This window comes from Culex pipiens, chromosome 2, assembly GCF_016801865.2.
Source record: "Culex pipiens pallens isolate TS chromosome 2, TS_CPP_V2, whole genome shotgun sequence".
NCBI lineage: Eukaryota > Metazoa > Arthropoda > Insecta > Diptera > Culicidae > Culex > Culex pipiens.
Genome location: NC_068938.1, coordinates 49,772,649 through 49,844,737, shown reverse-complemented (window position 1 = coordinate 49,844,737; position 72,089 = coordinate 49,772,649). Strand labels below are relative to the sequence as shown.

The 72,089-nt window shown below is 37.5% G+C and overlaps 2 protein-coding genes and 1 long non-coding RNA gene across 3 annotated transcripts; 1 reads left to right on the top strand and 2 right to left on the bottom strand.

Moving 5' to 3' along the window:
• Nucleotides 1-2,884: 2,884 nt before the first annotated feature.
• Nucleotides 2,885-4,673, bottom strand: LOC120415967 (cytochrome P450 4C1-like). Its single transcript, XM_039577611.2, has 4 exons — nucleotides 4,445-4,673; nucleotides 3,932-4,385; nucleotides 3,309-3,871; nucleotides 2,885-3,250 (listed from the first exon to the last, which is right to left on the bottom strand). The coding sequence occupies exons 1-4, from the start codon at nucleotides 4,602-4,604 to the stop codon at nucleotides 2,910-2,912; spliced, it is 1,518 nt and encodes a 505-aa protein (XP_039433545.1). The 5' UTR covers nucleotides 4,605-4,673; the 3' UTR covers nucleotides 2,885-2,909.
• Nucleotides 4,674-17,559: 12,886 nt separating this feature from the next.
• On the bottom strand, nucleotides 17,560-19,042 carry LOC120415984 (uncharacterized). The gene is made up of 4 exons (XR_005605286.2): nucleotides 18,644-19,042; nucleotides 18,332-18,522; nucleotides 17,736-17,876; nucleotides 17,560-17,674 (listed from the first exon to the last, which is right to left on the bottom strand). It is a non-coding gene; the product is annotated as an uncharacterized LOC120415984 (long non-coding RNA).
• A 26,443-nt stretch (nucleotides 19,043-45,485) lies between these two features.
• On the top strand, nucleotides 45,486-57,665 carry LOC120415973 (myb-like protein AA). The gene is made up of 3 exons (XM_039577623.2): nucleotides 45,486-45,901; nucleotides 48,875-50,399; nucleotides 51,309-57,665. The coding sequence occupies exons 2-3, from the start codon at nucleotides 48,903-48,905 to the stop codon at nucleotides 51,432-51,434; spliced, it is 1,623 nt and encodes a 540-aa protein (XP_039433557.1). The 5' UTR covers nucleotides 45,486-45,901; nucleotides 48,875-48,902; the 3' UTR covers nucleotides 51,435-57,665.
• Nucleotides 57,666-72,089: the final 14,424 nt, after the last annotated feature.

Genomic DNA, 72,089 nt, shown 5'->3' with positions numbered 1-72,089 from the left:
TATTTTTAATTTTTTTTATTTTTTGATATGTTTTAGGGGACATAAAATGCCAACTTTTCAGAAATTTCCAGGTTGTGCAAAAAATCATTGACCGAGTTATGAATTTTTTAATCAATACTGATTTTTTCAAAAAATCGAAATTTTGGTCGCAAAAATTTTTCAACTTTATTTTTTGATGTAAAATCAAATTTGCAATAAAAAAGTACTTAAGTGAAATTTTGATAAAGTGCACCGTTTTCAAGTTATAGCCATATTTAAGTGACTTTTTTGAAAATAGTCGCAGTTTTTCATTTTTTTAAATTAGTGCACATGTTTGCCCAGTTTTGAAAAAAATATTTTTGAAAAGCTGAGAAAATTCTCTATATTTTGCTTATTCGGACTTTGTTTATACGACCTTTAGTTGCTGAGATATTGCAATGCAAAGGTTTAAAAACAGGAAAATTTATGTTTTCTAAGTCTCACCCAAACAACCCACCATTTTCTATCTTCAATATCATAGCAACTAATGGTTCGATTTTCAATGTTAATATATGAAACATTTGTGAAATTTTCCGATCTTTTCGAAAAAAATATTTTTGGAATTTTCAAATCAAGACTAACATTTCAAAAAGGCCAAACATTCAATATTACGCCCTTTTAAAATGTTAGTCTTGATTTGAAAATTTTGAAAATATTTTTTTCGAAGAGATCGAAAAATTTCACAAATGTTTCATATATTAACATTGAAAATCGGACCATTAGTTGCTAAGATATTGAAGATAGAAAATGGTGGGTTGTTTGGGTGAAACTTAGAAAACATCAATTTTCCTGTTTTTAAACCTTTGCATTGCAATATCTCAGCAACTAAAGGTCGTATCAACAAAGTCCGAATAAGCAAAATATAGAGAATTTTCTCAGCTTTTCAAAAATATTTTTTTCAAAACTGGGCAAACATGTGCACTAATTTAAAAAAATGAAAAACTGCGACTATTTTCAAAAAAGTCACTTAAATATGGCTATAACTTGAAAACGGTGCACTTTATCAAAATTTCACTAAAGTACTTTTTTATTGCAAATTTGATTTTACATCGAAAAATGAAGTTGAAAAATTTTTACGACCAAAATTTCGATTTTTTGAAAAAATCAGTATTGATTAAAAAAATCATAACTCGGTCAATAATTTTTTGCACAACCTGGAAATTTCTGAAAAGTTGGCATTTTATGTCCCCTAAAACATATCAAAAAATAAAAAAAAATAAAAATAGTGTTTTTTTGTAAATCAAGTTTTAGTGATAAAAAGTTAAATAAAAAAATCACCAAATTTTTTTTACCGTGTATCATTTTTTTTCAGTGTAGTCCGTATCCATACCTACAACTTTGCCGAAGACACCAAATCGATCAAAAAATTCCTTCAAAAGATACAGATTTTTGAATTTTCATACATCATTTTTGTATGGACAGCTGCCAAATTTGTATGGAAAATTATATGGACAAACTAATGATGCAAAATGGTTTCTTTGGGCATACCGAAGGCACCAAAAAAGTTTCAGTCGGATTAAAAAATACAAAAATTAAAATTGAAGAAAAAAGACCGATTTCGTAGAGAATTGCTCCCATAAGTTATTTACCATCCAGGTTTCTACCATACTGAAAAAATGTTCTATTTACAGTTATGAGCAATGTAATTAAACTTATATCTGCAAGCCCATACATCACCATCAAACTTAACTTGTAAACTTAAAAACTGAAAAATCTCATAGAAGTGGCGTGTATTTTTGTTGCAATGTATTTTTTTCAAAAAGCCCGTCCAATTTCCTACAAGTTTGTCTTCGACCACTTTTTGATACGATGCAACGACTTCGAGATACAGTAATTTTTAAATTACAAAATACAAAAAAATTTAAATACCGTACGCCCTTCTCAAATGTTATTTTCGAGTACTATTGGTTCCATATACACAAAAATGGCTTATATAGGCCTAGTATAACATGTCTACAAAGTTTGATTGAAATCAGAGAGAGTCGGGTACAAAAGTACCAGAAAAATTCCTGATTTGAGCTGGAATTGCTCTATGGTTAGTGTTAGCATTCCGTAGGTTGTCTTCCTAAGTTGTCTTGATAAGGTCCAGTTTGTGACGATACACTACCTTCCCTTTACTAAGCAATCGAATCCAGAAGGGAAAAGATCACCAGTTGTGTTGGTCCGAGCCGGGTTTTGAACCCCGATCTACCGCTTACGAGGCGGAAGCGTTACCACTGGGCTACGTGGCTCGAATGGTTACTGATAAAAAGCCCATCAAAGATAAAATTGTCTCAGAGCTACCAATTTAGTCCAAATTTCTGAATAAGCGTAATCTCGGAAACTATTGTTTAGATTTTTAATGTTTAAAAATGAAACCTTTGTGAAATTGTGTGCATTTTTCTATATAAATAACTTAGTATGTTTGAGAGCAACATTGAAGGACATCATTTAACATTGAACAAGTCAAAGATGTATAATAAGTTTGGAGAGATAAAGTTTCCACAATGCATTATAATGTGTAAATATTTAAAATCGTGAGTTTGACAAAGACCACCACAAATAAAATCCCAGGTAGCTCCAGCCATTTCGGTTATTCAAAATACATTTACCCTTCCGCGAACGATATTCGAAATGTTCCCACCAGAAAAAAGAACCCACCCAACTCCCGGCCGATACGCTCAAACGAACTTTGACTTTTGTCCGCCACGGCGTTTTCAGGGAATGCACGTGATAAAGCGGTCTCGCGTCCGCAATTTAACCTTTCCCTTGTCAATTGGAGAATGTTCCACCGCTTGACATTCCATTATCATTGGAAATGCCGCGCCGCTTTTTTGCGCTCGATGGTTTGCGTGGATATTTTCTTTTGAAGTGGAAATTGGTAAAATGTCAGTAAAATTTCAACAGGTTTATTAGTTTCGCGCCACAATCTTCACCGGAATTCCCCGATCCGGTCGTAGAACCAGATCCGTTTTGACCCGTAACTCCCGGAGCGATTCCCCGGGAAGAATCTTGTAGTTGTGAATTAGCTTTATCAGCGTGGTTTTCATCTCCATCATGGCGTACCGCTGGCCAATGCAATTCCGCGAGCCAGCACTGAACGGAATGTAATCGTACGGACCCCGTCGGGACTCGGCCGTGTCCGAGAAGCGTTCCGGATCGAACCGTTCCGGGTCGGGGTAAACCTCGGGATTACGGTGGATCGCGTAAATGGGCACCAGGAAGTCCTGACCAGCCTTTATGGTCGTTCCATCTGTTGATGAGAGTTAAAGGGTTGGATTCAGGTGATGTTTGGATAGATTGATACTTACTCATTTCTATGTCATCTACAAGCTTGCGACCAATGAACGGAACCGGTGGAAACAGTCTCATTGCTTCTTTGATCACCGATTCCAAGTAGCGAAAATCCTGAAGCATCTGGAAGGTCAATTCTTTATTTGTCGAATCTTTGCCCAAGATTGACACAATTTCGTCGTAAACTCGTTCCTGCACATCTGGATGCTTTGCCAGCTGAAAGATTGTAAACGAGATTCCACTGGTGGTGGTATCGTGACCCTCAAACATGAACGTATCGACCTCCTCCCGAATGTCCAGATCGGACAACGGTTTACCCTCGACGGTTACATTCAGTAACAGGTCCAGGAATGTCATTCGACGCTTCGAGTATAGATTTTCTTCGTTCATGTTGAAATCGACCTGTTCATGCTTTTCCTGGGATAACTGCTTCCGACGAGATTTAATGATGGAGTCCGTGAAGTGATGCAACTCCTTGAGGATCCCGCGTTGTTCCCAGGCGGCAGGATGCAGAATGTTATACAAAAGTGGAAAGCCCGCAAGAGGACTGACCGTGCGTAGTATGACCAATATCGACATGCTAAAATTGGAGTGAAATTTTGGTCGTTATCAGTTCGCAAAAAAAGTGCTGAGTTGTTACCGTTTCACATTCTGCACGTATCGGTTCAGGGGATTATTCTGCGCGTTGACGCAGGTACCCATCGAAGTTTCACAGATGCTATCCAATGCCATCAAAGTCACGTACTCGTACATATCAAACTCCTTCCCGTTCACGTGTTTCCTCAGATTTTGAACCATAATGTCTGTCTCCTTGTTGAAAACCGCCGCAAACTGTTCCAGAATCTTGAAGTGGAACGTCGGTGTGATTATCTTACGCCGCTGGAACCATTTCTCCCCGCTGGAGATGAGCAGACCCTGGCCCAACCAAGGCTCCACAAATGAGTACAAGAAGGACTTTTGTGTCTTCTTAGCCATCAGAATCTTCTCCACGTTTACTGCACTAGTAACGCTGATCTGGTTCAAGTTGAACAAACTCCACGTCACAAGATCCTGTCCGTAATGCTTGTGAAACCCTACCATGGTTGCAAAGATATCTGCAACGAAGAACCTGCGTTGACCTCTGGCACTGAACAACCATCAACCGAAACCTTACCCGGCAAATCCTTGTTGGCAAACTCCAACACATTCCCCAGCACCGGATGGGGCTTTGGACCGCCAAAATACGCGGCCACACGCTTCAGCTCCTTTCGGGTGATGAAGAAGCTCACCGCCAAATAGAGCAGCGCTCCCACCAGTACGATCTCAATCAGCATCACGTTTGAAGTCACGTATTTTCAGGTGTGCCGGCCCGCAGCAGACTGAAGCTGGTCTGGTAAAATATTCGAGTAATGCTCGCGACAAGTGCCAGTTTGTTATCAAACGCTTTTGGACGGATTAGGGCTCAACTCTTTGCGTGGTTCCTAGCGATAAGCTGGAACTTGTGCGGGGTGGACATTGAGCTACCGTTGTAAAATGTAAACAAAGTGTATTTTGGGAGCGGAGATATTGCTCATTAAGAGATTGATTTTTGAACCTGTTCGTCATTGAAATACATTAATTGAATTAAAGCCAGCCTATCCAGTCATAACATAGTCTACCGAACTACAAGTGTTTCCAGGTGGTAAAACTTTATAACTGCTTTCTCAAGTGCTGCTTGAAATTTGAAGTGGGCCGGATCGTGAAATAAGGCACTTGGTCAGATCTTCAAGTTAGCAAGTATTTTTGAGTAACTATTGGGCCCATCCATAAACTGCCCCCTTTGCAGTAAATTGTGATTAAATGAATCATCTCAGTGGAAACAACATTAAATATTACTCATTACTGGTGCTGTCCATGGTAAATTAATTGGAAAGGGACTATTTGACCGATTTTTAGCGAAGCTACACCAAAATGTCACTTTTTTCAATTTTCAATGTGATTTTTTATATGAAAAATTTCATTTTAATTATGATCTAATAATTGCAATGTGCTTTAAATGCGTTTTCTTATCTGAAATGCCAAAAATATTGACCAAATAAAGTCTGCAAGTCATTGAATGGGAGAGGAGTTTTTTCATAAATCTGCTCCTTTCGTTGTCCCGTCACGAAAAGAAATGGCTGGCAAAAACTCAAATCTCAACCAAATCTTTCAGTTCAAGGAGCAAAAGATTCGTTTTTCAATTTGTGATAATGTGTAGAAGAGCAAAAGTTTTAAAAAATCAATCTGGCAAAACTGTGTCGATTTTTTTGGTGTGCCTTTTAAAATTCCAGTTTTACGATGTTGTCCCGTCACGCTACATTTTCATTTCAGGAAAAGCACAGGTATAATATTGTTCATTATGCATGTCATTTCTATGTTGGAAAATCAATTATCTTTTCAAATATGTAATAACATTGGAGGGTTTCTACTTTAATTGTGGCACTACAGCCAAAACGCTGAAAAAAACTTGGAATTTTTTGAAAAGGAGCCGAAGAATCGCTCATTTGCATATTTGTGATCAGAATTTTTGATTGATTTGCTGTATGCGAAAAGGTTGTAATTATTTATAAATAATATTTTTCTCATAAATGCAGATTGTTTTGTTTTATCGTTCAATTTGCTTTTGTTTACATTTTTTTTCGTTTGTAATAAAATTCATCGATCAAATCAAATCATCCACTTTATCGACCCCAGGTCTTTTGTGGATTCTATTGAAAGTTTCTGCTCGAACCAAGGAGTCCAAAGTGGGTAGAGCACCCAAACCTCTTTTTACTCCAAGGAACCTTCCGCCCCAGGATTCAAACTGACGACCTTTGGATTGCGAATCCAACCGCCGCCAGGAAGTCCACCGAAGCAGGCTTGATTTTATGTGTTGTTTGTTTTTATAGAATGGAGATGTCTCCCACACCTGGTATGACTTAACGGCCCCATCCGATGGAAGGTTGGATCTAGAGGTGGGCAAAAAAGAGCGAGCCGCACAAAAAAAGAACCGCGGTTCTTTTTTAAACATCGGTCTTTTGAAAGAACCGGCTCAAGATGGCTTGATGTTTGTTATAAAAATTATTCATTGAATTTCCAAAAATATAAGTATTAAATCTGTTTTTGAGAATTGAACATGCAATTTCAAATATTTCAATGGTTATAAAAATTATTCCCAAAAGTAAATGATTTTTTAAACAACATGAAAAAAAACTTTTCACTTTACAACTGATTGTACATTAAAGTATTACCGGAATACAAATTTAAGCATTTCAAATTGCATAATTTGTAAAACATTACCAAAAATCTACTGAATAATTTAGAGATTTTGGAATAAAAATAAATCTTTTTGTCCGATTAAGCTTTAGTGTTAATAGACTTTATCAATTAAATCAGAATGTAGAAAAGTGTTCACAGAATGTTTTCTCCAAATAAAATATCAGCATAAGTTAAATTCTTGCAGAAATAAACGCAATTTTAAAATTAATAGCAATTTTTCCAAACTCCTAGATTTAAGTTTGGATGCCATTCAATTACTCGAATGTTTATATTCGAGTAGAAATCTTGACATAGATACCGCCAAGACCTGTGGTTTTCAAGGGCATATTCTCTTTTTCAGTTTATTTTTTTTATCAAATAATTTGTAAAAGGCCAATGTAAAACACCTTATAAAATCACAAGATTCTTAAAAAAATGCATCCAAATTTTGAAAAAGAGCGAAAGAGCCGTTCAAAAGAGCGGCTCTTTTTAACGAACGAACGAAAAAGAGCGGCTTCTTAAAAATAGCGGTTTTGCCCACCTCTAGTTGGATCAGATGGGAATCGAAACCCATGATCATCCGCTTACAAAGTGGACAGCGTAACAATAATAATAAATAATCCAATTACACAAACATAAAAAAATAACCTTTGGCATTCAACTCCTCTCAGCATCACGAAAAGTAAACCGACAAAAATCAACAGGCGTCATATCGGCGATCCATCATAACCCGTGCCGCCACCCATTATCAAAAGCGAACCTCAAAAAAACGCGTGGGTGGACGTCATTGGGAGTGAGGCATGGAAAATAATTGTGTGCTCACCGCCCTCGGCCATTCAGAGTGCGATAAAGTAATGATGGCCGGGCACTACAGGCCCGTTACCGGGAATCAAAAAGCCATTATTCCACATCGGTCAGAGTCCTGAAAAGGTCAACGGGGTTCACCCGGCGATGGTGGTGGTTCCGCACTCCGGCAACATAACCCGTTTCAACCCATTCCGATGTGGCACGTGATTAAACGGAACAAAAATCATTGGAACTAACAATTAAAATGAGTTTTGTGAAAACTTCGAGAAAAAATATTGTGGACATGTAATGAGCTGATACAATGAAAATAAAATTCAGCTAGGTTAAGTCAAATATTAAAGGAAATCTCCTAATATATCTCGACTTTGCCCTTTTGAAATGTCAGATTCGAAGCTCAAGCCCGCGAGGATCAATGAAGTGTGAATGTTCTGACATTTGTATCCTTTGAACAGTGGAAATGACCGTTGGCATTCAATTTGTTTCAATGGCAGTCAGATTGATGGGATGATATTGTGGAAAAAATGCTTTTACGGAAAACGATTTACTATCAATTATATCAATTAATCTGTTTTCAATTTTAGTTGTTCTCCTCCAGCTCTATTTTTGAGTAACTTGAAATGGTTGGGCCGAACCATTTCTAGCTCGAACCAAAGAGTGGTCCTAATTATTGCAGATGCATAAAGTATATTCAGTGACAATCTTACTGTTTTCAGTGTATTTTTTCAGCAACCCCATCCTGCAAGTTTCTTGCCTTTTGACCACTTTTTGATACGATGCAATGGCTTCGAGACACAGTAATCTTTATTTCACGATGAACAAAATTATTCGAACAATTTACGCCATTTTGAAATGTAATTTTCGACTGCAACTTTCTCCATATACACGGATAGAAATCCTGTTACACTGTGATGTTGAATTCGGCAACATGGAAATGTTTCCAAAATCGTCAACATTTTTCTCGATTTCGCTGCAAATGTTTTCAAAATCGATAACATTGTTGTTCAAAATCGGGAAACATGTTGACGATTTTTTTAAAAATTCCATGTTGTCGAATTCAACAACACAGTGTTACCACGAGAACCACGAAGGAATATATGCACGTTTATAGTGCAAATGCACCATACTCATGAATAAATTCCTTCGTGGTTCTCACATTCGTGAACTTAATTCACGATTACGAGAATTGTTTTTTTTCTGTGTGAGCCTAGGATAACATGGCTAGAAAAGTTCATTGATATTGGTGAGGGTCGAGTTAAAAAATCCTGTATTACTGTATTGGGCTGAAATTCTCGACTTTTTTTTATTAGGTCCTTTAAACATATGAAAGACAATAGCTTATAAGACCTTTTGAAAAAAAAAACTCTGGAATTGCTCTATATTTGTGTTGATTTTCTACATCTAATCTACGTCATTACCCAACAACATCGCCAGACACACGGTCCGTCTTCCAGGGTCATTGCTAAATGATCCATGCTCAATCACTGGTCCGAAATTCACACCTGTCTCATCCAGAAGTTTCTTCGTGAAATACCATTCCGCGACTCTAACACGTTTTTCTCACCATACTGGAGACATTTCCTGCTTATAACACACACACACTCCAGGTGTGATTAAGGACGGCAAAAGCTCATCAGTGATTCTCGGATTTCTCGGGCTCTTCGGATGACTTTTGCTTGCGTTCCAAAGTGTCCTTTACTGTCCACCCACACACACACAGCACAAATGTCACATCATTGTTGGGGCCCCCGTTAATGACACGAGGATAGAAGGGGGTTGGTAATGATAACGGTGTGAAAGCATAAATTAATCGTCGACATCACGCTCCCAGGAACTCGCACACACATACTCAACCACCCACGCGCAAAACATTAGACAATGCCAATGGGTAGAGGAAAAGGTGAAAAGTGTGAAAAGCTAGCGGCAGCCACCGGTAATAAAGCTTACAGAGCCAGTGTGGGTGTATGTGTGCGAGTGGGAAGGGGGATGTGTTAGGCGGAGGAAAATGAGGAAGTTCTATTTTTAGACACAAACGCTCCTTTTCCGAGTAACGCAAACAAGAGCGTGTCCGCATTGTGTTGATTCGTGGAAAATGTATGGCGCTTCTGTAGTTTAAGGTGTGGCAGTGGTGCCAGTTTTGCTGGTTGACATTTTTACAGTTTTGTTTTTGAGTCAATTTTTTTAAATGAGCAATTCAAAACTGCTAAAATTAAAGTAGCCTATGTAACTAGACAGTATCTAGTAGTAATTCTTCCGCCTTGTAACCGGTAGATCGGGGTTCAACTTCCGACTCGGATCAACACAACGGTGATCTTTTTCCTTCTGGATTCGACTGCTTAGTATAGAGAAGGTATCAAGGTATCAACACAAACCTTTTTTTTTTCTTAACTTATTTTTATTAGGTCCTTTTAGGTGCTGTGACCAGGTTGGGACCGAGGATCAGTAAAACAATATATAATAACAAAAAAAACTCCTTAAATTCCATACTTGGAGATCATGTAACTGACGAGGGTTACTTGGTCCAAGCGGGTCTTGCAGGTCTTGAACCTGCCGATGTACTCGGAGAAAATCCCCCACAGCTCAGCCGAACTGTAGAGTACCTCCCCGGCTTCCTTCTCCGTGGCTCCACCGTCTCGGGGGCCACCTTGGCTGCTTCCTGCGGGACGAGGGCGATCCTTGGATTTTCCGTCCGGAACTGCGCCCGGCAGCGGAGGGAACTCCGCCGGCGTAAACGCCGGAACTGCTGGACTCTGCTTCTCCGCCTTCCTTGCCGGCGGTTTCGGTTTCGACGCCTGCTGGCGCCTCCGGATGAAGTCCGCACGCTTGGGGCAGCTGCGGTCCGTGGCATCGTGGGCTCCAGAGCAGTTGGCACACCGCTTCGGATTGGCTTCTTGGACTTTGCACTCGTCCGTCTTGTGGGGACCCCCACAGTTGTTGCACCTGCCTTTCAGGTGACAGTTCCTGGTTCCATGACCCAGCTGCAAGCAGTTCCTGCACTGGGTCACGTTCGGCCGCTTGTTCCGGTAGGCCTCCCACCGGATGATAGTGCTTGCCACAACTTTCATTGCAGAGAGCTTCTTCAGATTGGTGTATCCCTTAGGGGAAGACCACAATGTACGGAGTTTCATCCACGGTGGACTTTTCCTTCCGATTGATGATATGCACCTCCAGCGCGTCCAGCTTGAGATCCCTCTTCAGAAGGTACTTGACCTCGTCCGGTTTCAGTTCATCAGGAAAACCACGAAGAACCACCCGATGATTTCGTTCGCTCCGCCGATCGTGGGTGTAGAATTCCACTTTCTTCTTCTTGAGTAGCTCTTGCAACTTGTCAAAATCTTTGACAGAGAAGCAGGTCACCTTGGTTCCAAATCGAGTTAGTTTGTAAATCGGTTTGAAACCTAATTTACAACTTTCCACTATCGCCACGAGCTTGTAAAAATCCGTGGTGTTCTTCACCACCAAAGATGGTTGCTTTTGTTTACCTGCCGACTGGCCGGGTGGTGGAACCGCCGGAGCGTCCCCTCCTGCTGGGCTGGCATTGTTGTTGTTTTTGTTATCCGCTAGCGGGCTGAACTTGTTGTTGTTGAGCAGGGTCTTCTCAACTTTTTCTCCTTCGATGCCGATTCCAGTGACCTCGCTGGACTTCTTCCGCTTCCGATTCCCGCGGACGGGACGAAAATCTTCCTCCTCGGAGGATTCCTCCACCTCCATCTGTCAAAAACTTCCAAGCACGCGAGATGACACCACGAGCAAAACACGTCTTAACTTGTCGCTGGCTGGTGACTGAGTGAACACAAACCTTATCATGACACCTTAGGGAAGGTGACCTATGGAATGTTAACATTAACCTTAACATGTTATCATTAAGTTGAGAAATAGCCACTGAGTCTGCTTCGTAAATGCGGCCCGGTACTTTTCATGGCTCATGGAAAAAATATTTTACATGTCGTCATACATTTGTTATTATTTTCAGGAAAAACATTCAACTGCAAAAATTCTTCATTTCGGTTTCAGTTTTAAAACTGGCAACCCTTCCTCTGCACAGGCACTTTTGCATCGCAATTCCGTGAAACCTACTGCGTAGTTCAAATGAAACCGACGTCGAGTCGCTCTCAGCACGACACCTTTCCACAGATCCATGTCATAACAGTGTCCCTAGGACTGTACTAATATTGCTTTATTTCCATTACTGAGCATTAGTGATCCAATGTGCTGAAATCCGACAGGTAGCTCATCCTCCGGTATATGTTCAACTTAAGTACTTGGGAGTATCCGTTGCTCAAATCGGTAATTTCATAATAATGGGGAAACTTTACTTTGAAAATAAAAAATATATCACGCTATCCTTCGTAAAACAAAAATCCACCTCAATAATTGCCGGCTCATGATTCCAAAAATAACCACCGGGTTTTATATTTGGCCCGGTTGCGTGATGATGAGCTATTTTCTCATTCCTCGTAATAAAACCGGACCAGAAAAGACCGACGACCGTGTCCTGGCTCACGTACCAACCGGAGAGGCCCTCCTCATCCTTCTTGGTCAAAGGTTGTGCCGGTTTAATGTTCTCGATTTCTCCTACCTCCTCCAAGGCTCTCGTGTAGGTCTTGAAACCGGACGGCCAAGGCAAGCTCTACTTAGATTGATCATAAAAAGAAGGCGCAATCTAAATTTGGACCCTGCGAGGCTAAAAATAATCCCCCTTCTCGTACTGAGCTTTGGATGTAATCATGACTTATGGGCGAGGTTTTCCCGCCGTGGTTTAGCACTTGATTTAGAAGCTGACGGTTTTCCAAGTCGGATAAAATTCGCTAACACACGTAAGAAGGCTTGACCAGTTGCAAAGAAATTCTAGAAATAGTTTTGTGCTGCTGTGAACACTTTTGAAGTGTTTCCGGAGAGCAAGGAGGAAAACGTGAATTTTCCTTTGAACTTTATGACAAAGAAATTATTATGACTATCAAAGTCATCAGTTGGTAACTTTCCACAAGATGTAAACTTTGGTTAATATGTAAGGGTACACGTTGAAATGCATGCGACGTATTACATCAAGCTAACCTTAAGAGAAACAAATAATCAATCTGTTCCCGAGCAGACGGAAATAACTTGGGAAGGTTAGTTTTTGATATTGTGAGAAGATCGAAATATGTTATTGGGATGATCGGATTAGTTGTTAAAATAACAAAAATCAATAACAAAAATTTGTTCGAAGAATAACTTAAACTGTTGTTGTTGTTATTTCAATAACAAACCAATAACACAGAAGGAATCATGAAAGAATAACAAGATTTGTTATTTTGTTATTCAACAACAAAGTCCTTTAGGGGGTATATCAAATAATTAAAAAATCAACTTTCAAAATTGCAACTTTTTAGAATAATTTTAGCTTAAGGACCCCATTTCATGGCGTAAATAATGACCCTGACGAAATTGGTCAAAATTATCCCATAGTTCAAACCATTTTAAACAAAGTCCTTTAGGGGGTATATCAAATAATTAAAAAAAATCAGCTTTCAAAATTTCAACTTTTTAGAATAATTTTAGCTTAAGGACCCCATTTCATGGCCAAAATATTGACCCTGATGAAATTGGTCAAAATTATCCCATAGTTCAAACCATTTTAAACAAAGTCCTTTAGGGGGTATATCAAATAATTAAAAAAATCAACTTTCAAAATTTCAACTTTTTAGAATAATTTTAGCTTAAGGACCCCATTTCATGGCCAAAATAATGACTCTGACGAAATTGGTCAAAATTATCCCAAATATCTAAACATATTTAACAAAAGAAAAAATAATAACAGATTGTGTTATGGACACTTAGAAACTTTTCCATTTGTGCGATTTATGGTAATTTTATTTCTAAGTCAGTATACCGAACGAATAACAAATTTTGTTATTTGGAGAGTTTTTGAAATGTATAACAATTCCTCTTATTAGCGTGTTATTAAACATTTTCAATATAATATCACTTCAATACCAAATTTTGTTATTTTATCAGAAATTGTTATAATTTTTTCTTCTTGAAGTTGAACTTCAGGATTAAATAATAACACTTTTTGTTATTTTAACAGGATTTGTTATTGAAATATTATTAACTTTGTTATTACCGTCTGCCCGGGTTACCGTAGAAAAAGATATGAAAACACCACTTCCTGTACGTGTGATGTTTCCATAATTCAAGTCTTTTTGTATAAAAAAAAACAACAAACATTTCAATAGAATAGATAAACCTTAAAAATTCTATAAAAAAATATTTTTGCAATTCCGTCGTAAACTACTCACTTTTCCTGTCATTCTTGAACGACGAAATAGCCTACTTTTCTGTACCAAAAATAACAGAATCGAATAGCAACACTTTTCCAAATAAATGCTGAAAAGTTCTACTTTTCAGCACTCAAATGGGTGCTGAAAAGTTGAACTTTTCAGCACTTGTTTCGAAAAGTAACACTTTTCAACATTTTTTTTTATTTAAACGATTTATTGACAAAATACATGAAAATTTGACTTAAAATTTCACTCAGTGTGTGTTTTTAAGAATTGCAAAAAATGTTGTATGGAACTCGTTGCAAAACTTGATTTTTTCAGCACTCTTCGTATTTATCCAACTCGGTGAACCTCGTTGGATAAATGTACGACTCGTGCTGAAAAAATCCTCTTTTTGCAACTTGTTGCATAAACTACTATTAAAAAACTAAAAGAATTTAATAGACCTAAAATGTGGAGCAACATTTGAAAAGGGCGCATAAGCATTTAGACAGCTAGAACTATTTTGCAAATACCGAGACAATAGGTAATTATGAAACGCCGCTCGGAGCGATCTACTCAGTTGTAAAATGTGCACATCGTTTTCAAATGCTTTTAAGAGCAATAACTTGTAAAAAACTTTACTTGATCCACCGTTAGATGGTTGGTTCTTCCTCGCATTTTTTTATCAAAATATCTGTGAAAAAGTTTATTTAAAACATTAAAGTACTTATAACTTTTGATAGGGTTGTCAGATCTTAAATCTTTTGGGCTTGTTGGAAAGGTCTTTTGATTACCAACGATGGGCCGCATGATAGATCCGGACAACTTTTTCATTAAAATATTTGAGATCTGGCCTCAAAAAGTATATAAATAACACTTAAGTGCTCATAACTTTTGATGGGTTTGTCAGATCTTCAATCTTTTGTACGCGTTGGAAAGGTCTTTTAAATACCTTTCTAAAAATGTATAGCATGGCGGGTTTTCTTACAAAAACCACCCTTTTTACAATCTTCGGAAGTTTAGCTAAAATCTTTTTTTTAGCATAACTTTTGAAGTACTTTTCTAAACTTCATAATATTAACTAGGGTTTTGTGAGACCCCAAGACGGATCGAATGAGACCAAAACGGTCCAAATCGGTCCAAATCGGTTCAGCCAGTCCGGACATAATCGTGTGCATATTTTTCGGTGCACGGACTCACATCCAGACACACGCACAAACATTTGTTCAGAATTGGTCTCTGAGTCGATAGGTATACGTTAAGGTGGGTCTACGAGGTCGAATGAAGAAGTTCATTTTTCGAATGATTTTATAGCCTTTCCTCATTCCTCATTGAGGTGAGGAAGGCAAAAACTGAAAAGATTCATACTGTAGTTCCGATTATTCCAAGCTGATAGCATAATTGAAAGAGTTTTTTTTTTAGAGCTGGAGTCGGAGTTGCTAATTCTCCAGGAGCCGGAGTCGCCAATACTGATAACTGACTCCTCAGTCCTGATTTTATTTTCCGAGGATAGTTCGGTTTGCTTTATCCGGCATAGCTGACTGCTTAGTGCAAATATTTATTTAATTTATACTGGTTTTGGTTGAAAATTCCACTTTCAGCAAACATATGCCAATAACGTTGAGAGGATGAAAAACTTTCCAAAATCCTAAACCCTCCCACTCACGCTCACACACACTCACACACCTCTATCCGGTCGGTCATGTTGAATCGGATTATTTCGCCATGTGTGCGCCATGAATAATGGATGCAGGGAGCAACATACCTTTCCGTGTGTGTAGCGAGGAAAAAGCACCCTCTCGAAAGCTCCTGGCTGGGAAGCACCAACCGTCACAAAGACAAGATCCCTAAATTCGGGCTCACGGCTATGGCTCGTAGTGGCTCTTTTTTGTGGTCGACCAGAAGTAGCAAACCTTACCACAGCTGCTGGGTTTTGGAGTAGAAAAAAGAAGATACGCCATGACTGTTGTTTGCCTTTTAAAGATTCAGATTCATTCACAGAATTTCAAATCAGAACGTCGACGGCTTTGGCGGTGGCCTCTTCATGAAAGAGCTGGGGAAAATCGACCCGGTGGAAATTTGGAATGACGTCAGCAGCAGCCGGCAGAGATGACGATGTACCGAAAGCAGTCGTAGAAAATTGAGCTGTGATGACAAGATTTGGGTACAGCAGACGAAAGGCTGGTTATGATGTTGACGTTAGTTTTCGGCTTGGTCATGGGAATGTTTCAAAAATCATTTTATTCATTTTAGAATTTTGAATAAAAATCTGTTTTCTGTAAATTATCTATCGATTGAACAAGTTCTAACATTGAACTCTTGCAGCAATTTCCAGATTTGAAGCTATTAAATTTCCTATGAACTACGGTCCCTATTCGGAATTAAGTCCAAATTCACCCCAATCTAAGGTAATCGAGTTATTAGAGACTTCTTTACTCGGAGCACTTTTTACAGAAACACAAAATAAAATCATTAAACAACATTTACCAAAAATTTTTGTCTACAGTCCACAGAAAGTTGCCTGGAAAAAAGTTTCCACCACTTGTTTCACGACTGTTTATAAATTTTGAACCATTAGCTTAACATTAATTTATTAAAATATAATATTTGTAATCATGTTAAATTTTTTAAAGATATTTTTAAGTGTCTAAAAAAGCTCCATTAATTATTTTGCAATTTCTATTAAAAATATTATAAAAATTGGGTAGTTTTCCGGCAATTACAGGAAATCAGTTTTCAATTTCCTTGAAACTTTGCCTCAATGGATAATTTTAGCCCCTTATTACGAATCCGAGGTCCATTTTTCGATATCTGATGACGGAGGGACGGTTCGACCCATTTCTTTTATTTTTACAAAGACACGTTTTTCAGTGATTTGTAGCTTGAATTTTGTGTTAAATTGGACGCCCAATTTGATGACATGCTCAAAATTTCGAAAAAAAAACTATTTGTCAAAAAAAAATTCAAAAATGTTTTAACACTCTACCGCCCAAATTTTTTTTTCGAAAATTTTTATTTTTCCCTTGTCATTTTGAGCAACTTTTGTTCTACGAAAAATTTTACTTCTCTTGTTTTATGTTTTTCTTGTTTAAGTTTTAGTATTTTAATTTGCATTTATCTTGTTTAGTTTATGTTTGTTTTTAGTAGTATTTGTCCTATTCTCCACATCATATCAATACATTTTGCCCACAGAGTACTCTGTGTTTTGCCTATCTAATTTTTTCATGTTTTTATAGCCACTTTTTGCTTCATGCTTGTTTTTAACATTTTCGACTGTAAAATGGTACCATTAAATATTATTTAAATTGTAAATAAATGCGTAGAGGCATAGTCTAGGACACTAGAAAAATTACAGCCCCGCATAAAGATTTCTGATGAACTTACAGTAAATTTTAACGTTACAAAACAATAAAATATATTGTCATTTTGGCAGTGTTTTAACAGTAGACAGCATCGTTTTTTAAGATAATTTGCGTCGTATTTTGGGATTTTACCATAAAAAAGGGGGGTTGTTATGCACCGGTACCATAAAAATTTCGAAATTTTTCCATACATTTTTATTCCAAATACGACGCATTTTACTGTTAATCTAATGTTGCATTTTTCATCCAAAAACTCGTCCTGACTATAGAAAACATCATACATTAATAATAAAAACTGCAAGCATTACAATGGATTGCACGGTCAATCTTCAGTTCTTCATGGTTTTTTCCCTACTAAATGGTACTGTAAAAACTATATTCGGACAGTGAAATAAATAATAACTACAGTATGTTCCATTGTATTTTCATTTTATTAATTTTTTTCTCTTCACTAAATTATTCTGTACTTTTTTTGCTGGCCCAGAAAGCTGTGTACGTTTGTATATGTGTGTGTGTGTGTGTGTGTGTGTGTGACAAATCATGGTTTCTTAAATTTTCCTCCGCCACGGCAATCCTTCCCCCGTCCCTGAAGATGCCACGTTCGCTCACGGTTGATTTTGACCTTTTGCATGCTGAATCTTCACACGAACTCCTTCTACCCTTTTCGCACTCCTTCTGCATCTGTAGTAGCGCACCGCCAGCAAACGCCAGATCGATTCGGTGATTCAAACAAGCAGCCTGCGGAATTGAACAGTTACTGTAAATACTTCGAGATTTGTTTTCCCCTGTTCCTGCTTACCTGTTTGTGCTGGGAGTGTTCTATTGGTGATCAAGTGACCCATGGGCGATGGTGTTCCTCTGTCTTCGGATGATTGCGGCCGAACTGAAACTCCCCTGCAGCATTACTTGGCTCACACCTAATACAGGATCGAGAAAGTCCCTGCAAAAGAGAAAAAGAAAAAAAATAGTTAGCCGAAACAACAAAAAATGGTTTATTTTCAAGCAGGTCACGGAAAATATTTCTAGAGTTTGATGGTGCTGCGAAGCTAATTGCCACCCCCACAATCAGTTTCGATTCGAATCGTATCGCGCACATTCTCACTTTTAATTTTTCGTTACGAATTCTGTTCCATCTGAACTGGGCCGTAGCTCTGCCCTCCTCCAACTGTTTTTGGAAGCATTGACAAAACCAAACTTTTCGGCAATTTCCGTAAACGTCAAAACAGTACAAAGTTGTTGCCGAATTCTTTTTTCCGGATCTCTTCCGGAAAATATCCGGCAATAAATGTGTATAGTTTGACGTTTGCGATGGATGCCGAGAAATTTCAAACAAATCACTTGATGCATTGGACAGAAGAAAATTTTCCAAGAAACAACCACAGAGCAACTACTCACCTGAGTTCATCACTCGGCAGAACTATCCAACCAACACCGCGGGAACGCGTTCAGCACCTTGCGTGTTGTGCTCCGTCTAGAAGGCTACACCTTGACGGCGGCCGGGAAAGTCCGCAGCTGGCGCTGGGCCTCCTTTTCCCAATCGAGCGCCTCCGTCCGTAGCGTTGAATCCCGTAAATTGGAAGAAGTCCCTGTAAAAATGAGAAAAAAACACAAGCAGTCAACTTAGGCAAGCAGGCCATGAAAAATGTCTGCTGCTGCTGCGGGTGGAATTCCGCCCCTCCCAAATCTCAAGAATAAGAAAATACTTACCCAAATATTAAAATTCTGCCATCCTGGAGCTGTTCTGGTTCGGTCCCCCGGCGGATTTGACGCCGGAAGTTGTTTTTTACAAGCACACGCGCACGCAAACTGCTGCCAACACATTCAGGATTGAACACGCGCGCGATTGAAAAAGTTGACAGCTCGCTCAATCATAGTGCGTTCGTTTCATGAGCGTCGGCTGCACAGATTCGGTATCATGGTGCGTTCGTTTCATGAGCGTCGGCTGCAAAGTTTTAATGTCATGGTTCGTTCGTTTTATTTATGATCCTGATTTCTAGATTAATTTTTCAAAACAAACATTGCGCCATGGGTTTCTTATGTACCTTTTGCAAAAGTGAGCGAGATTTATTTAATATCTTTTTTAGTCAGCAAAAATGTTTAAATGTTTAAATGTTTAAATGTTTAAATGTTTAAATGTTTAAATGTTTAAATGTTTAAATGTTTAAATGTTTAAATGTTTAAATGTTTAAATGTTTAAATGTTTAAATGTTTAAATGTTTAAATGTTTAAATGTTTAAATGTTTAAATGTTTAAATGTTTAAATGTTTAAATGTTTAAATGTTTAAATGTTTAAATGTTTAAATGTTTAAATGTTTAAATGTTTAAATGTTTAAATGTTTAAATGTTTAAATGTTTAAATGTTTAAATGTTTAAATGTTTAAATGTTTAAATGTTTAAATGTTTTAATGTTTTAATGTTTTAATGTTTAAATGTTTAAATGTTTTAATATTTTAATATTTTAATATTTTAATATTTTAATATTTTAATATTTTAATAATTTAATATTTAAATATTTAAATATTTTAATTTTTTATTATGTTAATATTTTAATATTTTAATATTTTAATATTTTAATATTTTAATATTTTAATATTTTAATATTTTAATATTTTAATATTTTAATATTTTAATATTTTAATATTTTAATATTTTAATATTTTAATATTTTAATATTTTAATATTTTAATATTTCAATATTTTAATATTTTAATATTTTAATATTTTAATATTTTAATATTTTAATATTTTAATATTTTAATATTTTAATATTTTAATATTTTAATATTTGAATATTTTAATATTTTAATATTTTAATATTTTAATATTTTAATATTTTAATATTTTAATATTTTAATATTTTAATATTTTAATATTTTAATATTTTAATATTTTAATATTTTAATATTTTAATATTTTAATATTTTAATATTTTAATATTTTAATATTTTAATATTTTAATATTTTAATATTTTAATATTTTAATATTTTAATATTTTAATATTTTAATATTAAACAAAACACTTGATCAACATATCCTAATTTCCTATTTTGTGTTTGTAAAAGTTTGAGTATTGTAAATTTTTACTGTTACTAATTTTTTTAAAAAATACATCAGGAGAAAACCAATATAAAAACCATGCAATTTTCTGTAACCATACGCTTTACGGTAGCTTATTTGTTATAATTTTATGAGACTTCCAATAACAAAACCTTTCAATTAGTTGTAACCATGAATTTTATAGTAGCTTCATCGTCATTCCAATAAAGTTCGAAAACGTCAACAATAAACTTACCATAAATATCATAATATGTATTGTAATTGCATGGTTTTAACAGTGCAAATCATCATATAATTTTATGCGGGGCATTCTTCTTTTTACTTAAACAATAGGAAATGTTAGTAAAAAACACAGCCAAAGTTGACCCCTAAAAAATGTCATTTTTAAAAACACTAGCAAAGTCACATAAATCAAGTAAAACTTCCAAGGCATAAATTTTCTAAAATGTTAAGAGTTATTCTTTCCAATGCTTTTTAAAGATCAAAAATTGGTTGAAAAATTGATTTTTGGAGATTTTTTCAATCGAAGCACGTTCAAAGGCAGGGTTGGGTTAAGGTCGCTGCCGTTTCCCGTTACTTTCAATAGTCAAAAACCGTCAGATATGGCATTTTATGGGAAATTAATGAACTTTTTGATTCTGAAGCAACCCGTAATGGGCATTTTTTTTTTTCGAAACCGAAACTATTGGCACTACGCCCCCCGGGGCATGGCCTTCCTCTAACGTGGGATTTCTGCTCCAGCGCCTCTGACGAGACAGGAGAAACCGGGACCGACGTTTTACTTCACCATCCGATAGAAGCTCAGTGGATAAGGCGGGAATCGAACCCGCGTCTCATAGCATCATCGGGATCGGCAGCCGAAGCCGCTACCCCTGCGCCACGTTTTCATTCGGAACATAAATTTTCATTTTAAAATCTCGAGTGTTTATTGTAAGCAGTGTTAATTTTTAGAGTGTTCTACAAATAAACAACATAATAAGTTTGCGTGTATTCTTCATAATTTATTCGAATTTTATAAAAACAGATTTTTTTTTAAAGTGATGATGAATGACCCGTTGCTCTGCTTGAATGTGGGGATTTTTTCTAAAATAAGGAAATCAACCAGATACTGCTGCTCATCTATTATAGTTCATTTCATTTTATTAGTAAAATATCAATTCACAATTTCGTACTGTTTACATCCTAATATAATTTTAGGGCTCCTTTCAACTATGATTTGATGTTCGGTTAATTTTTATGTAGTTTCAAATTCAACACAATGAATTTGGCAATAGTAGAACAAAATACATTAAAAAATCCTTCGAAATTTCCAATGGAGCTATCATAAGAATTTAAAAGACAATTTTGAAGAAAATTTTCTGAACCATTCGAAAAAAGGATGTTTAAAATCGGAAAATTGCATTTTTTTTCTCCTCAATCTGACAATTCAAAATATAGACAAATCTGGATCTCTTGCAACCAGAAGTATAACCTAGCGTTTGAGTGTTAACCAAACTTTATCAAAATTTCTGTGTAGAATATTTTGATGCCAAATCTGATTTTAAAACTTAAAAGTCATGTACTTTTTTTTGGGCGTTTTGAAGTAAATTTCATGTTCATTTTATTTTCAAACTAAACAGTAACTTTGATTTAACAGATTCTGTAAAGTAGTTTCGCCGTTGAAGACTCAGCCAGTTGTTATGTAATTATCGCAAAAATCATCGAAATAATCCTCTCCACGAACCAGGTCATGTTGGCAGCCTGCCCACGAGCGATTCCAAAACACCGAGAGGTCCCCGTTTCTTGAACTCTCATCCGCGGGAGACACAATTCAATCCGGACGAACGGAAAACACCGCCGGAAGCAAACAAGTATCCGAAACCGGATCGATTTTCCATTTGTCCTTTCCTCTACTGCCACGCTGCTGTAAACTCCAACAAATCCAACCCAGCGCAGCGTTCCTCCCGAATTGTGTCAAATAAATCTTGCAAGTCAGCCCGAGCCCAGCAAGCAAAACTGTTGAAAAATAAAACAGAGACACTGCCACCGCCACAAACCCCGTTTTTTTTCTTTTTTGGTGGAAAGCTCCCGCGAGTTTTTTTTTTTTTTTGGCTAGGGTTGGTGAGGGGTTAGCAAGATGAAGCAGGGGTGATAAAACGTAACTTTATGCCGGCGTTTGTGCGAGCGCAGAAAAGTTATTTTTAAAATGACTAGTCTGGTTGTCGCCAGTCGCCAGTTTTTCCGCGCCGCGCTCTTCTGCTCTCTCTCTCCGGTTGCCGTGATTCTTCCTACATCGCACGCAACATCATCCACCAAACAACAGAAAACCCCGGTTGGGTCGAGGGAAATGGTTGCGGAAAATTTGCCCCGAAAGCCCTTTAATCCGGTAGATTGGTTAGATGGCCGCCAGTTAGTGGCGAGGATGGTTAAATTGTGCTAAGCTGGAACGAACGGCGCTGTTTTGGTCGGGTTTGTGAGTCAGCAACAAAGTTTGGCTCAAAAGTTGTCAAGAAACAGTTTTACGCAAACGTTACAGTTTTGTTGGTTACGTGTGTAATTTCTTTCGGTTTGAGTTATATTTCAGACTGTAGCAGTTTTCAGTAAGGCCGTTGCAATTTTTTTTTTATTTTGTGTCCCTCAACTCTGACCAAAGTCGAGGGGAGGGGCAAAAAAAAGTATAAAAATGGAGATTACGAGCCAAAGTTTCAACATTTTAATGAAAAAAGGGGTTTTAAAATCTATTATACACTTGTCCAGTTGTTTTGCAATCATTAATTTCCAAGATATCAAAGTGTTGACAAATATTTATTTTGTTGGGAAAAAAAGTTGATTTGACTCCTATTTTGATGAAAATTTTGAAGCTCTTTGCAAACAAAAATTATCTTTTTGCCTTTCTTACTAAGAAAAAGGTATAGGTTTTACTTTATGGTTTGAGATTTTTTTTTTTTTTTTCATTTCTTTTGTGTCGCTGTTTGTGTGCTTGGGTGCGTGGTTATTATATTTAAATAATGGCATCATTAGTGCGCTGACCACGCGGACGCATTGTCTTGTTTTTGCATGCTCATTTTCATTTCTTTTGTGTCGCTGTTTGAGTGCTTGGGTGCGTGGTTATTATATTTAAATAATGGCATCATTAGTGCGCTGACCACGGGGACGCGTTGTCTTGTTTTTGCATGCTCATTTTCATTTCTTTTGTGTCGCTGTTTGTGTGCTTGGGTGCGTGGTTATTATATTTAAATAATGGCATCATTAGTGCGCTGACCACGGGGACGCGTTGTCTTGTTTTTGCATGCTCATTTTCATTTCTTTTGTGTCGCTGTTTGTGTGCTTGGGTGCGTGGTTATTATATTTAAATAATGGCATCATTAGTGCGCTGACCACGGGGACGCGTTGTCTTGTTTTTGCATGCTCATTTTCATTTCTTTTGTGTCGCTGTTTGTGTGCTTGGGTGCGTGGTTATTATATTTAAATAATGGCATCATTAGTGCGCTGACCACGCGGACGCATTGTCTTGTTTTTGCATGCTCATTTTCATTTCTTTTGTGTCGCTGTTTGAGTGCTTGGGTGCGTGGTTATTATATTTAAATAATGGCATCATTAGTGCGCTGACCACGGGGACGCGTTGTCTTGTTTTTGCATGCTCATTTTCATTTCTTTTGTGTCGCTGTTTGTGTGCTTGGGTGCGTGGTTATTATATTTAAATAATGGCATCATTAGTGCGCTGACCACGCGGACGCATTGTCTTGTTTTTGCATGCTCATTTTCATTTCTTTTGTGTCGCTGTTTGAGTGCTTGGGTGCGTGGTTATTATATTTAAATAATGGCATCATTAGTGCGCTGACCACGGGGACGCGTTGTCTTGTTTTTGCATGCTCATTTTCATTTCTTTTGTGTCGCTGTTTGTGTGCTTGGGTGCGTGGTTATTATAATTAAATAATGGCATCATTAGTGCGCTGACCACGGGGACGCGTTGTCTTGTTTTTGCATGCTCATTTTCATTTCTTTTGTGTCGCTGTTTGTGTGCTTGGATGCGTGGTTATTATAATTAAATAATGGCATCATTAGTGCGCTGACCACGGGGACGCATTGTCTTGTTTTTGCATGCTCATTTTCATTTCTTTTGTGTCGCTGTTTGAGTGCTTGGGTGCGTGGTTATTATATTTAAATAATGGCATCATTAGTGCGCTGACCACGGGGACGCGTTGTCTTGTTTTTGCATGCTCATTTTCATTTCTTTTGTGTCGCTGTTTGTGTGCTTGGGTGCATGGGATTTTATGGAATGATCATTATATTGCATTATTATATTTTATTGATTATATAACCACACTATATTTTACACTTAACACATAATACAAAACACATATGAAACTGTAAACAGGAGCGTTTGGTACGGTATGTCCACGCATCCTTCCTCCCCTGTAGGTTCTGTGAAATGTGATCCGTTCTCAGAATCCTCTCTGCGGTAAACACAACGTAGTAGGGCTGGCCGCTTTAATTTTTGCAATGCATTTTCGGGTGTTCTCGGATGTACTGCAATTATTAGTAATGACAAGAAAAGTGCTTGGGGCGTAATCTAATCACAAGACTTTCCAGCATGCTTTCATCGGACTGGCTGCGTTTGTGTTAGATTAGATTAGATTAGATTAGATAGGTTTTACTTTATGGTTTGACGTCATTTTCATCTTCTAAAATATTACGAAAATCGTCAAAAATCACACTGCATCGTTTTTCGACGCTCTATCGATTCACCTTGATAGAACTCGTCTCCAACCCTCGAATTTTGAGAAAATAAATTCCATGGAGTTCGAGTGATGTCCGTGTGTGGTAATTTTTTTGCAAAATTTTGTGTCACGAAGTCCTCGGCTCCCCTATTTTCGATTTTGATTGTTCCAAGTGCATTTGAAAGCTGGTGTGCTGAACCCGGGTCATTTTGAAGCCGAATTTAGAAATATCCATCTGTTTTCGAATGTGGCCAGACTTTTCAACAAAATACACAGTTTTCAAAAGAAAATACGGTTAACATTTTTCATGTTCATATCTTTTATTTATCTCAAAGATTGCATTTTTCGAGATCTACAATCTCCCAAATTTTCATCAAGATTCATAATATGGTTCTGGAGTTAGAGCCGTTTGATTAACCTACCATAAGGAAAAAAATCCCTAAAAATAGTAAAAGCCCACCTGGTGACCTTCGCCAACAATTTTCGTTTCTAATTTTATCCGAAATTTCTTCCTACATTCATAGTACAGACCATTAGTGAGCATCTGAAACAAATTTGACATCGATCGGCAATCCCGATCAATTTTTAGAACGATTTACTTTTTGCCTTTCTTACTAAAGAAAGGTATAGGTTTTACTTTATGGCTGGACATAATTTTCATGTTCGTAAATATGACGATTCAGCATGAATTTTAATCGGAAAAATCGCCAAAAAATCACACTGCATCGATTTTCGACGTTTCGCCGCCAAGTCGACAAGTCGTCAAGTTGAGATTCGAATACTGGCGCGAGAATGCTGGCGCATATAGTTTATGGCTCGAGATATACTCTTTGTAGTAGCTTGTCTACCGATATTTCCCACAACATGTCTGTCCGTTTTTGCATAACTGTCCAATGTTTATGCAAAAAAAATTGTGACATAGGACATTCATCCGGCTACAAACAATTTGTTTCCCGTGTGCTCCTAAAATCGCCTTTAAGTAGGCTTCATTATGTCGTGATTTCGTAACTTTATTTAACAGAGTCCATTGGATTCCAATAGGAGCTTTCTAAGCTTTTCATCGTTTATATCGTTTTCAAAGTTTTCAATGCTCGCGACGCCAATGGCTATCTACCTAAGGTATCGCGATTGAGTGTGTAGTGGTGCGGTTGTAAAAATTGCTATTTCTGACTCTCTCACTTTCGTAGATGCTGAATGGCAAGCTTCCCTGCACTGTGCGGCATACGCGGTTTACTTGTACCTCGGTTTTGCTTTGCGCCTGCTTTGTTCGGTTTATGGGCTCGTACCGAACTAGAACACCAAAACCGCGGTGTGCGACGTCTTTGACGCATGGGAAGCTTGCTATGCTCGCATTTGTCATAAACGCTTGTTTGATTAAGAATGTGTACGATTAAAAATATTCTTTAGGTGATAATTGCTTTATCAATTTCTTTTGGAAAACACATCATTAATAATACCTTGCCTACATCATAAGATTTTTTGTATCATGTCGCTTTCTTTAGTGCTGACGTTATAAATAAACAAAGTCGATGTTATGAATTGAAAGAAGTTATATTCTTCAGTGAGAAAGGCTCTCTATCTCACCCCTGGTGGGATTTAACCGGGTTTTTATCTTTTTTAATAAGCTATAAATTACTGAATAACGGGCCTTAATGAAAATTCTGAAAAATTCAAAGGGTCGTACCGCACCACCGTCACGAGATATCGAAAAAGGACCTCGGATACAGGGACCAAAATTGCCCCTCTAAGCAAAATTTCAGGAAAATCGAAGAGGGGTCGGGGCTACTGCTGTGTGAGTTGGCAGAGAATGACCCTTATGAGCAATTATCTACGAAATCGGCCAATTTTGTGCATTTTTGTGCATATTTGGCTTTGTGAGGGCCTTCCCTATGACCAAAGAAGTCATTTTATGTCATGGTGTCACGCATACAAGTTCCCATACAAAAATGGTAAATATTTTAAAATCTGTATTGTTTGAATGAATTTTCCGATCGATTTGGTGTCTTCGGCAAAGTTGTTCGCATTGATAAGGACTATTCAGAAAAAAAAATACACGGAATTTTAGTCGATTTTTCAAATTATTTTTACATACATAAAATCAATCCTTTAAAATCCTTATTTTTTATTGTTGATGTGTAAGGGGAAAAAACGTACAACTTGTGAGCCACAACTATTCTGGAATGAGTTTTTTGGAAAAATGAGTTTTTTGGAAAAATAGATTTTTTGCCAACTATTGTTTTCTACACTTTTTAATGCAAAATCGAATTGGCAATCCAAAGGTACTATACAGAAATTTTGATAAGGAGTAATATTTTCTAAATATGGCCACTAGGGTGTAATATGGTTGTATGGAAAAAAATAAAGTTGTCCAAATTCAGTGAGCACAGCACTTTTTTAGTTCCTTCTGGGGTCCTTAACAACTCCCCAAAGTTTGGGACCGATTGGTTTAGTCCTCACTTTGCGCAAAGCGATTCAATTTTCCATATAAATTTGTATGGGGAAAACCATTTTTTTGGATTTTGGTATTTATCAAATCCACGTTTCATATTATATCAAAACCGAACTCATATTCGGATGCTCTGGAATGTCCTCTACAACTTTCCCCAAGAGAGTATGGTGCTAGCTTGCCCCTAAAAAAAGATACAACGTGTTCAAAACTCGTCTAAAACGTTGGTATTTATCAAATCCACGTTTCATATTATATCAAAACCGAACTCATATTCGGATGCTCTGGAATGTCCTCTACAACTTTCCCCAAGAGAGTATGGTGCTAGCTTGCCCCTAAAAAAAGATACAACGTGTTCAAAACTCGTCTAAAACGTGTTTTTTGCTCGAAAATCACGTTTTAGACGAGTTTTGAGGACGCTATATCTTCTTTCAGGAGCAAGTTAGCACCATACTCTCTTCGGCAAAGTTGTAGAGGACATTCTAGAGCATCCGAATATGAGTCCGGTTTTGATATAGCATGAAACGTGGATTTGATAAATACCAAAATCCAAAAAAATGATTTTCCCCATACAAATTTATATGGAAAATTGAATCGCTTTGCGCAAAGTGAGGACTAAACCAATCGGTCCCAAACTTTGGGGAGTTGTTTAGGACCCCAAAAGGAACTGAAAAAGTGCTGTGCTGGAAAATCGATTTTGATATTACACCCTAATGGCCACTTTATGTTTGATTGTAACTAAATTTTGTATTTTTTCGATAATTTTATTTTTTGTGTGAAGTATTTGTGGCAATATTTTATTCGATTTATTTACGAAATTTCCAAAAAATTAGTCTGATAATCATTGTAGATTAAACTCTGGTTTTTTTTTTTTTTTTTTGAGCCTTATGACCACTGCGACCAATTAGAGGAATATTGTGGTGTGACTCTTTTTTTTGTAGCAAATCAGGTTAACCCAACACCATGGAACGATGAGAGGCAGCTCCTGTTTACTGCATGTTGTCCCAGTTAGGGTCGACTTGTTTTATAAAGTCCATCACCCTACTAGGACGGAAATGGTTGATATTGGAGGGATGTAAGATCCCTTTCCCAAAAAATAATATTCTAGTTTGAATCAGGGCACCACAATTACACAAAAGGTGCTCTGATGTTTCATTCTCAATATTACAAAATCTACAATTTGCGTTTGGAATTTTCCTCATATTAAATAAGTGGTATTTGCATGGGCAGTGACCAGTTAGTAAACCAGTTATCACCCTTAAATTTTTCTTATCTAGTTTTAATAGTTCTCGAGATAGTTTCCCACCTGGAAAGATAAATCTTTTTGCTTGTCTGGAAGTATCTGTAGAATTCCAGATTGAATTGATTGTTAATTGTTCCCAACGTTTTAGCTCCATTTTCAGAGAACAATCTGAAACACCAAAGAAAGGTTCTGGGCCAATGAAATCAGTTTCAGATCCTTTCCTTGCGAGACTGTCCGCGTTTTCGTTTCCTAAAATTCCACAATGCCCAGGAACCCAGTAAAGATTGACCGAGTTCTTTTGGGACAATTGCTTTAGTAATTTGATTCCTTCCCATACTAGTCTTGACTGGCAGGTATACCCTTTCAGAGCATTCAGTGCTGCCAAGCTGTCGGAAAAGATACAAATATTAGCTAATCTATAATTTCTTTTGAGGCAAATGTGCAAACATTCAATTATTGCATAAACTTCTGCTTGAAAAACTGTTGGAAATTGTCCCATTGGAACAGATGTCTTAATTCCTGGTCCAAACACTCCAGCTCCCGTTTTATTATTCATTCTAGAACCATCCGTGTAGAACAGAATAGAGCCTGGACGAAGATTAGGCCCACCATTATCCCACTCGTAGCGACTTTTAGCGTCCACTGTGAACGGAATGTCATAGTTAGCCTTTGTCGGCATCCAGTCTACTATTGAGTTTAACGCCGGATTCAAGGTAAAGGTTTTAAGGACTTCTAGGTGCCCTGTCAAATCTTCATCCTGAATTCTTGTGGCTCGATTCATTAATAAAGCGCTCTTAAGGGCTTCTAATTCTATGAATTTATGAAGAGGAAGTAAATTTAACAAGGAGTTTAGTGCAGCAGATGAAGTGCTGTGCTTAGCTCCAGTTATTGAGATGGTGGCTAATCTTTGCAGCTTAGCTAATTTATTTTGGGCAGTTGATTCTTTAACTTTCGGCCACCACACAAGTGACGCATTAGGGTGTAATATCAAAATCGATTTTCCAGCACAGCACTTTTTCAGTTCCTTTTGGGGTCCTAAACAACTCCCCAAAGTTTGGGACCGATTGGTTTAGTCCTCACTTTGCGCAAAGCGATTCAATTTTCCATATAAATTTGTATGGGGAAAATCATTTTTTTGGATTTTGGTATTTATCAAATCCACGTTTCATGCTATATCAAAACCGGACTCATATTCGGATGCTCTAGAATGTCCTCTACAACTTTGCCGAAGAGAGTATGGTGCTAACTTGCTCCTGAAAGAAGATATAGCGTCCTCAAAACTCGTCTAAAACGTGATTTTCGAGCAAAAAACACGTTTTAGACGAGTTTTGAACACGTTGTATCTTTTTTTAGGGGCAAGCTAGCACCATACTCTCTTGGGGAAAGTTGTAGAGGACATTCCAGAGCATCCGAATATGAGTTCGGTTTTGATATAATATGAAACGTGGATTTGATAAATACCAAAATCCAAAAAAATGGTTTTCCCCATACAAATTTATATGGAAAATTGAATCGCTTTGCGCAAAGTGAGGACTAAACCAATCGGTCCCAAACTTTGGGGAGTTGTTAAGGACCCCAGAAGGAACTAAAAAAGTGCTGTGCTCACTGAATTTGGACAACTTTATTTTTTTCCATACAACCATATTACACCCTAGTGACGCATACGTAATTCTTGTTCTAACTATACATGTATATATCCAATAAATCATTTTAGGGCGGAGACCCCACTTTTTTCCAAAAGTTTTTTTACTCAGCCATAGAGAATTAATTCCTTTGTTTAATACATTATTCAGGTGAGCATTCCAATTAAGTTTCCTATCTAAAGTAATACCAAGATATTTCACTTCGTTAGAATACTCAATAGTTGTCCCACGAATAGCAAGATTAGGTAGTGCTAGTGTCCTTCGTCTTGTGAACGGTATTATAACTGTTTTAGAGGGATTTATACCAAGACCCTCATTTTTACACCATTTTGAGATAAAATTCAAGGCCGATTGCATTCGGTTACAAATTTCGCTACCTATTTTTCCCCGAACTATTATACAGATGTCATCCGCATAGCTGATCAGTTCAAAGCCGAGACTCGCCAACTTTTTCAGAAGATCGTCGACTACTAATGACCATAGCAGAGGTGATAGAACTCCACCTTGTGGACATCCCCTCCGTGGTCTGATTACCAATCGTTCTCCTCCAAGGTCGGCAGATATTTCCCTTTCAATAAGCATTGTTTCAATCCATTTGATAATCCATGAGCCAAAGCCCCTTGATTTCATGGCGGAACGCATAGAGCTGTGAGATGCATTATCAAAAGCTCCTTCAATGTCTAGGAAAGCAGCCAGAGCTACTTCCTTGGCTTTGAGGGACTTCTCAATTTTAGAAACTAAACAGTTTAAAGCAGTTATAGTAGATTTACCACTTTGGTATGCAAATTGGCTATTACTAAGAGGAAATTTGATCAAGAAAGTTTTTTTTACAAAATCATCAAGAATTTTTTCCATAGTTTTCAATAAAATAGAAGAGAGACTAATTGGACGGAAGGATTTGGGACTTGTTTTGTCCTTTTTCCCAACTTTTGGAATAAATATGACCCGTACCTCTCTCCAAGCTTTTGGGATATAGCTAAGAGCGATACTGGCTCGAAAAATGTCTGTTAATTTAGCATTGATAATATCTTTACCCTGCTGGAGAAGAGCAGGAAAGATGCCATCCATCCCTGCGGATTTAAATGGTTTGAAAGAGCTCACCGCCCAGTCAACCTTGGAACGAGTAAATATTTCACAGGCTTGATTATGGGCAAGTACAGACCAATCTTTTGTCAGTCTTTCGCCCACGGCCTGATCTATACAACTTATTACCTTGGTCGAGCCAGGAAAGTGAGATTCCATCATTAAATCCAGAGTTTCAGATGCATTTTTTGTAAAACACCCATCTGCTTTTTTAAGATTTCCTAGACCGTTTGAATGATCTTTGGAAAGAGCTTTTTGTAATCTTGCGACTATTGGAGTTTTCTCGATTTTTTCACAAGAACGTCTCCAGTCGTTGCGTTTAGAACGTTTTATTTTTTTATTGTATTCAGTCAGGGCTTTTTTATATGAGTCCCAATCTCCAGATTTTTTTGCTCTGTTGAACAACCTTCTAGATTTTTTCCTTAACGCAGCTAATTTTTCATTCCACCAAGATACCTCACGATTTGAAGATCTTTGCTGGACTGGGCAACTAGCGGAGTAAGAATTGGTTATAGCAATAATTAATTCAGACGAAGCCTTCTCCAACTGATCAACAGTACGGATTTCGGCTTCGGAATTGAAATCGTAGTCATTTAGAAGAAGTTTATAGGAGTCCCAGTTGGTTTTCTTGGGATTCCTATAACTTCCAACTATCATTTCAACTGCATTGTATTCGAATTCAATTTGTTTATGGTCTGAGAGTGATATTTCATCAGAAACCTTCCAATTTATAACTCTTTCAGAAATAACTTCGCTACAAAACGTGAGGTCAAGAACCTCTTGTCTTGTTGCTGTAATAAAAGTGGGATTATCACCATTGTTACAAATATCAATATTGTTAGTTGTTATGTAATTGAGCAAATTCTCACCTCTATTGTTAATGTTAGTGCTACCCCATACAGTGTGATGAGCATTGGCGTCGCACCCAACAATAAATTGTTTATTTATTTTTTTGCAGTAAGAGATAAACATTGTTACACCAGATGGAGGGGCCTCCTCGGTGTCTCCGGGGAAGTACGCAGATGCAATACACACCCAGGTACTTCCTCTGACCGTAGGGACCTCCATTTGAATTGCAACAATGTCTCTTGAAATAAATTCGGTTATTGGAATAAAATTTGAATCATTTTTTACTATCATAGCTGCTCTAGGGTTGGGAGAACTATTATCGTATAATAGTTTACCCATTTGAGCTGAAATTCCATTAATTTTACCATTATTTATCCAGGGTTCTTGAATGAGCCCTACGTCAATATTATTTTTACTAAACCTTCTGCTAAGAACGGCTGACGCTCCTTTGGCATGATGAAGATTAATTTGAATAAATCGTTTCATTGTTGAAATTTTTTCACCTTTTTTTCGGAAAGGTGGTCTCCCTTTATTAATTGATTTATTATTATTTCAAGTCTGTAAGAACCGTCTTCAGAACCCTGTGCGATCAACGCCCTGGGGTTCGTCAGACAGTCCTTAATTCGAAACTCTGGTTACTGAGATACAGCAGATAAAAAAATAAACAGGAAAATTGTTGTTTGCAAACTGTAATCCATTTTATAATTCCAATATTCCAGCAACAAATGGTCAATTTTTAACGTTAAATAATGAAACATTATTAGAAATCATGGAATCAAGACTAACATTACAAGATATTTTTGTCGAAAAGATCAGAAAATTTCACAAATGTTTCATGTTTTAACATTGAAATACTGATGATTAGTTGCTGTGATATTGGCATTACAAAATGGGGTTCAATCTTCAATATTTCTTGACGAACTTTAGGAAATTTTCTGAAAATTTCGAAAATAATTGTAGAAAATAAGTTGATTCCAGCACCGAAGTTGACTTTATGAGATTTAATGTCTCTGACTCAGGCTTCCTATAATTCCCTGATTCTGACTCATGCTCCAACGCCCTGAAATGAATCGCAATAAGAAGCTAAACATTAAGGAATAAAATAAATAACACGTTTAAAAAACAATCTTGTAATGTATTTACACAAACATATGGACGCAACAAACCATGAAATTGTAACAAATGAACAGCTTCCAAATGACATCATTCCAGAAGCGAAAAGTTTCCACTCGAATGCCCCCCAGCAAATCGGCTAGAAAATTTATGCAACCGAATGATTGAATACTGAATAACCACACAAAAACATATTCGTAATAAAATGAAGCTCTTGTCAAACCAAGTGTGAGGATGTGTGTGAGTGTGTGTGTCAAGACAGACCTGAGAGAGATCCTTCATTCTGCCAAGACGGCCGCAAAAGGAACACGCGCGATAGAGAGAGAAGAGGAAACGGAAGGATGTGTCACATTCAATATGCGATACATCACTTGCCACTCTCCTGGTGCCGACGCCGTGGGGGTTCAGGAACTCGGTGAAGTAATAGCATTGTTCGTAGCATGTCAATTTGGTGGAAAACGTTTCCCCCGCTGTGATGACAAGCTTGTTTGTTACGACATGAATTGTTATATTTTTAAATTTGTAAAATCTTATAAAATTATGATTTTTTCTTTAAAATTTAAGAAAATATTTCAGGGCCTACTGATGACTCGATTGCATCATAAACTATATTTAATCTCAAAGTATTAAAATAGACAAGCAGAAACATCATAAAAGCCCCCCCAGGCAGAAGACAAACTTTGCCCAAGACACGAACGAGCCCATCAAGTGCATCTTGTGCTTTCGGCAAAGTGTCCTTCACGGGAGAACTAAAAGCAAACTTTCTCGTTTCAGGACTCTATTTTCAGCAATTTCAACAGGAAACGCCATCCTAGATCTTTCCCGATGGATGACGTACATTGGGGCTGACGTCAGTCGTTGATGCTGTTGTGCTGCGGTTGAGGCTGGTTGAAGCCCGGAAAATCAACCAACTGTGAGCTGGTATTATTATTATAATTATTGCAAAACAATCAGCCCAGAGCGTCTTGCAAATGAAAAATGCTGAGCTGTCCGATGCACGAGCGCAAGATGGGTCGCCTACGAGTAGGCAGAGATTTAATGTTATGAAAATGGCATCAGCATTCGTGTGTGTCTTAAAAAAACGATGACATGTAATTCTGCTTAATCTTAATCTATTTCATCAGCACATTCAAACTTGGTTTCGTCAATTTTGGATGCTGAGGTTTATGCTTTTACATTTTTTTTTTATTTGAATTAGTAATTTTGAAAAGAATCTTTCAAAGTTACGGAATGGAGATCCAAAATTAACCGTTACATTTGTTACACCGAATATTCAGAGTCGAGAGAATCGTTCCCTCAACATTTATTCAGAGCTCAAAGCCAAAATCGAGAATAATGCTGCCAACTCACGCCATCATAACAAATGAGTTCATTTGTAAATTGATACAATAAATCTTCAAAAAGTATCGACATCTGACCACTCCTTATTCACCAAGTTGTGGTGGCCGAGGCAGTTAAGTCATTGGGTTAATCTGTCAAAGGTCTCTGGCTCGATTCCCGTAGTCGACACTGTTGGTTTTTTGTTTTGTTTTGACAGATGAACTTTTTTTGCAAATGAACCTCGAGGGAATGTTCCTCTCGCCCAACTCAAGCTGTTTTCTCTGTGTCCGTGAATATTCTCTCAACTCGAGGCCATTATTCTCTCGGACGAGTGCCTCCCAGTTTTGAGTGTATTAATAAACAAAAACACCAAATAGCCAATGTTGAAAATTAGATCCTTCAAAATTAACTTGAAAACTTGTGTACCAATATTGTTCTGAATATTTCTCTAGCCTTATGTTAACATTAAATTTTAATTGAGTGATCAATGGATCACTAGCATTTGAGCAATGTTTTGCTTATTTCTACATGCTTAAAAGTGTACAAAATAATCTAGTGGATGTAAAAGATAGATCAAGTTTTAACTGAAATATTTCAGGAATAAATTTTATTGATGCCTGGAATATTTCAGTTAAAACTTGTTTTTTTCTTTTTTCTAGATTTTTGAGCCCTTTTAGACAATTATAGAGTTTGTCAAAATGGACATTTTTATTCTTGAAACCCGAATTTTGGTCAATTCGCCAAAAACGCAATTTTTTTGAACCCCCTATTTCGAAATTGACCTACCTTATCGTCAACCAAAAAAAAAGGTTCTTCATGTTAGTTCGACGTGGGATCGCTGATATGCCTGTTGGTGATGTATTCAAATCATTAAAAATGTAAGGATTTTTTTAAATGGATAATTGTGAAGAAAAATGTATTTGAGAATCAGAAATACATTATACACCCAAAACTGGCAGCGCTAGTCCGAGAGAATGATGGTCTCGAGTCGATAGAATAGTGGTACCACGCAGAGAACACAGCTCGAGATGGGCGATAGAACTATTCTCTCGAGGTTCATTTGCAAAAAAAAGTTCATCCGTCAAACAAAAAACCAAAAGTGTCGACAACGGGAATCGAACCAGAGACCTTTGATAAACCAATCCTATGACTTAGCTGCCTCGGCCACCACAGCTTGGTGACCAAGGAGAAGTCAGAAGTCGATGTATGACACTTGTTGGAGATTTATTGATTCAACTAACGAATGAACTCATTTGTTATGATGATACCATTATTCTATCGATTTTGGCACTGAGCCCTCAATAAATTTTGAGAGAACGATTATCTCGACTCTGAATTTTGGGTGTATCATCTGTGTTATTTGTTAATTTGTTTGTAAAATTTAATTCAACAAAAAATTAACTTTGCATGCCAAGGTAATTAATACATCCCAAAACACTTCGTTGCCTACATGTTAGTCTTCATTACGTTCATAAATACTTCAAGATAAGCACAAATGATAATACATTTCCACGTCCGACGTGGAGCTTCCGTTTTTGTTTTTCGCCGCACATATGACGTGCACGTATAGAAAAGAAACCCAAAACAAAGCTTCCTGAACAGCCGTGGGCTAATTACGGTGAGTACGTCATTGCCTGCCAACATAAACACACGTGGTGGAATGTATTTCCAGGTGAGATTATTCACCAAAAAAAAAGTCTGCTAATTTAGGGTGGTAGAAAAAGAGGAAACTGTTTTTCTTTTTTTCAAAATTGCTGGCATATTTACGTTAGTAAAAACTCTAAGTACCGCATACATCAAATGCTAGTCAGATTACACACACTTTGTCGACAAACAATTTCCCCCGCTCAACACAAAGGAGGATAAAAACAAATTGATATTTATCTTCAAGTTTCCAGCAATTCGCACAAAGAAAGAGTTCCACCTTTCAGTCGTGTTGTGCTCAACCGTGTCTGTTTACTATGTGCACCACCATCATTAGGAGGGGAGACATCATCATATCATGCAGGTGGGTAGTAAACAATGCTTCAAGTTTCCTTGAACTTCACATTTTCCCATTTTCTCCGGCTCACTGTGGTTGTTTTTTTTTATTGTTTGCCTCTTTTTGCAGGTACAAGCTGGGGTTTTCTTTACACCTCAAAGACTTTATTTTCCTGGTTCCATGTGGGAGGTGAGCTTTTCCAACAGCAGCTTTTGTTTCAGGTGTTTGTTGGGGTTGACTTTCGGTTCGGCAATGTTGGTTCTTTGCTTGATATGGTAGAAAGTTTTGCAACTATTTTTGGGCCGATAGAAGATATGAGTTTTTCATTGTTGTCCATCACTAAAAAACTATGTTTCTTGATATTTGTCTATTAAATTTACGTTACAAAGTTAAACCTCAAAAATAAGCCACAAAATACAAAGAAATCGTAAAAAAATATCGATTTTTTTGAAGGGGTCCCATAAGCTATTGTTTTTTTTTATATATTTATAGGTCCTTTAAAAAAAACTCTGGAAATAGCCCATAGCCTTTTTCTCCCGTACATGCTTTTTGTGTATACGTTTTTTCATACAATATTTCATATTTTTGCTCACAAAAGTGATGTGCATGATTCTGCATGCGATTTTACACAGATTTTTTTTACTGTGTAGTTGAAAAGTTGAAATGAAACTTCTGCAGTTTATCAGTCAATGTTGCATTATTTACATTTTTGTGCCGTATGAATGCTTATATAGGTTTTAACGCGTTCCCCAAAACTCCATCTATTAGAATGGCCCATTATTACAATTCCCTTTATTTTGTTGTCTATGATTTTTTAAATCATATAATTCTTATTAAAATTTTAGAATTTTAGGATAATATTATTAAAAAATGTTGAAAAAATAGGTTTTTTGGTGGTTTTTGGCAATTTATGTATGACAGACTTGATTTTTCAGTTTCTTAAATATTTTTACCGGATAGCTCGTTCAATTTCTCATAAGTTTGCCTTTGACAGCTTTTTAATTTGACTCGTTTTAGTATTTACGTAAGCTTATTTTATATCCAGGTTTCTGCCACACTGAAAAAAATATTCTATTCTCAGTTATAACCAACGTAATTAAGCTTATATCTGTAAGCCCATATCCAATTGAAATGCTGTCAAAGGCAAACTAATGAGAAATTGGACGAGCTTTCTAGTAAAAATATTTACGAGACTGAAAAATCAAGTCTGTCATATAGAAATTGCCAAAAACCACCAACAAACCTATTTTTTCAACATTTTTTTAAACCGCTGTATCTTTACAAGGATTGGACATACACCCAGAACTGGGCATCGGCATACGAGAGGATAAAGAGCACGATTCGGTAGTAAAATGGTACTGTGTGCGGACGCAGAGGATAAATCCCAAAATTACCGAGAGTACTTTACTCATGGTTCATTTTCCAAAAAAGTTCATCTATCAAAAAAAAAAGTACCGATACCGAGACTCAAACACAAGACCTTCGGCATATTGTACCGTGCCTTTGCCGTATGGGCCACCACGGTTCGGTGACTAAGTGGCGGTCGTTTGTCCATATAAGCCACTCATAGGATGAGCTGTTCCAATGAACGAATGAACACGCGAGAGGGCTATAGGGACGTGGCGTTACATCGTGCTGCCACCTGGTTTTTTTAAGTGCAAGAGTGGAAAAGTGCTGAGTCATTGTCTAAAAATAGACGGCGTCCTATCTCGCCCAGCAAAATGAAGTCGATAAAGTAGTCGGTTTCGATGAGAAAAAGTGGAAAACGTGGTCTAAAAATAGCGACGCCATCCCCCTATACTCTCGCAATATAGCACTTTCCTCACGTTTCTTTTCGTGAGGACTATCCCCTCGATCTTTAACTTTGGGTGTAGGACAATGTTCAATATGGAGACTTTTATGTAAAATTGTCTGAGAAATCGATTACCATTATCGGTTTTCAAAAATTTTGACGTTTAGACTACTTTTCAAAAAACAGTTTTATTAAATGATTTTTGTATTTTTTTAGGAGAGACATACCATCCTGAATTTTTCGTGAGTCTCTTTGTAACATCTTAGGCTATTTCCTCAAAAATTTTGAACGAAAACAAATCGTGACAACACCAAATTTAACTTTTAAACTTAAAAATCAAAAAATCTCATAAAAGTGGCGTGTATTTTTATTTCAGTGTATTTTTTTTTTCAGATAACCTGTCCAATTTTCTACTAGTTTGTCTTTGACCACCAGGCTTCACTGAACACCAAGATCTGGTGCGCCGTGGTGCGGTTTTCGTGTCACTCTAGAAACCAAACCGAGCTGTTTATTGTCACACCATAGCAACTGTACCGAAAGCACCTTGGTACACCACCGGTGCACCAAACTGTATACCAAGATGCAACTCAAAAGAATGGTTGATCCAAGTAAACCGGAGGCGACATTGTTTTGATTGAGGTTTGTCAGCCATCATTCACATCTTCGGGGTGGCCTGGCGGATGTTTTCTCCGTCTTTTAATCATGAGGTTCGTGGTTCAATCCTGACTCAAATATTTTTTTTAATTTTATTTTATTTATTTTTTCAATATTTATTGTCAAAATCAGTGATTATATACATTTAAAAAAAAACTTCTTCGAACTTGCGACGCTTTAATCAAAGGGTTAAAATATTAATGGATTTTTGTAGTGGAATAGAGAAGACGTTCTGTATTAAGCAGGCAGGTTTAAATGAAAATGCCTATTTCAGGATTATATGCACGAGAAGTTAGAGTTTATATTTCATGACACTACGAAATTCTATTCCTAAAAAATTATCCTAACAAATAAAAAAACATTTAAAAAATAAAATAATAGCTGTCGAGATTCGAACCAAGAACCTTTAAAATACTAATGCAGTGCCTTAGACAACCACACCATTAAGAACTGTTGATTTCAGTTGGCTTGCTAGGCATCAAGAGTTCCAAACTTCTCCCGTGTAGTAGGCGCAGAAATCATGTTAAGTTTTGTGTACCCATCCACACCGCCGTCACACCAAACTTTGGTTTCGGTGCACCGATCAAGCTACCGAGCTGTGTCAGGTTTTGGGTCGTGACGAGAAATAGGGGGATGGCGTCGCTATTTTTAGACCACGTTTTCCACTTTTTCTCATCGAAACCGACTACTTTATCGACTTCATTTTGCTGGGCGAGATAGGACGCCGTCTATTTTTAGACAATGACTCAGCACTTTTCCACTCTTGCACTTAAAAAAACCAGGTGGCAGCACGATGTAACGCCACGTCCCTATGGTGCGCATAGAAAAACCGGGTCGGTTTCGATGAGAAAAAGTGGAAAACGTGGTCTAAAAATAGCGACGCCATCCCCCTATTGTCGCACCCGTCAAAAGGAAAGTCTGTTGACCACTCTTTGATACGATGCAACGGCTTTGAGATACAGTTATTTTTGAATGACAAAATACAAAAATATTTGAATAACTTACGCCCTTCTCAAATGTTATTTTCGAGTACTATTGGCTTCATATACACAAAAATGGCTTATATAGGCCTAGAATAACTTGTCTACAAAGTTTCGTTGAAATCGGAGAGGGTCGGGTACAAAAGTACCAGAAAAATTCCCGATTTGAGCTCCTATTACTCCTATTAAAAAAAGAACGATACACATTTTTGAATAATAGCTCATTGTCGGAATTGTTTACTGTGTTAAAAGGGTCACTCTGCTTAATAAATTTCTGGGAAATTGCTGGGAAATGGAATAGAACCATCAGGAAGTTCTTATACCCAATTAAGTACAAATTGTGAATTGTCATTTGCTGCCATCAACATAAGCCATTACATTCCAGCAGTTGAATAAACCCTTGCTTCCTAGCTTCTGCTCGGACCACCATCGCGTGCGAAGACAACTGCGCGGTTGAACGAAAATTAATTGAGTTCCGAGGAAAAACCCGTCCCCAAAGTCCCAAAACAAGATAGTCCCACGTGTACGTGTTCATGTGATGGCTCGCTTTTCAAGATTATTTTTCCCAATTTTCAAGCTGGGTGACTTGCAAAAGCTACCACTCTACCCATCATCGGAAGGTTCCCTGCTCGCCGTGCTCGCAAAAGAGGAAAATTTCCCAGCGTGGGCGTCCCCAAGCCAGCAACAGCACCAAGCAAAACGATTGCCCAATTTATGGCTCCGAAAAGCTCTCCAGCGGTTCGTGTCTGCATGGGTATTGGTGTCGAGCAAACTTCGACAGCTTTTCACCACTACCAAGAAACGATGGTGGTTTGGACAACCAACACCAAAAAGTTGAAATTTGGGGTTTCCAGCGAACTTTGGAAGCAACGAGAGCGTGTATGTGTGAGTGTAGAATCCGAACCTCTCGTAAAATTCAAGTTCTTTTCCAGGGGAGCGGGTGGTAGCGGCGAGAAGGGGGTTGCGAAAATTTTGTGAATGAATCTGTCCCACTCCACCAGTCTCCCAGCAAAAACCACCAAAAGCAGCTGGCCAAGAACAAGTTCTGCCTGCGGGTGGGAGAAAGGGGTGTTTGAAAAGCTTCTTCTTGACCTCCCCAACTTGGGCGATCGAAAACGTGAGTGGGTTTCGAGAAAAGACTGCATTGACGGAGCTGGAGCGTGGCGCAAGATGGTGCCCGGGATGTACGGTGAAGCTAGAAAGTCCATTAGAGGCCATCTTGAGCGAAAATGAAATCGCAATTTGATTAATGGCATCAGCTAAACATTCAATGAGCTGTGAATGAGCCTTATCAGAATTCTCATTGATGAATTTAACATGTGTTTCATTTGTGCTGTTGAAATGCTAAGATTCTCGAATTTATTTTTGATCTTTGTTCTTAAAGTCAAATATATTGCGAGATTTTGTCACTTCCTCATGATACCGTTTTCAACACCATTTTTTTATTGATGCCTTGAGGACATTTTTAAAGGCCACCTTTCTGACAATAACGTGTCTCGATCAAATCATTCACAACTGATATAAATGACACCCCCTTTTAAAACCCTAAATAATGTTATTATCATTGCCAAAAAAATAGTGCCACGATATCTCAACCCAGCTTTGACCAAATTGGCTCAAAGTTCTAATATTTATCTTTAAAGACTCGTTAAACCGGTCCCGATGCATAACAAAGGCCGTTTTACAAAAAGTTTATCAAAACATATTTTTATGTTTTTTCATAGAAAAAGTCGAGTTTTTGATTCATTTTGACAACTTTGATGTACAGAAAAGTGTTGTCATTTATTTTGTTTTTTTTTAAATAGAAATTTAACTAGATTTTTTGACTTCAATTTTTAATGTAAAATTCAATTTGCAGTGTTTTATTTGAATCCAAAAAAGAAATTTTTCGTTTTTTTAATAATGTTAATGATTATCCTACAAATATTTTAAAAAAATAAATCAATAAAATTTTGTAAAGAGACATTGAATGTTGGACCTGTGTGAGCAAAATAAAAACAAAATAAGGGTGCACAGCAACCAAGGAAGTTATTGTCTTATTCCAAAATTATCAAACATACGGACCAGCGATCGCATAATCATCATCAAAAGAAAATCTCTGGACGTTCATCAAGAGAAAAAATCCGAAGGGAGCATGGCTCTCCTCTCTCGCGCACGAAAGATCGGTAAAAAAAATCGAAAAAAATCATCATCTTGATTATTCGGCGGAACATCTTTTTCACTACTACACTTGCAAGTGTAACGTCACACGTCGAAAAATTACCTGTCACATTTTGTAGATGGGCAATGTGTGTAATCAAATTGAGTAAGTGGTGCTGACAAGGAAATTCACAAAAAATCATCAGCAGATTGATTTTCTTGGAGAATTTCGGGAAAGATTTACTTTTGCGTGATTTGCCTCCTCTCTTTTTCGCGGGTGAAGAAAGTTCGCAAGCGAAATTGATTTTTTTTGCAATTATTCCATCCCTGATACGGACTCAATACTGCAACAATTTGATAGTAAAAATAGTTAAACTTTGTTGTAAATTGTGTTGAAGACAGTACATAAGGGGATAGTACTTTTGAAGAACCTATAACGTCTCTAACAGTAATCTTGATGCAAAAGTTCTGGTTGATGTACTCCATTTTGTCTGTTAGGACAAAACGGAGAAAATTTGATCAAAAAACCAAATGTTCAACTTATCCTTTAGAATGTGCTCAATTACCCTACAAAAGTTTTTCAAATTATCCCACAAGTTATGTCCATATTACGCCCCACAATTACGATAAAAATAGGTTTTTGATCGAAATATAAGGGAATGAACGAATGATATTTTTTCATTGAATATGATCTCCAAAATCCTCAAGTGTCTTCTACATTCATCTAAAATTTCTATATAGCCTGTGGCAGAGCTATATAATAATATATTTCCTTATGAATTCCAAATCAACTGAAACACCTCTACTCACTTTAAACATTAAATGGGTAATTCTCTACCAACTCACACGAATTCCGGAAAAGTTGCCCCGACCCCACTCCGATTTGCGTGAATTTTGTCCCTGATCACAAATCTTTGGTCCGTTTTTTGATATCTCGAGACGGAGGGGCGGTACGACCCCTTCCATTTTTGAACAAGCGAAAAAAGAGGTGTTTTTCAATAATTTGCAGCCTGAAACGGTGATGAGATAGAAATTTGGTGTCAAAGGGACTTTTATGTAAAATTAGACGCCTGATTTGATGGTTTACTCAGAATTCCGAAAAAACGTATTTTTCATCGAAAGAAAAACACTAAAAACAGTTTCTCCCTAAAATTCTCCCATTTTCCGTTACTCGACTGTAAAATTGTTTGGAACATTTTATTTTAAGGGAAATTTAATGTATGCTTTTCGAATCTACATTGTCCCAGAAATGTCATATTTTCATTTAGAACAAAATTTTTCATTTTAAAATTTCGTGTTTTTTTTCTAACTTTGCAGGGCTATTTTTTAGAGTGTAACAATGTTCTACAATGTTGTAGAGCAGACAATTATAATATAATATACACCAAATTTCTATCTCATCACCGTTTCAGGCATGTTCAAAAATGGAAGGGGACGTACCACCCCTTCGTCACGAGATATCAAAAAACGGACCTCGGATTCGTGATCAGGGACAAAAGTTACCCTTAAGGATAAAGTATCACGCAAATCGAAGAGGGGTCAGGGCAACTGCTGTGTGAGTTGGCGGAGAATTACCCAAATACCTTCATGAAAGTTTTTGAGGGGATTGAAAATCATCTTTCCAGTGTATTTAATATGTTTTTGTAAAATAATATTTTGAGATTTTCAACAAGTATATTACCTTTTAATCACAAAAAGTCGCCACTTATTTAATTACGCCAACGCGAACGATATAACGAAAACTCAGCGGCGATAGCGCGTATTCGAGGAAAAAAGAAGAGTGACATTGCAGGAAATCACGAGACAAAAGAAAGGTATAGTAACAGTCGTTATAATCTTTGATGTATTGGTGCAGAACTCATCAAATGATATTTGATGATTTGCAATACTGGAGATGATACAAGTTCTCTTTCTAGTTTCCGGAGTTCCGTGTTATAATCAAAAATGTAAATGCATGCAAGATTGACAAAATAGCCTCTGACTAAAATTGCGTTTGGCAACAATGGAGCACCCGATTCGAGTGGTAGAAATGACAGTTCTCCCATAAGGAATACATTGTAGAAAAAAGCAAAAACTGCTCGAATGGAAATGCTCCATTGTCACACAATATAATCGGAACCACATTTGAAGAGTGTCAACATTGCACCGAGATTGTAGGGACGAATTTTGAAAATCTTATATTGTCCGTTTCTATCAAAGAAACACGCCGTGCGGCATTTCAGAATGTGCCATAGACATTGTTGCCAGCGATTTTCTGCACTTTTAGTGCAATAAAAAACATACCCGGCAACAATGGCAAGCAACTCGAAAAAGAAGACCAACAAAAACAAAACCCGCAGTATGAGATTTGACAGCGCGCATTTGCCGAAAGTGCGGCGCGTCGTTTCGAGGCTGGTTTGCCGCGTGTCTTTTTTGGGAATACGCGCAATAGTTCGCCTAATTTACAGGCTGTTGTTTTTCCTTCAAACGGCTCTCAATTCAAAGCAAATCTCCACCCCTCGTGATTACACTCTTGAACAGCTGTTTTCAAATTGTACTGCACGAATATGAGTACTCCCCTTACATGAGTAACGCAAAGATCAATGGCTCGTAACTGATGCTTCCAAGAACGCCACATCAAACATAGCTTCCCCCAAGCCAGCAATTTCGTGAAATTTCACCAGAACATGACGTGCTGTAACCGACTCCACATTTTCAACAACACGTGGGTTGATGATGCGTGCGCGTGGCACTCCGCAATATTTCATAATTTGCGTTCCACCAACAGGAAAGAATCTAATATCAACGCCCCGTCTAATGTGCTGCCAGTCAATTACGCACTGATTCAGAGCGGATTCTTTCGGGATCCAAATAACTTTGAGTTTCCTTCCCTACCCTCAGAGCAAAATTTGCAAAACCGGGGATGGTTTCACCACACCTCCCACGTACCAATTCGCTCAATTCGCGCGGTTAAGGCAAGGCAGCCCCAAAGCCCAAAACTATTCGCTTCATTGACGGGATTTGTGAACACGCGGCAAGAACCGGCGGCGGCCACCGGTGGAGCGCCCGGCGGACCCGGTTCGGAAGGATAGTGACGATGTGCGCATGAGGAGGGCGCCACACGACGACGCAATATAGCTCTGTGCTAAAAATAGATTTTTCCGCTATTGCGCTCCACATTTCGGGGAGTATCTGCTTCGAACTCGCGAGGGGTTGGGGGGAGGACTACGTCACCGAGTTCGGAACCGGTGCCGGTCGGAGCTTTTACTCGGAACGCCGAGAGGGCTCGGCGAGCTTTCGTGAATGAAAGAAAGCTCGGTGCGGGAAAACAGATGGCGAAACCAATACCAACACAAAGGGAACGCTGGACTCGCGGCTCTGAATGAAGCTCCCGGCTCGTGGGTTGTGGTTCTGGAAAATGTGGTAGCAGCGGGACGCGGGGGGAACTTTTCATTCAGAATGTGTGGGCGATTCGGCACTCGGGTGAAAAACCCGAAGTCGCGCAACCCGAACGGAAATCTATAAAAGGAACCGTCTGGGAGTCGGTTATCAGACATTCAGAAAGCGACTACCAAGCGGTGAGCAACCCAAAAGAAGAGGAGCAAAAAAGCAAGCAGTGCTCGCAGAACCTGCCAACCTCCCCCCAGTGTACAGTGTATGTGTGTGTGTTTGCGCTCAGTGATAAGGAGCATTGAGGAGGTCCTGCAGGAAGAGCAGGGAAGTGGTGGTGTGCGTGTGCGAGGACACCCACGCAGCTGAAAATTTGCTTCCTACGCGGGGGTGACAAAAACTGGGATTCGGAATCCCGCAAGATATTGCACATAAAGTTTGCAATAGTGTGAAGAGTGAAAAGTGAATTGAACAACTGTTTAAATAGTTTGTGTGTCGAACTTTGAGGAATTGCTCGGTTGGTTCAAATCGACCGTTGAACGTTCCTCAACATCTTTGGATACCAAACCTGCACCAGAAAACCCCGAACAACTAGGTAAGTTCCAGCTGGGCCTCCCAAGCATCGTGTAACCTGTTGCAAAGGGAAATAGGTCACCCAACTACACACACCACGTTGCGTGCGTCCCATCAGCTGCACCAAAATGCCTGTGCACCACTTGAAAGCCCTTTCGCATGTGCTTTGCACCCTGCAGCGTTTATTGGGTCACACCGAGTTCTGCGTTGCATGTCAGTGCTGGAATTAACCCAATTTTCGTCAACTGAACCCATGTGGACTTCCCCTGCAGGTCGGTCTAAAATTAGTCCCTCCGGGAAATTTTCGCAAAGTGCTCAACCATGCGTCTCCATGTGGAAACAATTTTCATTGAGGCAAAAAGTCCGCTCTTTGTAATTAGAGACGCATTTCTAGCGAGAGCCCTGGGAAGGCGTCACATTTCCAGGAAAAAGTGACTCCAAATCAATTGATTCGTTTCGCTTTCCTGGAGCGAGCCCGGCACAGCAACTCTGAGCGGACGTCCTTCAAGCGTTTGGGGGTTTGTCCTTGTGAATAGCTACAGGATGGATTTGGTGACGAAAACGGTGTTGATGGGGGGAGGAAATTTTCACCTGAAGAATTTGAAGCTTCTAAAAGAGCTTGACTACAGATTAATTCAAATTTGAATTATAATAAATTCACATTTTTATGTTTCATCCACATCGAAATCATTTCTCCAGAACAAACCTGCACCAATACATTTTATAAACAAAACATATTCTGAAAATCTTATCATCTAATTTTGCTAGCTCGCTCACGTGTCATTAAAATATTATCGGTATTGAGCAAATTAAGTGTAGAATTACAATTGCAAACGTAAAATTTATTGCCTTTGCTCTATGATGTTTTCACAAAAACTATCAACATAAAACTTTAATTTAGCAAAAAATAATATTTTTCCTCTATTTTTATTGTTACACATTAACAAAAATCTACTCAGAAGATTCAAACAGCCAAGCATTATATAATAATTTAAGTATCTTCAAACTAGCTTCACTACAAAATTGTGAAACGTTCAAAACTCAAGTATGGTTTTTCTTATTTTATGTACTATCTACTTCAACTCTAAATAAGATTAGGATAATGATTTCAAAAAAAAGAAGGAAAAAAAGAGTACAACTACTATGATTAGGTTTTCATTTTTTTACAATTTTATAATATACTGAATTTATAAGATGACTTGAAAAATAAATTCAATACCTTTTTATATACTAAATTAAAAAATCAAAAATATTTTAATTTGTTCAATTGATTTGGTAAAGCTTTCCAACAACTAAGTAAGAAGTAAAAAAAGTAAATCTTTCCCTGTTCCTGAGGGGAACACCCGTGAAGAGTATTGGGGCCGGCATTTACAAGGTGGATTCAGTGACAGTTTATTAATCAACTTAATGTTAACATGACATCTTTTTATCATTAGATAAAAAGATGACTATATTTAAGAATTGTTTCTTTCCGTAGAACACCTAATGCTCAAAAAACTGTTAACTTCGCTGTTAACTAAAATTTTGAAAAAACTGTTTGGATTCGGTTTTTTTCATTAACCGGGATTATTGAAGGCAGAGAACTTATTCTTCAGGATAACAGACAAGCAATGCTAGAAATAAACGTGAATATTAAGGAAATGATTTAAGAGTAATTATATACAATCCAATACAGCATTTTTTGGAGTCTTACTTAATAATTTGAAAAAAATAACCAATTTAGCTTGAGACAGAAAAAAATCTTTTTTCAAAATATAGCATATAAAATAGCTTGATTAATTGAAAGTAAAAAGTAAAACAATACAAACTGATTCTTTTATTTTTTACTGAAACAGAAATTAATACCTTTAATTAGCGTCTTTCTCAATAATTTATCTGTATTGTTCTTGAAATCCAAAATAGAAGCAGAAGTAATTTAATAGTCTGGGAATATTCACAATGAAACCAATTTATCATGAATCATAAATATTTAATTTAACTCAATCCAATATCTATTGCCTCACAGTTTGATGATGAAATGAATTTGATTGTATGATGGAATAGAGGAAGTTTAACCTACGTCAAACCCCACCAAACTATCGATTTGCTCGCATATGACACAGGTACAGAACGTGCAATTCACCGGAACAAACTCGGTAGCTAGTGTTCAATTATTGAAATTATTATTACCAGTACTACTAGCCAGGGGGTGGCGGTGACAACCACATCCGTCACCTCGTACGTCACCATCTCTATGATGTGTCATATCACGCAATTGTCCTAGTTTGCAGGAATTTCCACCCAATTGAAAGTTATGGGTGGTGTCGACATTCCAAAAATAAACCTCCACCCCGTGTTCAATAATAGTTTCACGCTCCGACAAACAGCACAGGACGGCTTCGCACGTCCGTTTTCCTCATTAAACCCCATTTGTTGGAGTGCCTTCAACATCATCCTTGCATACATCTTGGCTTTTCTCCTGCCCGGCAGCATCCGAGCTTGGCACCGGTCCACGGCCGGCCCGTGACGCAGGTCTTGGCCGTTGTCGCCAAAGATAGACGGTTACGATTATGGCCAAATAAAAACTACTGATTCATACCCTCTGACTGGTGAGGTTCAAAATAACCCCCGTGCTGGAGAGTGCTTTTTCTTTCTTGTTTTGCGCGCACGATCCAAAGTGCTCCTGTGATGGGGCCCGAAGGCCAACCCGGCCACACGGGGTGAGTGTTCCGTCTCTGTCTAGCGCCGATGACGCAAATTGCCACCCGTTTCACCCGTTGCTTCCCCGTCCACGTGGCCTGGTGTCCTTCAACGGCACTCTCTCCCTCTCCAACCCGACCCGACGGTAGCGACGTGACTTCTGTTGTTGTTAACACCACCACCGTATGTGTTCTCCCGGCGTTGACTTTTCACCTTCTCTCACCACTTTGGAGGACTCAACAGAACAGCCCCGCGCTAGTTAGTTGAACAACAGCAACAACAATCGTGTTTGTCTTTTCTCTGTGTACCTCAACAGGTGTACGAAGCGCAACAGTATCTCCACCATGCAGAGCTTCCTGATAGCGTCGACGCTGTACGCCGTTCTGATGGCGACCTGCAGTGCGTCCTCCCTGGGCTACCCGGTATTCGGGACGAAGCGGTACACACGAGCTAATCTGCTTCCACCGAGTGAATACGGAGGCTCACTCTCGCTGCCGGTGTACTCGCAGATTATTCCCCAGCAACAACAGCAGCAGCAGCAGCAACAGCAACAGTACTACGACAGTCAACCACAGTACATGCCGCAGTATGCAGCGTCGGATTATTACGACGACAGTGGGTACTATGGTGGCAACACCAACAACTATTACTACGTTCCACCAGTAGTGCACCGACGGCATCAGCGGCACGACCGGTATCCCTCGTTCGGGCTCCCAACGTACCGTGGAGAGTACAAACCCACTCCGTACTACTACGCTCATGCCCCCAGCTACAGCTACTCGGACGACCGAGAGTCCAACAACCCACTGGACGACCTGCACGAAGAAATGCTCCAGGAAGACGAACGGGAACGGGCTCGGGAATACATGCCCGTCGGCACGGAACAGTGGTACGAGAACCTACCCCCTCGCCACGCTCCCGACTCAACTTTCCTGCGCAATCTCATCATGTACAACCAGCAGATGAACGCCCTGCGCAACAAGCAGCAACTCGAATCGGCCGAAGAGTACGACGAGTACGAAGACAGCGAGCCGGAGTACTACGACCTAAACCCGTCCTACGTCGACAACCGTAACAACTACAACGCTTTCGTCAATCCCTACACCGGCTCCAGCAACACTCCCGTCAGCAGCAGTAGCAGCAGCTCCAGCAACACCTTCAACAAGATCAACAGTCTGCGCAACAGCATGGCCAAGAACGCCGTCGAAGACGACGAAGAAGTGCAAGAGCTCAAATCCCTCATCCACCAGCAAAAGAACAGCCGACTCCAGCAGCAACAACCCCAGCCCCTGCAACAGCAGTACCAAGTGCACACCCCGAACCCGATGCAAGACATCAAGCAGCAACAGCAACGCTCCGTCGCCAACGACTACTCCCAGTTTGGCATGGACTCGTTCCAGCAGGACAGTCCCCAGCAGCAGCAACAACCCCAGCAGTACAACAACTACGAGTACGACAACGAATACGACGACAGCTGGAGCCACTGGGACCGCAAGCGAAACGTTCAACCCAAGAAGGTCACTCCGACGACGACGACCACAACGACAACCACTACCGCTAGCCCCAGCACCAGCACCACAACCACCCTAAAACCAATCGTCGAAATCATCCACGGACGGAACGGCCAGAAGGAGGTGGTTCTGCCGCGGCCGGCTTCACCGGTGCGGAATCCCTTCGCAAACGTGAACCTTGGCAAGCTGCACAAAGCTCAGAAACCGGCGGCGGCTGGGTCGGATGCCAACGTAATTGCAGCGGCACCGCCCGCCGGTAAAACGGCGGCCAAGCCGGGCAGTGTGTACGACACGATCAAGAAGATCATCAACATGCAGCAGAACTTGGAGGTTGGTAGAGATTTTTATGTATTTTTGTTTTATTTCAAGCGTTCAATTTTCGTACTAGTTTGCAATAGGACCTACAGCATCTTTTGCAACGAGACATGTCGAGCCAGACGTGGCTGAGCAGTTGTTCTGATTTCGTATGAATTCTGCAGAACTCTCTCGAAATCAGAACAATTTGACGCTCGGCAGAATAAAGTTATTTGTAACTTGCTTCGGCAATTAACTGCATTTTTCGTAGAGAATTTAGCAAGATTGTAACTTTTTATAGCCATTTTTATAACCTTATCTGTCAAAGCTGTATGAGTTAAAACACATATTACGGCTACAATTAGCCCGTGCGAATGAGGTATAACGCTAGGTAGGAAAAAATTACAAACTTGCTAAATTCTCTTCGAAAAATGCAGTTAATTTGCCGATGTTTGTAAATTTAATCTGTCGAGCGTTAAGATGTTCTGATTTTGACAGAATTCTGCTGAAACTCGGCAGAATTCTGCCAAAATCAGAACAACTGCTCAGTCACGACGGGCTTGACATGTCCCGTTTAATATCAAAATTGATTGTTTACATTTGACGCTTTAGTCAACAACAATCCAGATAGTTTCGAATATTAGTTACTGTTACAACTATAGTAACAAACAATGCATGTTAACTTAAAGAATGAGTTAAATGCAATGTTTGTTTTCAGCTTGTTTGCAAACCGGTGTTAACCGGTTTGTTTTCAAACCACTCTCAATTTGACATTTGACTCTTCCAATTTCCGAGGGGTCAATCAATGCGTTTTTTTTTTTCTTATATTTTTTTTATTCTTTTTTTTAATTTGAAAGAAATGTGAAATCAAAAAGTTAATTTTCAAACAAATGTGTGTTAATACAATAAAAGCTAACATCAAAATTTTTCCTCTCTCCTAAACAGGACGCCGAGCTGTCCCACCAGCTGGACAGCCAGAAGCACCAGGGCAGTGGCCGGCTCCAGAAGCGGTTCGTGGCCAGCGCCGAGTCGCTGGTCCAGCAGCTGGACGGACTCAAGCGGACGGCGTAAGTGCGCATAGCTAATTAATCTGCCGGCAACCAATCTGTAAGCTACTTTTAGCCGCTGAACAATCCATCTTGGCCGGTTTGGCACCAAGAAACATTTGCTGAGGGCGTGTGTTTCTCTCGAAAGCAAATGGTTACAAATTGCTCCATTTCTAAAGCATTTAGCTCTATCTCTCCATAGTTGCCACGAAACAGACAAATGTTATGCAATCATATGATACACACACAAACACACAAACAAAAATTCCACAAAAGCATTTCTCAATGATCAAGCCGCTTTACGGAAATAAAAAAAAATACACAAAAACACATTGGTGATAAACTTTTTATACGAACTAAATCAACCAGAAATTGAAACTATTTTTGTGATTATTTTTCCGTTGTTTCGGTGAGTCACACTGGCAAATTATAAAATGGAAAAGGCTCTTCTTCACGAAGCGTGTGGACTAACAGAAAGGGCTACTTCACATTGAACTTGATAACCACACAGAGACACAAAAAAACACTGATTGAGACTGACTTTATGTAAAAAGAAACAAATTATTAATGAGTATAAAAGTATATATATTTACTGAAAAAAGAGAAATAAAAACAAAAAAATAAAAACAAACTGTTTAAACAATTTTTAAACATTTTAAGTAACCTTTTTACTTTCAATTAGAACCGAACAAAATACTCTCTTCATACTTGAACAACTGTACATACTACCAAACACCTTTGAGAAAGCTAAAACGTTTGCTCAGTTTAAACCAGCTTTCTTGTCGGTTCAGTTCAGTACATCTGTTCCAGAATCCAGGGAAGGGTGATGCTCGGCATCGTTCACCTTACGAGTTGGAATATTTAAAGCTAGAACGATGCCCGACCATCGCCCGATCCCCCGTTCCATCCGACCTGTTATCGTTAAGAGAACTTAAATCATGTCAATTTTTAGCCGATCAAATTTCGCTTTTTCTACCATTTTTTACACACACTTTTCTGTAAAAACTATCTTCGGAAAGTACACACGACAGCGGTCGTCCTCAATCTCGCTTACAGCTTTAACGTGCATCTCACAGATAAGAAAACAAAAGATCTCAGAAAATTTTGAATTTAATAAATTTAAAAAAACACGCAGCATAAGAAACTAAACAATAACAAACATAAAATGACAAATCGTGTGAGGAAAATAATCAGCGGAAAGAGACGACAAGACCCTTCCAATGGCAGCTAGCTCCCATACAGAATAATCATGAATAAATATAAACACATACAAAAAAACACTCACAAGCGCAGCTCGTGCATCGGTGGACCCCTCGGTCACGATTGCACCTGCTGCCCGGGAATTATAAACTAAAAATATATCGCAAAATTAGGTATGATAATGGAAAGAAACAACTATTAAATTAACTCAAAGTTACCGAGCTGTGTTGTTATGTGTGCGTTTAGTAACCAATCACACAAGCAAACACAACGGAGTCACCCCTCGGCGCGCCGTTCGGGAGTATCATCAGGCAAAGAGAACCCAATTAAGAGGCAGGTGGCTCCAAAATTTGTACATAAAATCAACAAATCAGATAGCCTAAAACAAATCATGTTTCACCCAACCCCCAAAAAGCCACCCCCACCATCCCACGAATCCCCGACCTTTCTTCGACCAGAATCTTGTGTTAACCTTTGACATTCACCGCCTTGGGTTTGCCTGTTTGCCCGGGTTCTGTTTTTTTTCCACGTGCGCACTGATTAAAATAAGCACCGCATTTTCCGCTCCGTTTACCCCATCCACCTTCCCCTCGGCAGCACCGCCCACCGGTTGACATTTGGTCGGCTTTCCCACAGCACTCCCACAACCTGTAAGAACCTGAGATGCTACCGGAGGAGGATGCTTTCATGTTGAAAAGGTCACATTCCGAGTTGATCTTTGGGTGCCGATCTTTGAGGAGATGTCGGCAAATTGTTGAAGGATTGTTTTTTTGATTTGATTTATTGTCGAAAGCATAAATTTCACTACGAGAGCAAGGACTGGATGTAGCTAAATGTAGCATTGAGTAATTCTATAGTTTAGAAACAGGTAGATAAAGTTACTAACAAAATGAATAAGATCATACAATAAATGCTTTTTGAATTATTCCTAACCTTTTTTTTTTTGTGTCAAAAAAACTTAATACGAACCCATCAATTACAATTGTCGCACCCCTCGGCTTCGAACGAGGAGCAAAAACAACTCAAGAGAGCAAGACACTACTCACACGTGGGAGAGTGAGTCCTGTGTGAGAGGACTTCCGCCGTCGGCGATGTCCTGGTCCTGTGACCGCCCTGCCCCGACACTCTGGTGGAGAAGCATCAAAAATTTATATCTCCGCACACACACACCAACTGTAGAGCATTTGCGCGATGACGTCAATCGGACCCCTCGTCGTTCCTGCTCCTCAAGCCCCCTTCACTTTTCCCAATAATCAGAAGGACTGTTTTTTTCTTCTCACAACCCTGAAGTGGTGGTGGTTAGTTTGTTAATTTATGAACATTGAAAAATTGGTGCTAACTAACTGTTTTCGCCCCGCCGGCTAATAATTGATGTCCGGGGGGTAACTCCAGTTCCCGGAACCAACTTTGGAGACCTTCCCGGGGTGTTTCACTTGCGTGCCACTAGGAAGAGCACCTTGGGGAACGAGCGCACATTCCGAGGCCAGCAATTTTTTGGCCAGCGAGCCATTGTCCGTGTAACTAATTATCACCGCACACCACATGTGGGACCATCTGATCTTCTTGGAACTCACCGTGGGCAGACACGTGTTTCCGGGGGATGTAGGAAAGTCTTTGCAAAATGGTCAAAATATGTTCTTGAAGTTATTAACTAATGGAATGTCGGCATTCGAGCAGTTTTTTTCCAAAAAGCAAAACTTTCAGTTTTGACAGTTCCTAAAACTAGACCGCTTTTGAGTCATTTGTTTCTTGTACAATCACCTCAAAATTTTAGAAAGATTGTATAGTCAATCGTGTTGTCGTATCGTGTATTTCTGTCATTTCAACGACTCGAATCCGTTACTCAATTTTGACAACTTAATCGATTCGTTTGATGTTCTTCTATCAAACTATAAACTGTCATAAAACTGCTCGATTCCGGAAAACCCCAGGAAACGAGGTCATCGCGTGCACTAATTCGCTTCGACGACAAAATTCCAGTGCAAAATTCGCCCGAAAACATAAAAAAGAACTCGTGATTACACCAATTAATCCCAGGTATAATTACCAGAACCATGGGTTGAATTGGCAAATTTTCGACGAATCGTCAACCCTCGACTCAATTATTTAGAGGCTCACGCCAGCCCACTTCAGTATGCCCTTTTTCCGGGTACAAAATATGGCTAAGCCTTCCCAGAACATCGGCTTTGGGCGCGAACATTTAGTCACGTAAACAATTATTAAATATCCTCTCATAAACCCCTGACATACACCTTCAGTAACGATGCAATATGTATAGGAAAATATTTGAAAAAAGTCACACAAAAATAAAAATCAGTACCTAAACGAACTAAACTGTAAAACTTAACAATACAACAAAAAAAACATCACAAATTTCGTAATCTGAAAACAAAATAAAAATACAATAGAAGCAAACAACAAACACATCGATAATCGAACTATTTAACTACTAGATAGATATACAAACTAAACGTGAAAAGGGCCTATTATTTCTACTGTGCTATGCTAGTGAAACAACACACGACAAAAAGATTAAACAATTTGCCCAATCAACCCCGTTTCGGTGTGTTGTCCCGGAAAAAACAGTAGCAGCAGCATCCCCCATTTTCCGTGACCCAATTTCTGGCCCCAGTTGACGGGTCAATGGAATCGACCGCACGACAAGCCATCGAGAAGGAGGCATTTGGTTGCGCTCTGGATGGGCTACACTCAAAATTTTGATTGGTAAATTCGAGCAGTTTAAGAAAAAAATTATGTCAAAACTGCTTGAAAAAGTTAGTTTTTTTTACAAAACTTCTTCTAGAATAATTTAATATTTTTTGATAAAAAAAAATAAACAACTCATATTACATAATTTCAGTTGTTAATTCCAGCAGCCAAAACATGTATTATGAACTTTTTAAAATGTTTCTGAATCGTTTCTTTTTTTTTTTTTTTTGCTAAACACCACTTTAAAAGCTTTCTCTAATAAATGTCAACATCTGGAAATAAACTGTCAGAACTGCTCGAAAAACGTAACCTAGAGTCGAAATGGCAATTCAATTCGAGCGATTGGAATGACAGGTAATAAGAAATACTATTCAGGAAAATTTACAAACTGCTCGAATGCAAGTATCTCATTGATACAATTATCCAGATTATTTGAAATAAATTTGCTCATCAAGTTATAGACCCTAGATAAAAACGAGATTTTTTTTTTCTAAGTTTTGAGGTAAAAACACAAAAGCTTCATCAGTTCAAATTTTGCGTGTAGCTTCCCACGCGGAAAATCAAGGGGATGCCGTTCCAGAGTGGTTGGGCAGGGAAAATCCAAAAGTTTGGCCCGCCATTATCGATCCGGCACACCAGGAAGCCCCACACACACACTATTAGCGGAATTAAGCTCTTGATTGATGGGGGATTGCAGCTGCTACCATGTGGCTGACCGTGCGTCCCCATTTGGGCATTGCACGTGGTGGAGGCGCAACTCGTTAGTACATGTTTTTTTGTCGTTGGCCGCTTTTTGTATATTTGCCCACTCATATACAGACACATGCACACATATAAAAACACACACACAAACTAGCAATGTTCCGACATGCGAACAGATGAATAAACGATATAATCTGTGTTACTAATGAAAACAAGATAGAAAGAAAAAAAGTTGATTGCAGCAAAGCAGGAAAAACAAAAGCACACGATATGAAGAGAACAAAAACCAAGTTTGACAATAACTAACTTTTTAAAAAAGTATATTTTTAATTAGAATGAAGATAGCGAAAACCTAAACCTTGCAAGATGTTAAGTGCAAACAACCATAAATCAACCAAGTTGAGAAGTGTAAAGTGTAGCAAAACCCCAGCGGCGGGCCACGTGTGGACGCAGCAACGGCTGCACGTGGATCGGTGCGAAAAAAAACTAGAGGAGAAAAAAACTGAATGTCATAAACAGCAACAGAAAGAATGATGTGAATGTTTCCGTTCGAATATATAAATGTGTAATTCACTTTTTTGAGTGTACTTTCGTTATCTTTTCGCGAGCGAAAATAGAAAGCACGAAAGTGTCACTGCGTAGTGCCAAGTTTTCTGTCTAGTTAAAAGTTGGGAAGGAAGACTTTGATTTATCGTTTTATGTTACACATTTTGAGGACAAATCAAATTTTGCTCTATTCCTGGTGAAATCAACCCATGGAAAACATGTTAAACTTAAGTGTGTACAGTTTTGTGGAACCTACTGGGACGAGTAAAACGGTCTTCATAAAAATTAAAACAAAAAATGTACATTTTAAAAACAATCATATACCAGACACATTTGTCCCCTAAGTTGATCAAACTTTCATTCGAAGCATTCGAAATTGGAATCTGGCTTTCAATTTCAAAGTGAAATGAGGATGAGAACGGCGCGTTGTTAGAAGCACAAATTAGGAGGTCGACTCCACTATCACGGAGCACGACTCTTGGACGGCAGAGCAAAATTGGAACCCATTTTCCATTCGGCTTAAATCGTTACGCAAAGACCGCTACCCTTGCCCAGAAAACAAACCCCGCAAATTACACAACCCCTCAAGCCATCCAAACACACACTCACACACACACACACCCGTTAATGAAAACAGTATTATGCAGCAGCCTTTGAAAATGCAGCTTTGTTCAAATGAATAGAACAAAAACCCCATTACAGAGAGTGCTTTTAAGCATCACCAGCTAATCTAAAACAAAAAAAGAAGACTTACAATGAAAAGTGTTACCGGCAACAAAGAGCAGCAGGCGATGAATTACTAGGAAAAAAAACTAAAACAAAGCAAAAACATTTAACAAAAAGAAGTGTAACGCATACCCAAACCATGTAACCAGCATAGGAGCAAATGGAAAAGGGAATGTGGAATTTGAGGCTTCTTCTATATACATTCAAATTAAGAAAAAAAAATAAGGAAAAAACACACAAATGTACATATCTTCTCTATATATATTTATATATTACCTAGAGAAAACAAACTGCTTTGTACATATAATATTAATTATACTATGACCATGAAGAACAATTGAAAATAAAATAACAAGGTGGAAATCTAAGCAAATCGACTCATCGTTGAACAATAGAACAAAAAGAAATTAATACTTAATAGTTAAATTATTTTTTATTGATGACAGTCCTTATTACCAAACAATAAGTTCCCTAACATTTTATTTTATTATTTTTATCATTTGTGTTCCACCAGAACATCTTTGCCGAAGACTGCGAAATAGTCCACTACTAATCTGGACAATTTTTCTGACTTTTTGATCAATCTTAAATTGTGGCACTTGTTGCAACTGAAAAAAAAAAACCTTCAGCATTGGTATCTTTCCTCCGGTAATTAGAACTTTTACGAAAAGAAAGGAAGGAAAGAAAATTTTCAGAATGATCTAATTACCACTATAAGGACCACTATATCTTGGTAAAAGTTGTTCCTGAAATTATTTTTTCGATGCTTTTTGGCATATTCAGCATTTTCGAGCAAATAACACGTTTTAGACCAGTTTTGAGGACGCTGGAAAGTTTTATAGAACTTTCTCAATTTTAAGTGAAAGTGTGGAAGCAAACGATCGGTTCCATATTTTAGGGGCTATTTTGAGGCCAAAACAATTTGATCATTTTATTAAATTTTCCGTATAACAGCGAACCAGCGGTATTTCGAGTAATCGAATCATGAACAAACACACAATCATTTAACGAACAGTAAATTCGTGTTCTGTGACCCCGTTTAAGACAAACTTGAATAGTTGATTCACAAAAAAATGTGAACCAGATGAATATTCATCAAAAACTGATAAAAATTCATCATTTTCTGGTGACACAAAATCTGTCACCATTTTCTGAAGAATATTACCATCATTTTTTTCTGTGTTGTTTATTACATCACCAAGAGTATTTTTTTCATTATTTCATCCTCGCCATTTTGGCCGCCATCTTGGATTTAAACATTCTTAAGCAATTCAGAGTTGTTTACTGCCCATGTACGCATAAATGTCCCATATGCTAAAACAGCAAGCTGAGAAAAACGCGAGGCAAATTTGTCCCTCACATCACGAAAAAACTGGATTTCCTCCTGATTTCTAGAACAAAGCAAAGGCTTTTCGTCATTCGATTTTTTCCAAGGCCTTCGGATAATCGGGTCTGGAATGTAAGGCGGCGGTAAAAAGGTCACTTTTAAATGCTTCTTAAAATTTGATAAACTGAAAAAAAAACATTTAAAAAACAAAGGTTGAATGTCTACATACCAAAACTTGCGCAGGGATGTGGTCTCCATGTTACTGATGCTGGTAATAATCACTTAAGCGGCAAGATGTGCAAAATTATTTCCGGATCTTTTGTGTGGCTTATTTTTTATAAGGAGCATTAGAGTTAAAGTTAGTAACTCCATATTACACCCGTTTTTTAGATATTCCGTAAACCGGGGTGACTTTGATAAGTCTTACAATTTTCTACAAAATGAAGAGTACAAACCGTGGTAGAGAAGTGTTCAAAGTACTTGACGACGATTTTTTTATAATTTTAAAAAGTTCAAAAAGTTAGTTAACTATAATTAAGAAAATGTAGATGAACAGGAATATTTAAATTTATGCAAACTGTCATAATTTTTTCAGATAAAAATGAATTCGAGTCTGAAAACACAATGCATTTTCTGATTATTTAGACAATTTCCCAATAGGAAAAGAAAAAAAATATGTAAATGAGTCATCGCTTCCCACCCGGGTGACCACGCCTCCGACGTCGACCTTCACCAAATCTGCTCATATTTGGCATGGGGTTGTTTTTGCATCATAAAAAATGTGTCATTTGTTCCATCCCTGCGCTTGTGGCAACCCCCTCATTATTGAGAGTTTTGAAACTTCTCATTTTTTGAAAAGCATTTTCCTAAGAGAAAACTTAACAAAAAGTCAACTTTTGGATGAGCAAATTTGAGCATTTGTTGACTTAAAATCCAATAGCGTACTCAAAATTTACGTACAGTGTTACCAGATATGAAAATTTTGCACTTGAAGTTTATGCATTTTCAACCCTTTAGACGAGCACTTCCAAGACAACTGACAATTACATTACAATTAAAACCTCAGGGTTAATTTAATATTTCTTCAGCTATATCACGTTTTAAAGTTGGTAAGGCCTGTATTACTTAGCAAATGCTTTACCTACCCATCCATTTTCTTAAATATATTGCGTTAGAACACAGTATTTTGCAGCAAAAAAATAAAAAACGTAAAAAAATGAAATTACAGGCCATGTATCAACACTTCAAACATAAAAGTGTTTTAAATTTCCAAAATTTCTAAGTATTGACAAAAATTTAAAAAAAGTTTTTAAATTTTAAAATACTTTTAAACGACCCCAAACATGCAAACGACTCTCAAGGCAGAAAAAGGCATTTTAGATTGTTTTCAGTCGATTAGACTTCTATATCCATTGAAATTTTGATGTTTTTTGGGAAAAATATTTTTTTGTCCACTGATTTTTCGGACCAATTTTGAGAGGTGGGGCGACATAAACTTTGAAAAATAATTGCAACGGCCTTAGATTCTCCAGATAGCAATATGGAACTCGATGTAACGCAAACATCAACAAATGGAAAAGATTCAATATGTTCAGAAAGAATTTGTTTGACCTTTGAATTGATATTTTGTCAACATCGTATTATATCAAATTGCTCTCCCAATTGGTTGTACTTGAACACCCACGCAGGGCTATCAGCAAGATAATTCAGCCCTTTCGGCTCAACCAGTGCAATTTTCGTGCTGGTAACATTAGTTTTTCCACATGTTCACCGCCTTCTGCTTCAACCAGGCTGGTGGCAACCAGTACTCGGTACTGCGAACGACGGCCTTGGGACGCTAAATGTCAAAGGTCGTCACCGCGTTGGATCTGTCTGTTCGCAGCCCAGGCTTGGCCAGGGCCGGGCAGCCCCCCATTCTGAGCCTGTGATTGCTTGGAATTTGAGCTGCATCCTGATAAGTTTGAAATCAAGTTTCTGCGAACGTGGGATAATCATCATCTTTTAAGCTGGGCGGATTGGAAATTAGAGTTAGCCAGTATTAAATATCTCATCTTTTCTAAATCAGATAACAGAGAAAACGGATGCTTCATTCATTTTTATCAACAGGCGTTGCCTAGCAATCTCAGATGGGGGACCCACGGCGAAGCCCGACGATTGGCCCACAATTTAGACACACCCCTCTGTGAGACAAACCCTGCTGGGGTTGGCTGCTCGGAATGGTGCGTAGGTGGATAAACATTTTCCCAGAGGTTTTTCAGTTTTTCGTTGGGATCCAGCTGCTGCCACTGGCGAGCGGACCTCTGCGCGCGCAAATGTTTTGTTCTGGTGGTTTGTTTTTGTCGTTGAAAGCGAGACGAAACATCCCAAGAGCCATACATCTTCGAAAGGAGGACAAATCTCCGGGGATCTCGAGCCGATCCCTGTGCAAGGTGTCTTGAAGATTGTCGAATTAATATGAAATGGTTTTTATTACTTCCAGTAAGAACTGCTTACACCCACAACTCGTCTGATGTTATGGTTCGTAATTGATTCGTATTAATCGGGCCAATCTTCTTGCTGAAAGTGCATAGTTTATTTACCCTCAATAAAGCGAGCAGTCTTTGCTACAATTTAAAAGCTATTTCTTAGAATTAATTTTCTACTACGTGCTAAAAAATTTAATCGATTCTGTAATTGAGATAGATCGTTGATAAACCAACTTTTTTTCAACAAAAAAATATGAAATAATTAAATAATTAAATACATAAATACTTAAATACTTGAATACTTAAATACTTAAATACTTAAATACTTAAATACTTAAATACTTAAATACTTAAATACTTAAATACTTAAATACTTAAATACTTAAATACTTAAATACTTAAATACTTACATACTTAAATACTTAAATACTTAAATACTTAAATACTTAAATACTTAAATACTTAAATACTTAAATACTTAAATACTTAAATACTTAAATACTTAAATACTTAAATACTTAAATACTTAAATACTTAAATACTTAAATACTTAAATACTTAAATACTTAAATACTTAAATACTTAAATACTTAAATACTTAAATACTTAAATACTTAAATACTTAAATACTTAAATACTTAAATACTTAAATACTTAAATACTTAAATACTTAAATACTTAAATACTTAAATACTTAAATACTTAAATACTTAAATACTTAAATACTTAAATACTTAAATACTTAAATACTTAAATACTTAAATACTTAAATACTTAAATACTTAAATACTTAAATACTTAAATACTTAAATACTTAAATACTTAAATACTTAAATACTTAAATACTTAAATACTTAAATACTTAAATACTTAAATACTTAAATACTTAAATACTTAAATACTTAAATACTTAAATACTTAAATACTTAAATACTTAAATACTTAAATACTTAAATACTTAAATACTTAAATACTTAAATACTTAAATACTTAAATACTTAAATACTTAAATACTTAAATACTTAAATACTTAAATACTTAAATACTTAAATACTTAAATACTTAAATACTTAAATACTTAAATAATTAAATACTTAAATACTTAAATACTTAAATACTTAAATACTTAAATACTTAAATACTTAAATACTTAAATACTTAAATACTTAAATACTTAAATACTTAAATACTTAAATACTTAAATACTTAAATACTTAAATACTTAAATACTTAAATACTTAAATACTTAAATACTTAAATACTTAAATACTTAAATACTTAAATACTTAAATACTTAAATACTTAAATACTTAAATACTTAAATACTTAAATACTTAAATACTTAAATACTTAAATACTTAAATACTTAAATACTTAAATACTTAAATACTTAAATACTTAAATACTTAAATAATTAAATACTTAAAAACTTAAATATATATACTTAAATACCTAAATACTTAAATACTTATTACTTCAATTCAATTCGGTTTTATTGGTTTTATTTTACATTACTATCAAACCAATCGTTTGGAAGTGTGTGTGAACTCCGTGTCGAGCAGTTTTTGCTTTTTTCTACAATTAATTTTTTAAGGAGCGAACTGTCAAAATCTGCTCTACGGCGGGTACTCCATTGGTGTCAAATCATGGGGTTTTGAGTGTAGTACAGTTCAGACTCGATTATCCAAAGCCCTCGGAAAAATTTTGATTGAGTTTGAATATGACCCCAAATATGCTCTAAAATGATTTAGAAGTTTTGCATCGAAAATGGAACCAAAATGGCTATAATGAATTCTAGAACAAATGCATTTGGTGCAATCAACAGCTCAAACAATTAAAATTGGTAAGAAAATAAAAATTACGAAAACTTTTTTTTTTGTTCGTGATTCGATTATCCGAAGTCTCAAACAAACTTTCAGATAATCAAAACTTTGGATAATTGAGGCTGGACTGTATTCATTGTATGTTATCTTGAGTAACCCTCGACGTTATTGTTTTTATGCAAAATTTGAATTATTATTTTTGACCCTAAGCTACACAAATGGACGAAAAATATCGACCTACGTGTCATTTCCCTTATGAATAGTATTACTGCAACTTACAAACAATTGACTTTTTAGAAAGGGCACTTTTGAATATAGAGCTGAATGCTTGTATTGCTTTTTTTAATTGTTGTTCCCCGAACAGATGGTAATAACTAAATTCGTGCCATTTCAATAATATTCTTTTAAAATCTATTTTTACATAAGAAGTTTATAACAGTTTATGTTATCATAACAAAATTTGTTATTGGTCTGATATTGATTGAAAGCCAAAACAACTTTGGAATAATTTTTTTTTGTTATGGAAGAATACCGCCAACTGTTATTGGGATGATCGGATTAGTTGTTAAAATAACAAAAAAAACAAAGATTTGTTCGAAGAATAACTAAAAAATGTTATTAGACTGTTATTACAATAAAAATCCAATAACAAAAAAAAATTATAGCGACGAATAACAAATCTTGTTATAAATAGCATAAAATGTTATTGGCCTAGTATTTTCAAATATCAAAAAATGTTATTCCCAAGTTATTTCCGTCTGCTCGGGCCTATTTGTGTGGCGTTTCGCTTATAAGAACTGATGTTTTGATATTCATCAATCCAACTAGTGTTGCTACAGTTACATTGTGCTTTTCACTTTTGGGTAATTCTCCGCCAACTCACACAGCAGTTGCCCCGACCCCTCTTCGATTTGCGTGAAACTTTGTCCTAAGGGGTAACTTTTGTCCCTGATCACGAATCCGAGGTCCGTTTTTTGATATCTCGTGACGGAGGGGCGGTACGACCCCTTCCATTTTTGAACATGCGAAAAAAGAGGTGTTTTTTCAATAATTTGCAGCCTGAAACGGTGATGAGATAGAAATTTGGTGTCAAAGGGACTTTTATGTAAAATTAGACGCCCGATTTGATGGCGTACTCAGAATTCCGAAAAAACGTATTTTTCATCGAAAAAAACACTAAAAAAGTTTTAAAAATTCTCCCATTTTCCGTTACTCGACTGTAAAAAATTTTGGAACATGTCATTTTATGGGAAATTTAATGTACTTTTCGAATCTACATTGTCCCAGAAGGGTCATTTTTTCATTTAGAACAAAATTTTTCATTTTAAAATTTCGTGTTTTTTCTAACTTTGCAGGGTTATTTTTTAGAGTGTAACAATGTTCTACAAAGTTGTAGAGCAGACAATTACAAAAAATTTAATATATATACATAAGGGTTTTGCTTATAAACATCACAAGTTATCACGATTTTACGAAAAAAAGTTTTAAAAAAGTTGGTCGTCATCGATCATGGCCGTTCATGGTCACCCGCGACAGACACGGACGACGAAACAAAGAGAAACGCAAAAAGTAACTTTTTCAAAACTTTTTTTCGTAAAATCGCGATAACTTGTGATGTTTATAAGCAAACCCCTTATGTCTATATATCAAATTTTTTGTAATTGTCTGCTCTACAACTTTGTAGAACATTGTTACACTCTAAAAAATAACCCTGCAAAGTTAGAAAAAACACGAAATTTTAAAATGAAAAATTTTGTTCTAAATGAAAAAATGACCCTTCTGGGACAATGTAGATTCGAAAAGTACATTAAATTTCCCATAAAATGACATGTTTCAAAATTTTTTACAGTCGAGTAACGGAAAATGGGAGAATTTTTAAAACTTTTTTAGTGTTTTTTTCGATGAAAAATACGTTTTTTCGGAATTCTGAGTACGCCATCAAATCGGGCGTCTAATTTTACATAAAAGTCCCTTTGACACCAAATTTCTATCTCATCACCGTTTCAGGCTGCAAATTATTGAAAAACACCTCTTTTTTCGCATGTTCAAAAATGGAAGGGGTCGTACCGCCCCTCCGTCACGAGATATCAAAAAACGGACCTCGGATTCGTGATCAGGGACAAAAGTTACCCCTTAGGACAAAGTTTCACGCAAATCGAAGAGGGGTCGGGGCAACTTTTCCCGATTTCGTGTGAGTTGGTAGAGAATTACCCTTTTTCAAAAAAAAATCCTTTATGATTTGATACGTAAGTGTGCTAAAATATGCAAATAAATTTGTATGCCAAAATGTGAAGGTCTTAAAAAAATTTCAACAATATTTTCTTCTTTTTCTGATGTTGTGTCCAATTATTCACTATTGATGATCGCTCCAAATGATTGCAATTCAATCCTCCTCCCGTTGATAAAGAAGCTCAGCTCTTTATGTTCCCCAACCCACACGAGAAGAAAAAACCTGCCAAGTCAAACCCACTCGCTGTCTTTCCCACACAAAAATGCGCCTAATTTCCATAGAGTTGCATAATGGTAAGTTTCCAGCTGAATCGAACTGCCACCACGCGAGGGAACATCCTTCGCCCACCAAACTCCACTCGTTATGCAGTTGTCCTCCCACACACACACACACGTCACATCGCCTTTTTCGCTCCACGTTCGCACACGTTGCTCGGAAAAAGACGTCCTCGTCGGAAGCGATGTGTTTTCCATCGTTTTCCACCACTTTTCCTCTTCTGTTCTTCCTGGTTCTGGCTGGATGGCCAAAAGGTGAACGTACGCTTGCATAACTGCCAGGCGCAGCAAATGCCCCACTTTTGAGCACACACACACACAGCCGATTCGGTGCATTTTACCACCCACTCTCTTGGTGGGAGGGGTTTAATGCCGGCTGCAGCAGCTGCGTCCGTTCCCGGGGATAGGAAGAGTATCATCCAAGAGTGAGTGTGTCTGACTGTCTGTTACAGCAGCAGAAAATGGCGCGAAATTGGGTCGTGGGGTGCTTTCCAGATGGGTGGGAGACCACCCCGTTCGAGCAGAATCGATGCTTTTGACCACAAAATGGGTGAGGATTGATAGCGATTGGGTTCGATAGTGATATAATCGAAAAAACGGGAGTTCATTGTGGGGAATTACGCAATGAAGCAGTGTATGATGTGATTCATGAATTCGTAACGATTTCATAGACAGTTCATGATCAAGAAATATCTGAAAATCATTATAATTTTTTTGGTCGAATTCAATTCATCTTTTCCAATCTGTGATCTTAGTTTCCATCTATTTTCAGAGAATTAAAAATGTAAAAAAAAATCAAAATGGTAAAATAGATTTAAAACAGAGAAGCAAAACAATTAAAAAGGACATGTAATAAACTTAAAACAGTTGAATAAATCTCCAAAATGTCTTTTTTTGTGATGTTTTAATTTTATCATGGGTCAAAATCAAACTTTTGTCAGTAAAATCGCTGTATCTCGCGAATAGTTTATTTTAGTTTAAGGTTTACATTGATAGTTATGTAAAATTGTCCGGGGAACACGATGGTGATAAAATAAAAAAAATAAAAATATTAGAAATCGGTCAAAACTGAATTTTAATACTTAAAACGTTAAAATATAATATACGGGGCACTTATGGGTTACAATTTTATTTTTGCCGAATTTCTTGGACAATTTTCTATAAAATGCGACCTCTAGAAAGTCTTTTGCTCAAATAGTTGCAAAGATATTACCAAAAGAAAAAAAAGTTTCTAGAAAATCGTCAAAAAAGAGGGCGGTGCCAAAAATAGAGGGTTGGTCCAATCAGCACCAAACTTGGCATTTCTGTTAACTGTCAATAGATGAACGTTCCCTCCAAGTTTGGTCCAAATCGGTGAAGGTCGAGTCCAATAGTGTACTCAGTTGACATGGAATGACCCATTTGTTGATTTGAATAAAACTTTGTTCATGCATTTCCTATGTCAAAAGAAGCAATCCATAAAAAAAGTAAAAAATAAAAAAAAAATATTTTACATTTTTTTATACTCAAAGTTCTCTTTATCCAAAATAGATACAATTTTTGTATATTATAAGATTAAGAGGACTAAAACAGACATATAATGCACTATAGTTTACGGAGGCGGAGCATAATGTGATACCGAAGGTATACATTAGCGTGTCCCAAAAAAACACAAAGTCGAGGAAATCAATGTGCTCAGCTCTCAATTGATAGATAATCATGTTAGAAACAACTCTCTCATACATGAAAACTTTCGGAAAAATCGTTTACCATGTTCCCTGGGCATTTTTTGAAAAAAGTCAATTTTTTCGACAATTTCACAAAATCTGCTTAGATGAATATGATTGAAAGATGATTGGCTTAAATGAAAAATGCGCTAAACATGAGTTATTTACTAAAAGTAATTCATTGATTTAGCTCGGATTTTGCACGTAGTGTGCCATGATAAAACAACACCAGGTGGCCTATGGATGAGCCAATTATGTTTAAAAACAGATGCGATATAGCCTCACTTCAAATTAGGGTTCAGTTTCCTTTTATAATGTATGTCAAAGATGATGAATTACAATACTTTCTGAAATTCGATATTCTTTCTTTACAAAAACTGGAATATCTCAGCTCAGAATTGATGAAACTTCAAAGTTGCTTAGACAAAAATCTTCAGAGGAAAATTTCCTACAAGATGCAAGTATCCTTACAATTGACGAAATTTTTGTGTTCAATACCGAGGAAAAATATTGAAAAAAAGTATAACAAAAATTCGCATTTTCCGACATAAAAGCTACCGTGAAAGTGAAAACATAGTTTTAATAGGCCATATCGATACATTAACTTGTTTAATGGACCACAGACCATCATTTTATAGTATAGCCTATTTGAAATTTAAAGATTTTTCATTTTTTCTAAGCAGATTTTGTGAAATTGTCGAAAAAATTGGCTTTTTTCAAAAAATGCCCAGGGAACATGGTAAACGATTTTTCCGAAATTTTTCATGTATGAGAGAGTTGTTTCTAACATGATTATCCATCATTTGAAAACTGAGCACATTGATTTCTTCAACTTCGTGTTTCTTTGGGACACGATAGTATACATTTTTGAAAAGAATCAAAAAGGTTTCCAAAACAAAATTTCAAAAATCAATTTTAAGATGAAAAAATAAAATTTGCAATCCAAAACAAACATTTTCAAATAGTGGTCAGATTTTCCAAATGTTTTAAAGTTTCAATATTAAAAAATCTACTGTTTCGATGCTCAATGTTAACTATTGTGAACTAGTTTCTGTTTCTGATTGAGAGGGTTTCTGCTCTTATCTGTAAAAATATTTTCCCCTGAAACATATTTAAAAAAAAAACAAAAATTTATATTGATTTTCCTGAAAAAAAAACAAACAAAAATCCGCGTATCAATTTTCTTCTGAACAGTTCAAATCATAACCAACAGCTTGACTAAAGACACCAATTCGATCGGAAAATCCATTCTCAGGATACAGATTTTTGAACATTCGCATGCATATTTTGTATGACCAGCCCTCTTAATTTTATGGAGACTAGACTGTCCAGAATACGTGACTTTTTTTTTCTAACCCTCGTTTCACAAGCTAAATATCAATATTTGAGCTATTTCAGGACGCTAGGGCCAAATATGAGCAAAATCAGTCAACATTTTTCCATTGATACTCGTGAATGAAGTTTGTATGAGAAAAATGTATGAAAAAACAAATTTTTAATCTGTAGGGTGCGCTAGTTTCACCCAATTAATCCCATACGTGACATCCTTATTGCAAATTAAATGTTCCACAATTTTGTTGAACAAATCAAAGCTGTTAAACTCGATCCGGAAAAGTTATTAGCTATTTAAAAAAAAGTCATTTTTGCATGAAACACATTTTTTCAGCAACCTCAGTATCGAGTATCAATCTTATACCTTTTGGGCACATTAATATACCTTTTGGACACATTAATCACTCGATACCAGTTGAAAATACTTTTTTGAGCTGTAATTGAACGTCAAAGTGCTGATATGCCAACTTTGGAGGCACGATGGAATTAGATGCCGTTTCCCTGCAACTTCTGAGGAAAAATTCAAATTGCGTCAGCAGTTAACAAAAGTCAAAGAATTTTCACATCTTTAATGAAGAAAAATCAACTATAAGGTAAAATGTAACTTTTGTAAGCACTTTTTAAAGTAAATAGTTCTATACGAAATAAACAATCTTTTCTAGGGAATGGGTCTTTCTGGAGAATGGCTTTCTGGGGAGGATTCTGGCTTATGGACGATTCTGGAGAATGGAATGGAACCTAGATATACATTTTTTTCAAAACATTTGAAATGTTACATAAAACAAGTAAAGCATCAAACCCAAGATTTTATGAAACTTTAAGAGTGCTCCTATTGATTTCAAAAGTGATAATGTTTTCAATATTTTAAAAAATAAAGCGTATCGATCTGTAACCTATCGGATCAAATCTTTAGTTTATGCTGTCACAACTCAAACTACAAGAAAATAACATCTTCCGATGTGCCTGATGCCTATGCAAAACTCAGAAATGAAACTCTGTTGCTAAGGAAATCACCTCTCCCCGTCGCCTCATGGCAACCAGAAACAACTCCGACGACAAGTCATAATCAAAGATAACGAGAGTCACATCTCGTCGCCAGAGAAGACAGGTTAGAGAGCGATTAAATAAACATCCACTATCGGCGAGCGAATTCAGCGGAAGTAACCGGATTCCGCTGAAGCGGGGCGGTGGAAGGTTGGAAATTAAAAGTGGAGTCCAATTCGATTCCTGACAGGAAATGTTTTCTGCTTTAAGTTTGGATATTGAATTATTTCCTGGATGCTGGGAAATTGGATGATTTCGTCTCCTTTAGACTATAAAAAGCCATGCGTCTCCACCATTTGATTAGTTTTCGATGGAGATGCCTGGTAAATTTAAATGAATAAAAGATTATTTCTATGATCGATTCTGATTCTACTCCAAACAAGTCAGCATGAATGAAAATCTTGCCACGTGTTCAATCGGGGCCTCGAAAGCTCAGGCATAGTGTCATTGCACAACTTCCGAACAAGAAAAAAAGGACAGAGAAATCCATCCCGAAAGCAAGAATGAACCCTTTCCCCCTCGCAGAATCGCTCTCTCTGCTCTAGACTAGGGTGGGAAAACTCGGGCGGGAAATCTCTAGCGGTGGGGGAAAACAGCCAAAGCGACATCTATAACGAGGCTCCGGCAAGTCTGAGCAGATGATGATATTATTACGCTAAAGTTCTGTCATCACCATCTCTATACACTGAATATGCTATACTGCTGGTGCTGGCAACAACTTCTGAGGTTGGTTTTCCGCTGGCAGTTGCTGTGCGGTGCACTTTTTCTTGTTTCTTGTTAGCAGGAGACGATGGTCGTGGGGTTTTGGGAGGAAAGTTGGAGGGGGGAGGGGTTTAAGGACTGTGCCAAAATGCATACATTACTCCGCTGGGCTGGGATGGTGACTATTTTTAGCCACGGCAACGACGACGACGACGGCGAAGTTCATGTCGTCATCTTTGTTGCGGATTTTGCACCAGTCATCCTGTCAACCGAGGAATAGTGGTTAAGCTCTGGGATCAGCGCAGCAGCCGTACGTACTACTTGGGAAGTAATTATTTTAAGTGTTCACTCTTGGATGGTTCTGTGAAGCTTTGAGGTGACCGTTTAACCTAGGCTGTTAAACTGATTACTTTGGAGTATTTGAATGGAATGGGAACATATACAAATAGTAAGGCAGAAATTGAGATAATCTGTATCAACATAAACCGGGTCTGATACAGATGGAACTTTTCATTAATTTCGCTGTCGGTCAGCGGATTTGGGATTAGAAGCACACACAATGATATAGAAAAACACATTTAAAATAATAAATTTAACATGTCTTCTTTACAAGAAATTGTTTTCGCTTTTGAAAAGTGTGCAAATAAAGTTAGCTTTCTCAAGATTCCCATTCAATCAATCTGTAAAATTTGGCGCCAACTCCGTTCATATTTCAAATTTATGTGTCTCAAGAAGCAGCCATTCAAACCGATCATAACTATACAACCGAACCCGAAAGTCGTTCGAATTGTTCGCCCCAGCAGATCGCATCGCAAAACCCATTTCTGCAAACATTTCACAGCTTCCCTTCCGCCGGGGCACAGATCTTCCCGGCGCTGCAAGTCATCTCGGAAAGCTGCGTAATGGCAAGACGTGGCAGTAGTAGTGGTTCACTTAAGTAGTAATAAATATTAATACTTGTGCAATTCCGGGCCGGAGTCCTCCCACGCAGAAAGAAATCCAATAAAAGATGCCGTCCTCCATGCTTTTCCTCCCCCCAACCAGGACTACGCCGGAATATTTTCTTAAAATACCACGAGAAAAACCTTAGGATGAGAAAGGGCAAAAAGTCACCAAATATTTGGCACAACTCACTCGAGATGGAACTGCACGCTGCACAAGCCCGTATGAAGTCCATACCGTAGCCTTTCTTTTCTTCTGGAGGAGGAATGAATGATTTTATTATTATTATTAGTTTTGTGCCCTTTTTGTCGAATACGATAACGATGGAGAAAGGTCCTACGGCTATAAAAGTTCGTAACGGAATGGAATTTGTTTCTTCTGAAGAACCAAGCTCCGATGAATCTATAAATAAATATCTTTGCCAGAGTGTGTTGATGAGATATTGAAACAAATATTTTACAAGAAGACGATTCTTCATAATAAAAATGATTGCCTTTTTCCGCATTTTAACTCATTTAAGTCAGTGAAATCAGTTTTTTAAGAGCTGAAGTCGGAGTTAAATCGCTAAACCTGCAAGTTATACGAGCATTCAAAATGTGCACAGAGCAAATATATTTTTAATATTTTAAATTTCATAGAGACAACACATTTAAAAAAAAATCATAAGATTTTTGCCTTTCTCAATGAGGACAGACGACGAAAAATGAACTATTAAATTTGACCTCCTAGACCCTTCTTCACGTATACATTAGCCCGGGTCAAAAAAATTTAAAATGCTCAAATCAAAAATTATATGAGATTGCCCAAATGGGGCCTCCAGCCCAAATTTAAATGGGAATTAACCCGTAAAACTTGAGCATTCAGGTAAATATCTCTGTACAAGTCAGCCGTTAATAAATGAAACATGGGGTCCAAGGGGGTGGTCTGGGGAACAATTCCTGAGTGAAAGAT

Excerpts from the sequence above, each read along its gene's own strand:
- LOC120415967 (XM_039577611.2), bottom strand. The coding sequence starts at position 4,604 with ATGCTGATTGAGATCGTACTGGTGGGAGCGCTGCTCTATTTGGCGGTG. Across the intron at positions 4,386-4,444 it reads TGCCAACAAGGATTTGCCGG|ATATCTTTGCAACCATGGTA; the intron begins GTAAGGTTTCGG and ends TCTTCGTTGCAG. Across the intron at positions 3,872-3,931 it reads TACGTGCAGAATGTGAAACG|CATGTCGATATTGGTCATAC; the intron begins GTAACAACTCAG and ends CTCCAATTTTAG.
- LOC120415973 (XM_039577623.2), top strand. The coding sequence starts at position 48,903 with ATGCAGAGCTTCCTGATAGCGTCGACGCTGTACGCCGTTCTGATGGCG. Across the intron at positions 50,400-51,308 it reads ACATGCAGCAGAACTTGGAG|GACGCCGAGCTGTCCCACCA; the intron begins GTTGGTAGAGAT and ends TCTCCTAAACAG.